This window comes from Rhineura floridana, chromosome 6, assembly GCF_030035675.1.
Source record: "Rhineura floridana isolate rRhiFlo1 chromosome 6, rRhiFlo1.hap2, whole genome shotgun sequence".
Taxonomy (NCBI): Eukaryota; Metazoa; Chordata; class Lepidosauria; order Squamata; family Rhineuridae; genus Rhineura; species Rhineura floridana.
In genome coordinates this window covers 86,827,173-86,899,261 of record NC_084485.1, presented here as the reverse complement: position 1 = coordinate 86,899,261, position 72,089 = coordinate 86,827,173, and the positions used below count along the sequence as shown (strand labels likewise).

General features: G+C 44.3%; 1 protein-coding gene across 5 annotated transcripts; it reads right to left on the bottom strand.

The window, feature by feature from the left end:
* Positions 1-38,244: 38,244 nt before the first annotated feature.
* FOXD2 (forkhead box D2) lies at positions 38,245-69,257 on the bottom strand. Of its 5 annotated transcripts, none has more exons than XM_061632927.1 (4): positions 67,126-69,257; positions 54,389-54,491; positions 42,583-42,805; positions 38,245-38,393 (listed from the first exon to the last, which is right to left on the bottom strand). In XM_061632927.1, the coding sequence occupies exon 1, from the start codon at positions 68,623-68,625 to the stop codon at positions 67,246-67,248; it is 1,380 nt and encodes a 459-aa protein (XP_061488911.1). In that variant the 5' UTR covers positions 68,626-69,257; the 3' UTR covers positions 38,245-38,393; positions 42,583-42,805; positions 54,389-54,491; positions 67,126-67,245. The 5 variants fall into 5 exon arrangements, 4 of the variants coding, with proteins under 4 accessions (XP_061488911.1, XP_061488913.1, XP_061488912.1 ...); XM_061632928.1 differs by lacking the exon at positions 38,245-38,393 and adding an exon at positions 40,430-41,201; XM_061632929.1 differs by lacking the exon at positions 54,389-54,491.
* Positions 69,258-72,089: the final 2,832 nt, after the last annotated feature.

The window sequence follows — 72,089 nt, the reverse complement described above, 5'->3', positions numbered from 1 at the left end:
AGGAGGAGAGGAGGGCCTGGCTCTTCACAGAAGTATGCTGGGCCTGCACAGCAAGATGGTCTTGCCAAAGGGCAAAACAAAACTGTAAGTCAGAGAGGCAAGCTGAGGTCAATGGCAAGCAGGAAGATGAGGTAGGTGCAGGGACAGAAGCAGCTGGTAGGGTTGGCAATGCAAAGAAACAGGGGGAAAGCATCTGGCCAGAGAGCAAACAAGCTAGGAACACACAGGGACATGGCAAGGAGCAGAGTCTGTAAGCTGTTTCACACAGACTGCTATTGGATATTATTGCCAATATTATTAACAGCAAAGGACAGTGACCAAACATGGTGGGGAGGAGTGAAGTAAGCCATGGATCTAGCAGTGCTGCTTGTGCCCAGGGGGCCTTTATAAAAACAGAGATGAACTGGTTTGAAGGCTCATGATTTTCTGTTTTAAGTGACAGCTTCAGCAATATGGATGCGAGGCAAAGCTTCAGTGGCACCCTGAGCAGCTCTGTGCATGGCTCATGCTGGAGACTGCAGAAGAGCAGAGATCAAATGTTGTTTCAGCAGCAGTCAACCTGAGGATAGGAGTTGCAGCACTATCTCAGCAGTCAGCTCCACCTTCTGTGAATCCTCTTCATTTAAAGGGGTCCAGCCTGCTTTATGAGTTGTCTGGGTTTCCCCTAGGGCTGGGGTGGTGAACCTTTGGCACTCCAGATGTTGCTGAATCACAGCTCCCATCATCCCTGCCCATTGGCCATGCTTAATGGGGATGATGGGAATTGTAGTTCAGCAACATTTGGAGTGCCAAAGCTTGCCACCCCTGCCCTAGGGTATTTGAGCTATCCTCAGACTCAGAGGACAGCAATGTGACCTCCTCATTCCAGAGAGGCACTGGCACAATGGTCTCCTCTTGCACAAGTGCCTCTGGTTCAATATGTATGTTTGGGGCTGGCTCTGAGGACAATTTCTCCTCCCACTCGAAATCCCTGGCCTCATTCCATGAAAAAGGGAGTCTACCTCAGGGCTACCTGCCTACTTCCAGGAAGGCCTGTGATTTGATTCTACCCATAACTAATGTATCCGGCGGCAGCAGTGTCACTGCCAGATCAGAAACAGAATACCAGCAAAGTAAATGGTGAGTAGCAGTAGTAGCACTATAACCTCTGCTCACCTGTGAATGCCTACAATTTTGATTCTAGCAAAATAGGCATGAGCTGGACAGGTTCCCACCCATACTTACAAAACCTGCTCCAGATGTGGCTACTGGGGGTAAGAGTCCCACAATGATTCAGGCAGCGAAGGCAGCTATAAGTGTTGGGAATGAGGTGAGTCCAGGTCTGGCTCTGGCTGCTGGATCAGGCCGAGGAGGGGTGTGGAAACCTTTTTTTCATGTTATGCATTGAACTACCTACAGAGGTAAAAATCAAGAATAACCCCCTCTCCACCCTAAAAAAAAGCCTTCCAGGTTCTGAGGAAAGCAGAAGCACTTTCCTTGATTAGTTCAGGTTCACTTTTCCAAAACTAAAAAGGTAAAAATGACTTTCAATGCCATCTTGTCACATCTCTGTTGAAGGCTAGAAGTCAGTTCTGTGCTATACATCCCTAGTGCTTTACAATCTAGCATTTGGAGATGGAGGTAAAATGAAATTTTGCAAAATTTGAAATGTGCAGAAAAATTGTAAGTCAACTTTTAAACCTTGCGTTTTCCAAAATTTTCAAATTTCACTTTTAAAATGTGACTTTTAATAAGTTAAACGTTAAAATTTTTATTTTGTATCTTTAAGCTGTAATGTTAACTATCACCTTGCCAAGTTCACTTTTAAAATGTGACTTTTCCTATGCTAAATTTTAAGTTTTAAGAGCCTGCTGGATTGGGTCAGTGGCCCATTTCACAGTGACCAACCAGGTGCTTATGGGAAGCCCACAAGCAGGACCTAAGTGCCAGAACATTCTTCCCTCCTGCGGTTTCCAGCAACTTTTAAATCTTGGGTTTTTAAAAAATCCTATAAATCCCCCTGTCAACTCAGAAGTGCCCCACTGCAAAATGTAACTGCTTGTCTGCAGAGCACTGTTCACTCTGTGCCCTGATGTGCACAGCTGCACCAAATCAGTGGCTTAAGCAATTAGCATGCCAAAGTAATGTTCTACATGGTATGTGGACCAAAGTGAATGACATTTGCAGGGATAATGCTGGGGGGATAAGGGGTTGAGTATCTCCCTCAACCAGTAGTTTAGCCCCCCCCCATTGCTGGACCCCTATGGTTTTTATTTAATTAATAAATTTATATCTCACCCTTCCTCCTAAAGGAGCCCAGGAAATTAAAGGAAATGCACTTTTCACATATTCAGGTGCTTTTTCTTTATTATTTTCAGCCAATATATTAAAAAAGTTCATTCCATTGGCTCACTTCCATCTGTTGATGACAGAACTTTCAAGAGAAGAGAACTTTGAACTCCATCAAAATCAATAGGACTTACTTTAGAGAAAATATACCAAAGAGCCTTGTGAAACCTTAAAGCAGCCTTTCCCAACCAGTGTGCCTCCAGATGTTGTTGGACCACAACTCCTATCAGCCTCAGCCAGCATTGCCAATGGCTGAGGCTGATGGGAGTTGTGGTCCAACAACATTTGGAGGCACACCGGTTGGGAAAGGCTGCCTTAAAGACTAACTATGTAATGATGGCATAAGTTTTTGTGGATCATGATCCACTTCAACAAATGCATGTAGTATTATCCTAAGTTGCAGGTGTACGTAATCATGTCCGCAGTGGGTGGGGGAGTGGATTGTTAGCAGTAAAGTGAGAGGGAAATGAAATGTAAAATGTACAAGACTGGCAATAATAGCTTTTTGCTAGGTCTTGGCTAAAGTAGGGAAACAGTCTGGATTAAGTTAAGATGGATGCATCTTCCCATATTATTTTCATATCACGTTCTTGTGGTTAACTGCTAAAACTGTTTTAACCTGTGTTTTCCCCTGGAAAAATAATCAGAATAACAGTTAAATTGCTACTTTTCAAAACTCTTAATAAAATCTAAATTTATTGCTGATTTAACCTTGGTCTGATGCCTTGATTTTGACCCCACACCTATTTGCCTTACCACACTACCCAGTACTGGGTCAGTAAATAAGTTGCAGAGGTTAAGAAGCTATTTATTTAGAAGGAAATAGAAGATGTTCACTTGGTGGCAGTGGTGAGGCTCATAGGATGACTTAAGTTAATTGGTTTGCTTGCCTTCCTTCTTTCTCAAGGCGCAGGTTACAGCCCATGCCATCAAAGTGACTAATGATATGTAACTGGTTAATCATGAATCAAAAGATTATTAATCCAGATCCAAATATTACACTGTGTAGTGACATCCAATCATGCAAGACAGAATCTGCTTGAGCAATGTGACTTCCATGAAGGGTCCCTCAACCTTCCAGGACATACAGTATTTTAGGGGTGCACAACAGGCTAAGAGGAAGGTGAAACCCTGTTGCATAAGCAAAGACCTGTTCACTCTATTTGGATCTCAGCGTCTAAATAACCATTTAAAGGCTATATAGTCTGAGAGATCTACATTGACATTTAAAATAATTGCAAATAATTTGCATGCCTTGTTATAAGGTTCAAATGTATGGGAATTGGTTAACTTTGACAAGAGATTACGTTTGCTTATATCACTATATTTCCAAATAGGGCAAATGGGATGAGATTGCTGGATATGGCTGCTCTTAGATTTTGAACAGGAAATCAGATATAGAATGGAAAGCATTCCAATTCCCTTTTGTCCTATTCTCCTCCTAGGTTTTTATTAGTCAAGAGAGAAGGACAATTCTCTAACAGACAGAACAGAACTTGGCCCATCAGCTTCTCTTTGGCTACCATACTAATATTTTGAAAAGCTGTACTGGAACAGCAGCTGAACAATCCTATACAAATATTTGTTTTTCATTCAGTTTTCCAAAGCCTTTCTGCTTTGTATGTTATTTCCCCTGCCCAAGAAGCATCAAAACATTTCTCTCCCCCCAAAAAATAACTTGGAAGGTGTTCATAAAATGACATGCCAACCAGGGTACAAATCAGTTAAGTTGCCTGAACAGATGGGACTTGACAGGGTGTCAGCACTGTTGGCTGCTCTGCCCAGAGCTGGTGGCAGTGTGTGGGAGCATGTTCCTAAATTGAAGACTCGGCAAGTCAAGAGATAAATTACTAGGGACAGCTGAAGACAAGAGGCGAATGGCATTGCCGTCAAACTGAACAAGCCTCTCAGTGCATGCTGTGTGTTCCCAAATATTTGGAGAGCAAAGGTTAGCTGAACAAGACACTGTTCTCAAGGAACCCTCCTTTGTCTCCTCAAGACTGCCCAAATGTGTTGGCCCTCCATCATAGCTGAAGGTCCATTCTGGCATCCCAAATATTCTGAAGGACTTGGACTGTTACAATAATTTCCAGGTAGTTTATCCAACAATCTAGGGCCCTCTATCCAATTAGACAAAGGTTGAGGGAAGATTGTTTGAACTATAATCAGTATTTAAATAGCCTTTGATTAACCTTAAATTACATGGACCTAACCTACTGAAAATACTTCCCCCTGGGTCCTATAGCTATCTTAAGACTAGCTAAGAAGACACTTCTAGCGATACCATCTATGTACTATGTTTTAACAGCAAAGACATTGGGCTGCATCCAATGTAGCACTAAATTACTCACTTAGCAGTATACTTGTTCCACTGCTGAGACATTTTGTGTAGGTAGAACATTGCTATACAGTACAAGAGAATGAATAAACCGGTTACTAGTAACTTTGTAGCTTTGTAACTTTGTAACTTTGCTTAGTGAGTTTCTGCTAGTGCAACTGTTGCATTTGTTTCCTATGTTGTGCGAAATTAAAATTCATCTGTTTGCTAGTGCAAAAGCCCCTGTGTTAGTGAACAGAGAACGATGGATACAGCCCATTATAAAAGGGTACTCTTGGAGTTTCCTCCTTAATTCCTACATCCTCTCCTCCCTGATGGAGACAACAAAATCAAAGGAGAAACCTTTAAAAATTGTTGTCAAATCTCTCATTTTAGCTGACTGTTGTAAGATAGGGTTAAATTGCTTAAGGGATGAGGCCGGGGCATTTGTTATGTTTCAGTTGTTAGTAACTGAATAATTTGATGAAAAAACATGGTAATACATATAAAAAAGTATACATGAACATGAAAAATTGAGTCATCACACACTGCTCCATAAGAAGCAACCGTGTGGGCTCAGATTCCAGGCATTTTGGGGAAAGGGAATTCAAATAAATGGAAGTGTTCTAGACACCATATCCTTGAAAACAGTTTCAGTGCTCCATCCACTGGACATCTTACCTTTTTGCATTATTATTGTGTTTATTAATATAATCCATGGCAGAGTTTTGAACCTTCCCCCAAAATACTCAGAAATAAAGGGAATAACATTATGCTTTCTGCCAATCTTCACCAACTTGGTGCTGTCCAAATGTTTTGGACAACAATTCCCATTAACTCCAGCTGAGTGTAGTCCAAAGCATCTGGAGGGCACCAGGTTGACACAAGCTGACTTACGCTACCAGATCATTGTTCTGTCTAGCTCAGTACTGTCTGCACTAACTGGCAGTGGGTCTCCCACAATTCCAGACTAGAGTCTTTCCTAGTCCTACCTGGAGATACCAAAGATTGAACCTGGAACCTTCTGCATGCAAAACAGTTGATCTCGGAGCTTACACATTTCGTTTGGTCTGAAGGCAGGGATAAGGAAGAGGTATCAGGGATTTTCTTTAAACTGGCATGTATATTTGTTAATTTTAACATGAACGGTTTCAGCAGAAGTAATTACTGATATCTTAAATTTCTGAGGTGCAATCAGTAAAATTAGTATGATGAAAGGAACATATTATTTACCATTGCTTATTATTGCATTATTGCAGTTATCATTTTACTTTGCTCCCCCTCTTCTTCTTCTTCATCATCATCTTTTTGTTTGCTATAAATATACAAATTGTTGCTGTTTTTTATATCATGTTCTTTACTGCAGAGCTATAGTCCATCCCCATACGACAGGGGTTGTCAATGTGGTGCCGTTCAGATCCTGCTAGACTACAACTCCCATTATTCTTGACCATTGACCATGCTGGCTGGGGCTGATCAGAGGTGAAGTCTAAAACATCTGGAGGGCACCATGTTGTCAACCCCTGCCACAGAACATTCACTGGATATTCAGTGACCAATGCCTTCATATAAACTGAATACTGATACCTCTTGAAGCATTAGAACCATTTATTTTTGAGACAGAGAGAGAGTAGTCTTTATTCACACAATCAGAGTTAGTGGGATGCAATTTAAAGCACTGATATTCATTCAATGGCTGACAGTGGCTTCCCTTCTAGTCCCACATCTCTTCAAGGACTTGTTCAGAAAGTTAAGAGCTATTTCAACATTTGTAGTCCCTGCATCAGGGCTAGGGAACCTTAGGCCTAGGGGCCTAATGTGCCCCCCCAGCCTCTCTATCAGGAGTCTCCCCATGCTGCCACCACCTCCACTCTCCAGGCCAGGCTCCTCATTGACCTTGCTTCACATCCTCCTTGAGTGTTTTTGCTTGGCTGAAATGTGATTTTGAATGTGATAATGCCTCTTGCTTGTCTGGATGGAGGATAGAGAGGGGTATGTGAGTGTGTGTAGAAGCTAGCCTACTGCACCTAGGTAAAATTTACAGTTGCTGTTCTGCCCACTTTTCCCTCTAGCCCCACCCACCACTGGTATGTGGTCCTCAGAAGGTTGCCCAGAAGGGAATGCTGCTCTCAAGATGAAATAGGTTCCCCACTGCTGCCCTGTAGGCCTGGTATGTGGGGTGCTTAATCAGTATTGGCTCTGTCGGATAGCTGAGCAGGAGCAATACAGCCTAGACTGGCCACACAAATAGTTTCATACTTCTGGAACATGTGCCTCATTTCATAGGCCAAAATGTGAGAAGCTGGCCCCAAGTTTGGTCAACAACATGAATCGTTATAGGCAGGACCCAGAGACAAAGTCCTATGAGGAACGATTTCTTTTTTTATTTTTTTGTTAGATTTAAAACCCATCCTTCCTCCCAGTAGGAGCCCAAGGGCGGTAACAATTAAAGGGGTTGGGTCTGTTTCGCTTTGAAAAGAGACATTTAGAAGGTGGTAAGATAACCAACTTCAAATAGATGAAGGGCTGTCACATAGATGTTGCTGCAGATGGTAGGACCTGAATGAATGGGTTCAAACTATAAGCAAGGGAAATGTTCAGCTGAGAATGTTAGGAAGACCTTTCTGATGGTACAAGCTTTTTGTCAAACAAACTGCCTCAGAAGGTGGTGGACTGCCTTTTGTTAGATGTTTTTATGCACAGGCTGAATGGCCACCTATGGTGGATGCTATAGTAGCAGGTTTCTAGCATCAGCTAGGGGTTGGACTAGATAGTTTTGAGATCTCCCACTCTGTGAGTCTATGATTCTAAGAATGCATTGAAAAGCTGGGTTAGATTTCTTATTCTCACAAAGCATCAGCCAAAGTAACTGTATGACACATTGAGGATGAACCCATAAATATTAAGTCATCTTTAGAGTGCAATGCTGGAATAGGCAGAGAAATGGTTCTCTCCTACTGTGAGTGACTGAGAAGCAGAGAACCTATCCTGGATTACTTTATCAGGAATGTGTGTCTGGACACACAACATGATGATGTAGAGGATAGATTGTTGGACCTAGGACCTGGCAGACCACGGTTCAAATCTCCATTCAGCCATGAAACTCACTGGATGACTTGATACCATTGTCTCCCAGCCTAACCTACCGCACAGGGTTGTTGTGAGGGTAAAATGTGGGGAGAGAGAATGATGTACACCACTTTGAGCTTCTTGGAGAAAAGGTGGGATGTCAATGTAATCATTAAATTAATAAAATAAAGAGATTGAGACAACCTTGGTAGGAGCTTTCTCCAAAGCCTGCATGTGTCCATACAGGCCTTGTTCAGCCACACAATTTAAAAACCATGGCAAGTAACAAAATGTTAAATAACAAACAAAAACAAAGATTAATGCTGTTTTTTCTTTGAAAGAAAGAATCACAAGGTGGGGAGTATGAGGCAAGTCAATATTTGTGCATGAAAATGGGAGGGGACAGGAAGACAAGCTGTTAGGACAAAAGAATGTGCGGGAGGAAGACATACCTCTGAACTCATAATTATTTGTCTGTCAGATATTCAACATCTTTCTTTACATTGCTCCATGCATGCAGCCACAGATCATGCTGTGGAGGATGAGAATCTGGATGCAGATGAGGGTAGGAGAATGAAAGCATTTGTGTGTGCAGAGGCATGTAGATTAGAGTTAAGGAAGCCAGCCGTCTGCAAAGATGGGGATGGCAGTTTTATGGAGGCTGTGCCAAGACTGTGACAAGGGATGGTTCAGCACTTTTTCAGATGCAAGTTTAAAGCCAAATATTTACACGTGTAAGGGGTCAGTGACTGGAATGTGCCCGCTGTGGTGTTTTAAGTGTTGAAGACATTATTCAAAAAAGTAGATGGGAAGGAGGTCAGCAAGAGCATTAGGGCTGCTATATGAAAGCCAGGAAGGAGCAAGAGGGATTGTCTTATTGTTTTGGAAAGGGAAAGGAATCAGATTTAGTGGGGTCTCTAGTTTGGTTTGTTTGTCAAGGTGGGAAAAGAGAGTTATACAAATCATTTATAAGTCCCAGCACTCCACCCAGCTTCTCATATCAGATGATGGCTGCTAAAAGAGAACCTCTAGGGCCAGATTATCAATCAAGAAACTAGTGAACTATCCAGGACTATGTATGTTCTCACAGCACTCTTCTAGTTAGGCAGGAAACAGGGATGTCTTATATCAGCTACTGTGATAGGCCAGCAATAAGAGGCCTCAGATTTGCCACCTCAGAGATAAATACTAGAGGCCTTTGATCCTTTACAAGTGAACAAAGTAGAGAGGCATACTGCTCTCCCTGCTCCCAGCAAGGGCTTACCCAGACCTAGCTCCACATAAGGCTACCTGTGGCCATTGCCTGGCCCTGATACGGAGAGGAACCACAGGAGTCTGTGAGGGGTAGAGGATAAACAAATAAGGTGTGCACATCTTAAGGGAGATGCACTATTGCTCCAATTAACTATGTTCATGTTGTTTTCTTCCTCCTCTTTTTTTCCCTCTCTTGTATGCCTGCATTTTTAGATTTAGATTGTAAACCTGTAGGCAGGGCCCTGTGATATTTAACTGACATCCCACAATATCTAATAATTTTAAGCACTGGATGGATGGATGGATGGATGGATGGATGGATGGATGGATGGATGGATGGATGGATGGATGGATGGATGGATGGATGGATGGATGGATGGATGGATGGATGGATGGATGGATGGATGGATGGATGGATGGATGGATGGATGGATGGATGGATGGATGGATGGATGGATGGATGGATGGATGGATGGATGGTGATTATGAAGGTGGGAATATTTGCCTACATCCTTCCTTTCCTTTTTTGTATAGTGAGAGCACAGAAGGAACCAGAGGCACTTCCAGACTGTCACTATTTTTGGGTAGGGTTTAATCACACAACAGCAAATTCAGACTGTGCAGTTGAAGTTGTTTGGTGCTCTTGTGCAACACAAGACTTCACACAGTGCATAGTTAAACTACGGAATTTGCTCCCACAAGAGATAGTGATGGCCACCAACCTGGATGACTCTAAAAGAGAATTTGATAAATGCATGGAGGATAAAGCTATCAATGGCTACTAGATATGATGGCTGTGTTTTATTTCTACTGTCGGAGGCAGTATGCCTCTGATTAGCAGTTGCTGGGAATCACAGGTGAGGCTATTGCACTCAGGTTCTGCTTGTGGGCAGAATGGATGGCCATGGGCACCTGGATGGCCACTGTGAGAAGAGTGATGAAGTAGATGGGACTTTGGCCTGATCCAGCAGGGTCTTCTTATGTTCTTATATTCTAATTCCATTTCCCCCAAACACTGACTTTCTGCAATAAGGAAAATTATAGGAAAATGCATTAGAAAATGTGGGATGTCACTTACTTCATACACACAGTGTATATCCTCCCCACTAACAAATCATAATGAATGGTCAATAAAAAACCAATATTGTCTAACCTCCCTGCAAACTTTGTGCAAGCATGTCAGAATGAATGCGCAACAAACAGGTCATCTGGAAGTGATCCAGACTGAAATTCCTTCAAATATCTTCTCCCAGAACAAGAGGAAAGGAGAAAGAATATCCGTTCTCCACTTTGTTTCAGAACAAAAACCTTGTGCATGTAGTTTATTTCTAAAATGAGAGGTGCCAGGATTCAAACCTGCTTTGAAGTCTTATATTCTGATCTAGAACACTCTACTACATTTTGCAAGTGTGAAGGCTGGTTTGTAGTTACTGACTACTAAAGAAAATGCATTCTGTGTATGGTCAAAGACACTCCAACTATTTCATCACAAGTTTCAGTCCAACATATTCTCAATGACAATAGATGAAGGAACAAAGCTAATATGAATCTAACATTCATAATTATCAAATTCAAACGTAAATGTGGGCAGATGATGTATTGCAAAGAGATATTTCACAGTGATATTTTTGTGTTTGCTTCCTGCAAGATGAGGTAGCAAACTTGTACAGAGAAAGGTATGTTCTCTGGCTGGAGAATCAGGTTTAAGCCAGGGAATTTTATGTGTTGTCCTCTTTTTTATTCTATTTAGGGGCGTGGATTATATGCCCTTTTTAATTTTGTCTGTTCTAGGCTTCAGGCTGTAATGGGATCTAAATATAATGGGGAAAATATTACACATTTAATTCATTTAATGTTAACTCATCTCAGAGTTATGGTTGCAGAATTTGGTAGTTATCAGTAAAGAAAAAAAACATGTTCTTCACATCAACTTGTAGACTGATGAGTAAAGGGAGTATAACTTTTATGCCTTTATGGGATATTTTGGAGAACGCAGAAACCCTGGGAGGTATTCAGTGCACTCATTCCAGTGGCACAAGGACTTATACTTGCTCAATGGAACTTTCCCCCTCCCCTCCCCTGGCACATGTCCCACACGCTCCAGAAGTTTGGGGGAAAACCCAGAACAGATTTAGAGGGTGCATGGGGGAAGGGGAAGGGGAAAGTTCAGTTGCACAAGCATAAATCCTTGTGCTAATGGAACAAGCAATTTGACACTACTTTGGATATAAGCTCCTGTTAGGATAATTAATATAATTCACTATTATAGAAAGGCTGATGAACTCTGACGGTAAAATCACTGTGAATCACTTTTGTGAAAACAGCAACAAATAAATCCAATAAATAATAATAAATAAAATTAAAATAATAGCGGGGAAAACAGGGGCATTCCTGTGCAATTCTTCAAGTGATCATTAGTCATTACTTCCTTAGCCTCTGGACTGAAAAATATGCAACCTTGTCAGGTCCCTTTAATAAGATGTCACCTCCAGACATGACAAATGTGAGGGCTTGGTAAATAATAGTTTTGACATGCAATCACATTCCAGCACCAGCTTTCCATCTGCTGCACTAATCACTGCCTCTGTGTCACCTGCCACTCTCACTCCACTGCCCCACACTCTTTGCAGACATTTACCCAGCTTTGTCAATCTCCTTGGGTTGCAGGAGAGGTTGCCTTCACCAGCTGCTGAGGAATCCCTCTAGAAGCTGCTTGTACATTTAGTATGAGTCACAGGGTAGTGGTCAGCAGTTTTGCATAGGAGGGCATTGATCTGAATGCACAGGTAGACAGAAATGGCTTTGCAGTGTTAGCATTTCAGGCCAGGGAATGACCGACAGCAGAGAGAGAGACATATGTTGTTTCTCTTGGCCTGGTGCACCAAGGCAGACAACCTAGAGATTAGCTCTGTGTGTCACTGAGGTTTTAGACTTGTGTTTCTTCAAGAGCAGTTCATCTCACCACAAGGAAAACCACTTTCAAAACTCAGATGCAACATGGGGCATCTGCTGAGAGACAAAAGGAAAAGGGTTGCTCACAAACAAGCCTTGAGTAGCTGCTTGGCTTAAAACAGCAAACAGTATTTAAAGACACTCAGGCATCAGTCACTCATTTGGTCACTGAAGATGGTGTCAGAATGTCAGACTAGCACATGAAAGGTTTACATTTGATACACATTTTGTCCAAAACTGCATGATTGTTGGACAAATCTGAAAACAGAGCTTTTAAAAAAACTTTCAGAAACAAAACAAAAACCCAACAACTCAAGGCATGAATCTGCCTCATAACAACCACAAGTACTAAAAAAAAAAAAGGTAAAGGTGTCCCCGCACTTGTAGTGCGAGTCGTTTCTGACTCTTAGGGTGATGTCTTGCGACGTTTTACTAGGCAGACCGTATATATGGGGTGGGATTGCCAGTTCCTTCCCCGGCTTTTCTTTACCGGTACTCGTTTTACCAACCACAGATGGATGCAAGGCTGAGTGGACCTTGACCCCTTTTACCGGAGATTCGACTTCCTCCTTCTGTTGGAATCGAACTCCGGCCGTCAGCAGAGCTCCGGCTGCGTTACCGCTGCTTACCACTCTGCGCCACAGAGAAAATCAAGGCACAGATGAGACAAATGAGTGAGCTGCTAGAATTCTCAGGCCAGAGGGGAAGGATTTGCAATAGCAGATCTGGAGACTTCAGGCAAGCATCCCTCTTCACACACATTTGTTTTATTCAGATTGGGGGATCCAGGGAAGCCAGCCAAGATGCTCTTGCGTATTTATCTGTTTGTGTTTGTTTTCTTCTATTTATTTATAAAAGTATTAATAAAGCACCATCTCATGCTAATATTTTGACTCAATGTTTGGGTGAACTGCGTGTTTCTTTTACATTTTATCATTGTGGTTTCTTGCTGGGAGCCATCTTGAATATCTTTGAAAAATAGTGTTATACAACTATTAAATTAATCATGAACAGAAAAACAGACAGAACATTCATGAAAGATAAGGCTATCAACAGCTGCTAGTCATAATTGGGGATAGGTGAGAATATCCACTAAATCACTTAGTGCCAGATTTTGACCAAATTCGACAGCCCACTGTCTTTTTGGACCAGACTGATTTCTTGTGATGGGCTGTGGCTGTAATCAGCACAGATCTTTTGCTGCCACAGCTGCAATTGCCACTGTATTTTTTCCCCAGTCCTACCCCCATTTTATGTAATTATCTTCATAATTTCCTCTGTTGCTACAATCATAACACTTTTTTGTTAAGAAAGCTTAAAATTTAGCAGGAGAAAAGATGTTAAAATAGTACTGCAAACAAACCAAGAATAGCAAACATTGAAAGTGAGGAGAATCATTAAGCCGCACATCAGCCCGAGTCAAGAAACAGACTCAAAGGTGATTAATCTGCCCCACTGATATGTAAATGGGGGGGGACACGTGGAACACCATGACCATTTACATAAATATTTACATTTAAAATTACACATTTGTTTTCCACCCAAAAAAAAAAAAAGTGGCTCAAATCACTCCCCCAAAAACAGAGCTTGGAGAAGTTACTTTTTTTGAACTACAGCTCCCATCAGCCCAATCCAGTGGCCATGCTGGCTGGGGCTGATGAGAGTTGTAGTTCAAAAAAGTAACTTTTCCAAGCTCTGCCCAAAAACCATAGCGCATTGAATCAACAAGTACCAAAGCAAGTGGGAACAAAAAAAGGGGGGGTGAATCAGGATTGAACGACAGACTATCAGAATAGAAGTGGATCGGAACTAGTCAGCGAACCCCATCCCTAGTCATGATGACTATACACTACCTCCAGTATCAGAGGCAGTATGTCCCTGCATACCTGTCACAGGGAATCACATATGGAGAGAGTGCTGTCATGCTCATGTCCTTCTTGTGGACTTCCCACAGGGATCTGGTTGCCCACTGTGGAAAGAGGATGCTGGACTAGATGGGCCACTGGACTGATCCAGCAGGGCTCTTGTTATGTTCACTGTTAATCATCCTATATTTTCTCTTGCCAATCTAAGACAATTCTGTTCCAGTGGAGATGAGGGATGAAAATATTGAAATCCATATTTGAAAACTATGTTTTTAACTTTACAAAGAAATAAAGCTTTAAAAAAACAAGTCAGGGGAAAATATAGGAGTTTTTTGGCAAGATTTCTTGGAATGGGATGCCCTTGCCATGTGCACACAAAAGAACTTCTCATAAGGTTCTAATTTCCTTTTTATTTTTATGTGGCCATTAATAAGATTCATAGCCTTAATGTACCATATAGATCTTAGAAAAATTTAGGAGAATGAACCTTGTGTGGATTAACTCTTTGTGTGCTTTAAGCTTCTACACTCAATGCAATGTTCTTTTAGGAACAGCTGAACCTGTGTACATGAGAATATAAGGAGCCCTGCCCTGTTGCTCCATCTAGTCCAGCATCCTATGTCCCACAGTGCAACTGGAGTGGCTTTGCCCAGGCATCACCTGGCACCTGTTTCGTCTCATTTGGATCTTGCAAAGGGATTAGTTATGCAAGAATATGTGCAGGTTATCATTCTTGGATAGTTATTTTGCTATAATAGCCACATGTACCAAATGATGAAAAACACATGTGTTTCTCTGTGAACTATCATTCATCAGAGATAATAATCCTGCTATTATTTACCTGATTATTATCCAAGGGAAACAAGAGAGTCCCTGTCGCTGATTCAGTTCACTTCAGCCTCTGATTTACCAACTTGAACATGTAAGCAAATCAGAGGTTGATGGGAGTTCAGGGGTTGTTACCTCAAGACAAATTACTGTTTGCATCAGAAGCCACATTAAAAAAAACCCTTTAGAAACCCCTGCTGTAGTGGAAATTAATACTAAAGAGTTTCATAAGCATATCAATTCAAACCACACAGGATGGCAAGCTTCCCTGACACATCCTCTTGGCTTCTTCCATACTTATTATTGTAACATTCTTTATGGAGGAAAGACATTTTGGATATGCAGGCCCTGTTCTATTAGAAAGTCTGGGCTTTGTTGTTTTCTTGGTAGGTCAGTTCACCCACTCTTCCTGGGCAGGATATCAAGAAAGATTTCATCCTTCATTCCAGTCTGAGGGGTGTTATGAAATCTTGATTTATGCTGAACAGCCCTGGAGGAAAACGTTGGCTGCTGAGTCAGCCCCACATGGTCCAACCATCAAGCCAGGAACGCCTTGCTGAGGGTTGACAAACTCTCGCTGTGCAAGTTGGTATGAGATCCAAACAAAGCCTTGATGTGGTGTTACTGCCTCCCCAGTGTTATGCTGCCTCTGTGCTAAGCCAACTTTAGCATTGCATTCAAAAACACACAAGGCAGGAGGGCAACAATAATTTGATCTTGCTTTTCCCACCCCCCAAAACCACAACTTGTTATGTGGGGTCAACAGCCTGCTAGCAGCTGGAATTGTGAACAATGGAGTTCCTCGCTCTGTGTCTGGAACCAGTGGGAGAGGATGAACACATCCATCCATGATCTCGCTCAGTAAAAAGTCTGGGAACCAAAGGACCACTAAAGTCAGCTCCCCCAGACAGGAGATTATGCTGCATTGCAATACGGCATGAAATGAGTTCTTTTTTGATGACTGTGAAAATGTGAATAGCTGAACTCCAAGACACTAACACCTGTAAAACAAGTGTTATAAAGCGTGCCTCAAATGTGTAAACTTCATTAATAAGTTGCTCTGATTTTTGGCAGGGAATATGAGATGTCACAAATGAGAGCTATGGGAATGGGAACTGAATAGTGCTGGCTCTCCCTGAGGGCTCTTTGAAGACCATTTACACAAGGAAGTCCCTTGCTGCTAAGAAATGAACTCTGCCACTGTAATGAATAGATTCCTTTTCCCAAATGCAGGATGAAGTGTGCATTTGAAAAACTGATGGAAGGCCTAGAAATGTATTTGGGACGAAGAAATCCTGTGTCAAGCAAGACAGACAAGGGAAGGGTACACCAGACCACTGTAGTTACATGTGATGTTAAAACTTCTAAGGAGTGTGCGTTGTGTGCTTTAAAAAAAGGGGGGGGGAGAGAAAGACAAATCAGAGTCGGATGGAAACATTTGGAAACATTTTGCTCTTTCTCAAGTCTTGTTACCATGTGTACATTGCTACTCACCTTGTTCTAGGAAACCTACATCCTAACACATTCTGTCTTTGAAGACAACTGGGGAGCTTCAGGTTGAATGGCAAAATGTAAAGCTAAAGACTAACAACAACATCCCTGAGGTTCGTGCATGTGTGTTTTTTCTTGCATTTCAGCTCAGTAGAAACTCAACTAGGGGAAGGAGAGAAACGAACATGCAAGTATTTGCTTACATTCTACACAATTGTCAAAAGTGATTTGGAAAACCAAACCATAACACTTCAACACTGGTACAATATAAATTAAAACACCATCATAAACCAAAAGATAGCACAGCAAAACAAAACAAAAACACAAGGCAAAACTGAACTTAAGAGGAGGAGGAGGAGGAGGAGGAAGCTGGATAGTTTCTCAGTAAAAAATTGTATAACATTGGGGCTGCTACAGAAAAGGCCAGTGGTGGATCTTGGGGAATGCAGCCGTATGCTTACTACAGCAGGGCTGCACTCCTTGGGACAGAGATGAGTTGAGAGGGTGGCGATGAGGTCAGGGAAGCTCAGGACTGGCAGTGGCAGTGGCAACTAGGAATGGAAGGATCTGCCAATTTTGGTTCTCTGTTTCTCATTTTTCCAATCTTAAATGCAGTTCTTCGCAATCCTGCAGCAATTTGCAAATACTTTTTTTAAATCCTCATGAAAATTCTTCAGCATTTTAGTGCCAATTTCTCCTAATCAAAATATTTTTGTATGCAGTTTTGACCAATGAACACATTTTTGCAAGCAAGTTCTCCTATAATGCATTTTTGTATGTCATTTTCACAAATATATCCATTTTTATGCACACTGCCCCTAAATATATGCATTTCTGTAAACACTGTTTGGTTAAAGAACTGCACTGCAATTTTTTTATAAATGTGAATTTTGAAGGATGGCTGTGTTTCAGTTCTCATATCGTTTTGGAAAGTGCAGATTTCATAGATCTGGCTTTAAATGCAAACTGATTCAAATTTCTCCCCCGTGCCTAGTGGCAGCTAGGGATGGGGGTGGGGGGAGAAACTCAGTTCAATTCACATTTAAAGGCAGACCTACTAAATCCATACTTTCTGAAACAATATGTGGACTAAAACACAGCTATTAGTAATTCAACTTTTAAGAATGGTTTCCACCAGTTTTCCTGGAACAGATGTTGAGCTAACCAGCCTGTAGTTTCCCAGAACTCTCCTGCAGGGCCAGCTCTCCCATTAGGCAGAATGAGGCAGCTGCCTCAGGTAGCAGATGTTTAAGAGATGAAAACAGATAAAGGTGTACCATATGACCTGCCCTGCACCCAATAAGCTAGCCTGCTGCCCTGAGGTGCAGTAAAAGATGTTGCCTTGCTACCAGTGTCAAAGTGTTTCATTCATATTTTTGGGATGTTTATAAATCACTCTTCATTCAAAAGAGATCAGGATGATGTACAACAAACATAGTCACTATTAGAAAATAAAAAATGGCTATAATTTCTCTCCCTCTCGTGCTTTTAATAGAAGGCAAAATTTGCAGACATAGTAATCCTTCCAGCATGTCAAAGTAAAGCAAATAGATCCAGGGACTTTTATGTTGGGCACCTTTAAAGTGTGGATTAAAAAAAAGGAAATGACCAATAATTGGCTTGAGGGGGCAGAATTGGATGAAATATGCAGGCAAAGTTGTCCTGAGAGCGTGAACCCTGTCAAATTTCAGAAGGATAACTTCAGTGGTTTCCCCACTATCTTTTTAAAAAATATATGTTTATATGTGTGACTGCTCTAAATTCTTGAGGAACGATTTCCAATAACAACTCTCCACCTGAATGCCATCTTTTTACAGGCTCCTTGTGTGGATTCATGGCACAATGTCAACAACAGAAGTATGTTGGGGACCAGTCTAACCATGTAAGATCCTTGGCCTCTAGGAAGTGATACATACTTTTCTGCTGTGACCCTAGAGCTGCATTTCAGTTTCTCTCACTTTGCTCTCATTGATGTTGTGCTGCGTGTTGCTATTGACAACACTGAAATTGTATAGCAAGGTACTGACATCTACAGTGGTGAGTACAGAAGTCCCATGTTCTGATCTTAATAACTACACTGGTCTCTTCCTGATGTCTTCATCCTTTTACACAAACTGACTACTCATGTTTTCAGGTTCTAAGGTATAAGGACAAGAAACTTATAATAATAGATAAGATCCTCACAATTATGTAGAGGCTAGTCCATAGGTCTTCAACCAGTGGGTTGGGACCCACAGATGGATCATGAGGCAACACTAGGTGGGTTGTGGCAAATCTGTTACTGCCATGTTGGACACCAGCAAAGACTGTCCAGATGGTGCCTGGGCTAGGATGTATTCTGATTAAATACTTATTTTATCTCCCATCCGGGAGGGGATTATGCCGATCTGCCCTGGATTGACCTGGGGACCACCCGTCCCACCTCAGAGCCAGTCCTGAATAAGTTTTGGGGCAGGGAAAATATTTAATTAGAGTTGTAAAAAACAAATTAAACATAATGCCAGGCAAGGTAGGGAGATGCTGTCCATTAAATCCAGCAATTTTCCAAATGATTTATGGGGCTATCCCAGTACCTTAATTGAATAGTTCTATTTGTTTATTTGTGTTTATTTAACATTATTATACATCATATATATTATATATGCAATGCTCTTGGCTCCTTGTGGAGGTCTTTCTGTCCTCACAACTTCACAAGTCATTCCTCATCCAATTGCACCTTGATGCTGCATAGCCATGCAGGAAATTTTTTTGGTTGTAGCTTTGGGTTCAAGGCACATCCATTAATGCCTGCCTGAGCCATTTATTATTTCATTCAAAACTTCCTGCACTTTTAGTAAATTAGGCCCATAACCTATTGGAGTTTGGTATATACAGTATAGTTGCAGGGAGCAGAAATGAATAGTCTGGTAAGACTAGTGGTTGAAAGGATTACCTTAGAATAACAATACAGTAAAAAAAATGCAAGAAGAAAAAAAGGAAACTTGGAGAGGGAGGATAAGGAATCCACAACCCAATCCATTTGAACCAGTCTCATAGTCCCTGTATCTACGACAGTCACCTGTTGTCTTTATGCATACATATTTGTATAAGCAATCCAGATATCTGCATGTAAGTCTTCCTGTTGTGATCAGCAGTAAGCTGCCTGTTCAAGGGTGGTCAAACTGACAATCCATTGTGCAGCTGAAGGTACAGTCCTCTCTCTTTCCAGTCCTCCAGTGTTAATAATTTTGCAACCATTAGGGCTCTCAGGAGCCATCTACATTGTCCCTCTGCCTGTTTCCAGATTATACTGAGTCAGATCATTGGTCCATATAGCTCAGAATTGTCAGCACTGACAAGCAGTGGCTGTCCAGGGCAGGGACTGAACCTGGGGCCTTTTCCATGCAAAGCATGTGCTCTGCCACTAAGCTTTGGCCTTTCACCCTTTTAAAGTGAATAGTTTTAAGGATATAGTTCAATAAAACATTCACATTCATAAACTTCAATAACATGTCTAGGACTAAAAGTATGCAGTTAAGGACCTCAACCCAGAATTGGGCCACCCCGGGGTCTGACCAGACCATATGTGTCAGATTAGCCACTTCAGCTGAACAGTACCAGAAACTCAAACTTCTATCTGAGTTTGTCGAATGTTTCTGGAAAAAAAGTGCTTTGGCATCCAATAGTCACAGAACACTATTTTCTGTTATTGTTTCAATTTCTTACCCACCAATCACCATAAGGTCCTAAGGCAGGTTAGCCATAAGTCTCAGGAGCTCAGGTGCACAGTGTAATTATTAAAGATCAGATCATTGTTGAGTATGTATTGGCCTTTCTAACTCCTAGTATTCCACTCTATTCTAATCTCATTTAAGTCGTATCAAGGAGGCTCTTGTATAAAAAAAATACGGATTTGTCTGTCTGGGTTGCTGTTATCAACTCCTCTAGTAAACTAGACAACAGAGACACTGATGGCCCCTAGTCTAATAAGACTAGCCAGAAGTTGTAATGTAATATATTGCCATATTGCATTAATTGGTAAGTCTCTTTTAGGACTGGAAAAGAAAGTCTCTGTTGGAGTCTACTAGTTGATCAAGTGTGGTAATTCCACCTTTAGCCGTCTGCTTTGAGAAGAACACTCTACCTCCAGCCTTCAAATATTACACTACAGGATGAACTTCATATGTGAGTACAGATCAAAATGTAATTTCCAAGCCACACCACCACACAACTCTCAGACTGTTCGGGAGCTGTCTGTGTATGCTGTGTGTTTAGATTCTAGTGCTCTCTACAGGGAAGGGATTGTGACCCATACAACCTCACTAAAGGATAAGCCTAATGACAGAGATCTAAATTTGGAAAGCCAACACACAAACGTACCCTACATCACCAGGAGTTTCATCTTCTAAAATGAGAAACCAAGGTGGTGATTGTCCCTAGAGAATTCTATGGAGCAATTTGTCAATTCTGTGGAAATACTTTTTCAGTATGTGAAGTGAGATTCATTGCAGAATGAAGATTAAACATTCATTTTAAAGATATTTACCTTCCCCCACATCTACGGGTAGAGTTTCCCATCTGTCCAAATCAAAAGTCTCTTCTGAAGTTATCCAAATTTAGTTTAATGTAATGTAATCAGAATTATTCAAAACTGTTTTGAATTTGTGTTCAGGTAAGAAAGTGTTAATAGAATGTTAGTAGGTGCAGATGAGGTATGACTGACAGATGAGGTATGACTGGGAGGGGAAGGTTTGAGTGAGAATTCTGAGGGAGTTTTAGAAGAGAAAGGGGATTTGACAGAGTTAGGGATTAGGGATGAAGAAGATTACATCTACTTAGAAGGACTGTGGTTTTGGGGGAGGATTTCATTAGGATTAGTGGGGTAGGATAGGTAGGTAGGATAGGGACAATAGCAATTTATTCATGTACTATCACATTTAACATTTTGTATATAATAACATTAATTTGTTTGATTCAAAATCCCATGGAACAGCTTGATCAAAAGTGCTACCATACTAAGATCCTATTTTGTGCCTATACCTGTACCAATTTTACAGACAGATTACACTAGTGGTCACCTTTGGGGGGGAAAGTGGTGGTGGTTCAGAGGGCATATCCAACCCAAGCTGAGGTGGACTTTCTGGGGGTTTCCTGATCCAAGCATTTGGGAATTAGGAGATGGTAATCCTAGAGACCCAGGAATGCTACATTTAACCAATTTGTCAACATCCCTATGGATGTATTAGTACTTTATTACATATGCAGAACTGCCAGGATTCAGATTGGTCAGATGATTTACCAGAAGTCAAAGGCAATAATTCAGACTTTGCCCAGTTTGTTGTATAGCCAGAGAGATTACCAAATGTATTAATGTGGCCAATTAACATGGGCATAGGAATTTCTGGTTGTGTAAAAAGCAGCAACATATCATCAGCATATACAATAGCATTGTGTTCTGTGCCCCCATATCTGTATGTTCATATATTGCACAGGCTTTGATTAAAAACCAAAGACAAAAGGTGAGAAAAGGGAGTTATAAGATACTGCTAGTTCACATCTGTGAGTGCAGAAACAAATATAAAAGCTAAATCCAATATCTGTGGGACATCAGATGTTTGGAGGGTACAGAAAAGAGATCCCCACTGCACTCTGTCATATGCCTTTTCTAGCAAGAGTAAGGCCAAAGGAAGTTTATTGTGGCTATTCAATGATATTAAGCCTATTACCAGTCAAATGTTGTCTACCCCCTGTCTGTGCCACATAAATATAGCTTAACTAGTATGGACTATGGTCTATTTATATAATGTTTTGGAGTCTGTCTACCAGAACCACTGTCAATATTTTGGCATCTGCATTTATCAGCAAAACAGGTCTATAGCTGGAATAGTATTTGCCAGGTTTAAGCATTATGGAAATATGTGCAGTATAGAGGGAAGGTAGGAGCACCCCCATTCCAACATTCATTGATAATACCTGTGGAAGTTTTAGTGATAGAAAATGTGAACATTACTTATACCATTCACTGGAAAACCTATCTAGGCCAGGAGCCTTTCTGTTTTTCATATGCTTAATATTTTGACTCTTTTTTATTCACAGGGTTCTGCCAAAAAAGATCTGCCTACTGCTCATCTTACCTGGGAAAGTGCAGTTTGAACAAAAATTCAGCTATGTCTCATTCTTCATAGTCAGCCTCAATCATGAACAAAAATGTTTAAATTATTTATGTGTGTACTGCATTGGTTTTTGTCTTTGATCAAAGAGATTTAATTCCTGGCCTTTGGTTGTTTTAAATATTGCACTAAGACTTAGCTTGGTTTTTCCCCACCCTCCCAATATATTTGTTTAAGGTCAGGTAAAGCAAAGACTGACTTAGAAGTAGTGCATTCAACTCATACTTAGCATGAATCAAGGCTGTGTATAGGGCTGAAAGGAAGCTGTCACACACTGTGTAAGATTACAATCAATTCTAATTTTGGGTTTACATACTGTATATCAAATATTTTTAAATATTCACATATATTATCTACATTTTCTTTCCCTTTAATTTAAATGGGAAAGTTTAGCCCACATTTAGAGCTTTGTCACTGAAATCAATAAGACTTAAAAGTGGTTAACTTTAGCTGGATCATGTTTGTAGTGACCATTTTTGTGAATTTGGCCATATTGGTCATTGTTAACGAGTGACTGGTGAGTACTAGGGGTTTAACAACAACAAAAACCTCAGAGCACCTCCAGATTGTCAATAGTTTGCAGGAGAGATTCAAGTACATATAAGGAAATGTAGGTTTACACAATTAAAGTGGATTATAGCATTCTGTCACCCTAGCACAACAAATCCACTTTATAAAAGAAACAGACTTTTTCTGGCAAGGAAAGTGACGAGGAAGCACAGTGAAAAGTGTGGAATGAACCAATGATTAATGGGAAACACCCTGCAAGCAAATCACAACAAATGTTCAATAAAGAACAGATATAAGCTAACCTCCTTGTAAGTTCTGTGCAAGCAAATCAGAGTGAATCCTCAATAAATTCATTGTCTGGAGGAGCTTTTGATGTTTCTTTAATGGCAGTGTGAAGTGTGTAACCTGGAGAGAAACTGAACTGGTGTGATTGAGCAAGTAGCGGCAGTCCTAGCAGAAACCAGAACATCTCAGCTAAATATAAAGCACAAATAGGACAGCAGGTTAAAGAGAAACTGGGGAGGAAAGGACCTTTAAGTGTGCTTGAGTTGTCTAGAAGCCTCCCAGTGCAGCCAAAGCACATCAGAAGGTGAAAGCGTTATTGCCCTGAAGACTGTTGTCTCAGAGGCTTCTTTACAAGGGGTTGACAATGACGGAGAGACTCAGCTACAGAACCCCAGTTGGGGTTGGCAAAGAGGTTCCAAGAAATGGATTGTCAGCTAATGCATTTGCACTGTGGAGCACTGCAATCAGTAGCTAAGAATCAAGACTTTATCAGTTCAGGAGCTTGTCAGCAAAGAGCTGGAAAAACTGCATCAGGAACTGGAAAAGTGCTGGGAAGAGTAAGTGCAGTAATTAAAGCAAGAGAATGGTATTATGAGTTTGGCTAGATTGATCATTGTGAGTGGGTGACTGACCAAGAATTTTAACAAGGATCCCATAAATTTCACTTTAGGCAGGAATGGAGAACCTCAAATCCAACACACAAGGCCTCTGAATCCAACCTATGGCACTCTCCCTAGGCCTCACACTTTCCCCATATCAATTCACCACCACCCTTTCCCTTACAATGCTGTTCCCTCTACAGTGTCCTTGAGATGTCCATGGAGGAATAGGGCAATCTCTTCCTTCACGTTCAAGTATATCAGCCTGATAAAGCAAGACGCTTTGTCCCTGCTTCAACAATTGGATCAGCTTCCATATAGGCTATGGAGGATATGCTGCAGACATGAAGAGGAGCAGGACAGGTGAAGGGGAGAGTGAAAGGGATGGTGAAGGGGACAGTGAGTCAGCACACAATATGGAAGCTGTGGGTGTGTACTGACAGCACTCAGTGTGGGGTTTGGCCTTATCACCATCTGCAGCAGTTCTGACCACTTTCCCTCAAGGTAATGCAGCCCACAGAAAGAAAAGGATTCCCCAACCCGTGCTGCAAGGGCTGTAAATGTTCTCCTGAATTAGGCAATCTACATCTAGGGAATCAGGTCAGAGGACAAGTATTCTGCAGGGAGAGTGGGTGTAAGGAAAGCAGGTGCCTTTTCAATTGGGAGAAAAAACCTGAGTGCCTGCTTTCTGAAAACATTGTGCAGGGTTCATTGCCTGTTGTTAGGAATTTGCTTGCTTCCAGCAGTTGCTGCTTATATGTTTTAGTTCTCCATGATCACATTTGCAGCCCATTAAAATGGGAGCCATGTCATCTGTTTTGGGAGACAGAGTGAATTTTGAGGGTGGCAGTTCAAAAGTACTCAATGCTCCTCCTGATTCCTCACTGCTGTAGGGAAAACATTACAGGGTTTAATTTCCTTTGGATAAAAGTGCACTGGAGCCTCATAATGCCAGTAATGTTTGTTTTGTTTACAAATATAATGCTGGGCCAAACTTTTTTCAGGGCAGAATTTCAACCTGAATTTGGGATGTTTGACAACAAAAGAATGGAGAGAAATGCCTCCCTTTTTCACAGTGAGGGGAAATGTTGAGGGCAGGTAACCAGAACTCGCCAGCTCTTCACTGCTTCGGGCCACCATATTTAATTATGCAGAATGCCCCAGAATGATGCTAGGTTGCAATTTATTTAACAATATATACTCCAGCTTTCAGCCCACTAGGTTCTTTCAGATAGCCCACCGTAAAATTGTATTTTATATTTACTTGAACATCTGTAATGAAAATGTGCCATAATAAAATCTAATCAGGTGGATGCACTTTGGATTCTCAATCCTTATTGATGTATTTAGACTATTCCAGCATTTCACAATCAGTGAACTGCGCAAAATGCAAACCCCCACACCTAGCATTCCTTGTATGGTCAGAAATCAAAAAGAGGTTTTTAAGGAAAGGTTTCATTCCACCAACCTCCATATGCCCTAAGTCCTAAAATGTGGGAATCATTTAGCACATGCTAAATGTGCTGGTTTCTGAAAAACAAGGATAAAATGTATTTCCCCAATAGGCTGAAAACCTCAATAACGGCAATGTGTTTTTTTCTCAGCTGGATATAGCTGTGGAATCCAGCGAACTGTTGCTAGAGGCCAGCCAATTGAAGATCAGAATGTGCCAATCTGATCCAAACCTAACAGTAAAGGGTGGGGAGGAGAGGGAGGAGAAGGCTATCAAAGTGTTTGTTTTCTTTTTGGGTTCCTTCTGTGCTAAAGTTGACACCCTGCATTTTTTTGAAAAGATGTAAGGACTGTGAGCACACTTCATACATGTGATGTATAAAGAATATTTGTCTTCCTCACACAGAGAAAGGGACATAGGAAGAAGGTCTGGAAGCCTGCATAAATTGTAATGGACCAATCAGCAATGCAATCTAACACAATGGTGACGATGATTCACAATTGAGCAGGTTCCACTTTTTGCCCATATTGTTAGATGAAAAATTTTAAAATCTGTCAACAGTTAGTTACTGGAAAAGACCCATAAACCAGAATGTATTTGCATGTCTTTGCTTGTCAAATTTGCATCTTGTCCATCATCCAAAAAGGTATGATTGGTTTATTTCATTTTATCCTTCCAACAAACCCATTGCTCCATAATCTCTCTCTCTATCTCTCCCCCTATCTCTCCCCCATTCCTTCCCCTTCAGCACTTTAATTTCTGCCAAAAAATAGCAAACATTAGAGTATAGCACACAAAGCAGTCCAAAATTTCAATCCAACCATGCTTTAATCTCACTAGGGAACACCTTACCTTGTATACTCCTGCCCAGTCACTCTGATTATCAGGAAAGTCACTCTTGGTAGTGCTTTATGGTTCCAAGATCAGGGCCTTTAGTGTGGTGGCACCTCCCCTTGGAATGTGCTCCCAATGAACATAAAGCAGGCACCTGCTGTGTTGAAATTTGCTTACAACTCATCTGTTCACCCAACCTTTCCCTGAGGGGTGATCCAGCTATGTTGATGTATTAAGGTGATCTACTGATTTGTTTTGCATTTTGTAATTGTTTTATGAAGGTAATTTTATGGTTGATTTTATGCTGTTCACTGGCATAATTTTTAAAAAAAATACATTGGCAGTATAGAAATTTTCACAAACAAATAGGTGCAACCTGCCAGGTTGAGGCAGAAGCTACACTAAAGTTAGGCAGTAAATTATGTGGGCACCCCATCTGAAAAGGAGCACAGAGTCATGAAAAGGTGAGAGGGACCGGCTTGTCCCAGATCACAACATCTCTATGGATAGGCTTCTTTTACCCTTGCTAATCATCCCAGTGAATTCTACAGCAACATGAACATGTAGGTTTCACTCTTTAGATGATACTACATGCTGTAGTGTGCAACAGTTGGCAGAAGGTAGAACAGGATTGGCAAGTAGATCAGCAAGAATTTTTTACTCCCAATTGTTTATAACAATGGCAACAATGGCAACAACAAAATGACTTTTCTCACCTGAATCACATTGCTGAAATGAAGAAAGCTAATGAGGGGTGGGCTTTTGTGTAAAAGGACTGTGACCTCAGTTCAGTACTGGGACTGATAACAAATACCAAGACTCAGAATTATTATTATTAGCATTGGCATTTATTCATCACTTACTACAGTCATAAAATGTCTCATAGTGAATTACAATTATAAAACTATAGAATTTCTTCAGAATGTGCTCAGAGGCACCATGGTCTTTAATTCTAACTATATGTCTTATGCACCTGGTTCAAGCAGGTGGATCTTGTAAAACTCTAGTAAAAAAAATGTAGAACTGACCAGCCTGAAGTCTGTCCACCCCTGTGTTATAGCATTGAATGTAACTGTAGTTTTAAACAATTGTCATTGAATTGGGGGGGGTTCTGTTCAGGACCTTCCCTCCCTTGCTTCCCCACACACATCTGCAATATGCCTCAGAAAGGAAGTTCCCATTTGTGCTATTGGAACATCCCTTGCTGTAGCCACAGATGGGAGGCTCTTTTGGTGACAGGAGAGAACAGAGTTGGTTCCATTCCACATGCATAGTAGTCCTAACTGGAGCCCTTCTCCAGTGACAATTGTTGTTGTAAACTGTGCAGCATTGAATGAAACATGCTGCTTGGCCCTTAGTCTTGTGTACACAAATATATGTAATGATGCCAGGGGAATCCCAGCCTCCCTCCAATCTTGGCAAGAAGATGGCCAAAGATATGGCCAGCCCTTTGGGTGAGACAGTAGCAAAGTTATATATCTGCTTAGAAAGATCAGAATTTAACTTAGGGGTATGGGAAGCAAACACTGTGTAGCAAATCTTCATTTGCATGGGTTTCCATTCCCCTTTTTAAACCCCTACATTTGTTTGTTTATAAATAACATTTGGCCCACTTTGTACTTACCAACCTACCAAGCTAAACAGAGTGGGTTGGATGACACCAGAAAGTATGTGTTGTGTTGCATTTCCTTTGTAGGATGTTGTCTAGCAAGACACTTTTCCCCAGCAAGGCTGTTTTAGGAGGTGAGTTTGGATATTCTCATCCATAGGGAATAGAATGGGCCAGAACTTAAGTAAAACCCTTGAATTGGCTCTTTCGGATCTCTTTCATGAGGAAACCAAGAATGTGCTGTTTAAGCCATTAGTTATCTGTTGATGGGAGCACAGCCAATAGTGGCTCATTTTGTGAGGGGAAATTGAGAGGGCAGCTCTGGAACCCTAGTATAATAAAATCTGGCAGATTGCGCTTATTGAAAAATTAACTAATAATCTAAGGCTGGCAGCAAGAAAGAAGCGAAAGGACACTTTTTCCACAGACTGGTATTGTTTCATTAGGTATGCAAATGAACATAATGATCAGGGGAGTCCCTGCAGCATTTCATTCTACATGGGTGTCCTGAGGAATTTTGTATTTAGTTGCATATTATCTGTTCTTGTATAAATCTCGAATCTATATAAGTGATTTATGAGATATTTTGTTATAATGGGAAGGGCATCTAAAGAGGGAGGGGGTGGGTAATAGAAAAAATGGTCTTTTTTGTATATATAAATTTAGAATTCAATGAAAGGGTGTTTTTTTTAAGTCAGTAGGGGCTTCTCAGTTTAAATGTTAATAGGCTCCAGAGCCCTGAAGGTGAAGATCTCATCTGGCTAATAAAGTGGAGGGTTTTTGGTTTTTTTAAGAAACGAGGCAGAACAGATTGTGAAAGGGTCCTCTCTTCTCTCTCTCAGTGCTGATTGTACTAATCCCTGTTTAAGTGGCCCATGACTCTTAGAACCTAAACACCAATGAAATCACTGCCACTTTGAACTCCTTAACATGCCTTTAAAATGAATGAATTTGTAACTTACATTTTGACAGCACCGCTAGTTCATGCCACCTGGGCCACATAGAAAAGTTCATCAGTGGAAATAATCCTTTATTTCACTATCTTTTCCATTGTTTTTTCATCATAAAAACATTTCATCCAATGAGGACTTCATCTAGTCATAAGTTGGGTGTGTTACTTATGTGCAGAGGACATAAAGAGAGCCCTTCAAGTGAGACCTGCAACAAAATGTTAAAGTGTATCCTACCTCCTAAGGGAGTGCTCTTTTTCAGAGACCCAGCCAACAATTCCAACATGGTTGGATAAGCCACTAGCATTTACAGGCCAAGAACTCTTTGCTGTTCAGGGCTACTTTAAAATGATGCCATCCCAACACTGCTTTTCCCAGCAATACAGAGAAAAGAATGGCTTTCGCGCACATGATAGCTTCTCAAATTTTAGCCTATGAAATGCAGCACATGTTCCAGGAGAAGACTGATTCACTCTCCATTAATATCTTCACGGCAAATGTGGGAAGGAAGCTCTTTGTGTGGCCACCCTCAGCCATGCTGCTCCTGCTCAGCTACATGAACTGGAAACACCAACACTAATTAAGCGTCCCATTTACCAGGCTTATAGGGCAGGGATAGCCTTTTTCAACCTGGGTTTTCCTTCTGGGCAACCTTCCAGGGACCACATGCCAGTGGTAAATGTGGCCAGAGGCAAAAGCAGGTACAGCAATAAATGTCAATTTTACATGTGTACAGTAGGCTAGTTTCTACAAGCACACCTCTATATCCAGGCAAGCCAGAGGTGTTATGAGAATTAAAGGACAAATTCCAGCCAGGCAAAAACACAAGGAGAAGGTGAAACAGGACCAGTCAGGATAGTGGCTGCAGAGGGTGTGTGGCCTGTGGACAGTCCTGGGACCCAACCAGAGAGGGCAGTGCATTTGGACCCAAGATTCCCAGGCCGTGCACTACAGACTACTGCCTATTTACTAGCTGCTGTTGTTGAGCTGGAAAGGCAGTTGTAGAGAAAATGACACATTTAGTCTTTGTGGCTGGTTGAATTGTGCATTCTGCTAGCTTATAAAAGAAGAAACACTCACTTGCAATTTGCAGAAGAAATCTTGGCACAGCAGCTGAGCCGTGTGTGTGTGTGTGTGTTTTCGCTGAAGTAGTACACCTTTTTCCTAGATATAATCACATTGAGACACTGTGTTGAGGAAAATAAGGAAGTTTAGTTTATTACAGGAAATACATACTTGATAGAAAAAGAATTCCTAGTTCTAAGCAAGTTGGAGGTGCATGCTTGCTCTTTGATCCCTGCTGGTGAAGGGGGGGGCAAAGGAAAAAGGTCTCCTCTCCCAAGGTCAGACTAAAAAGAAAGAGGAAGCAGGAAAATGAGGTCAGCAAGCCTAGGAGTATCAGTTTACACCTGATGGAAGGTCAGCACAGAAAGACAGTCTAGGAAGCTGTAAGGTTCTTCTCTGTATCTACTTTATCCCCGTGCAAACCCACCGAAGCTGGATTGCCTCCCAGCACTTCCAACGTAAATGACACTTTTAAAAATGTGAGGAAGACATCAAATCAAATCTGTTTGGAGTTCACCAAAAGCACATATATGGGAAGAAGTCTGTAATGTTGTGAGGAAGGGAAGGCTTGCAGCTTCTTCTTTGCCCTGAGTGCCAAACTTACAAAAATTTGCCCCTGTGAGTCATTGTCTCCCAGCCTCAGTTTCCCATCGGTACAATGGGGATATTAATGGCCTCTTTGTGAGACTGTTTTGAAGATAAATAAGATCATGGCAAATATCTTTATATGTACTGAAAGCAGAGCATAAATGCTGAGCAATAATAGTTTTGTAGACCTCCTAGGCCTTGATTTCAAGGGTTGCTTTTAAAACTCCCCTAACAGGGCTCCTGTGCCCTCAACTGTTGAATAAGCTGCTTGAGTTCGACAAGTGAAGCTTTTCTGACCACTGATGTGGGGAGCTGCACCTGTTGAACTTATTCCACACTGAAGATGGAAGAGTCTTCCCGTTAAAAAAGAGATTAATCCCCTTCATTGCCGTTCTTACCCTGATGGTGCCTCTGTTTATCCAAAACTATGACATAATTTCTACTACACTGCTAGCCCTTTTGGGGGGGGAAACATGGCTATTATTTGGAAAACACTGGGGTGCTTTATGTAAACCATTAAAACAAAAACACCCTTACTGTGAACAAAATGAAAAACAAGGGCTAATTATTTTGCCAGGGTTGTTAATAGCAGCTATCAGGCAAGGATGATTTTCATTTGATTTTGAAGTATTTGTGTTTCTATAACCTCCTCAACCCAGCATTTCACATCAATAATTCCGGATATTTTGAAAAGGCTCGGTCCTCTTCAGGGTCTGACACTTCAGATTTTGTTGACTGATGGAGCTAACGGCCAGCACTTAATTGCCGATTTCAGCCTTAAGATGAGGGACAAGCATACATGTGAAAAAATCAAAATCAAAAATAAAATCCCAACACTTCTTCAGGCGAAATGCTTGCTTGTTGATTTAAGCTGCCTCTGGGGGCAAGACTCCAGCCAGGATTTAAGACTGCCAATCTGCATATAAATCAATCAGATCAGATGTTACTGGGGAAAACTGTTGTAGTGTAAATTAGTATATTTGTTAAGCATAGAGTAACAGCGGTCTGAAATGTGAGTGTGCCAGCGTGTGTGTGTGTGTGTGTGCATTTTTACCTAAGAAAGCAGGCTCTTACCCTGCATTAGGATCACTGAGACTTAAGACAGTAAAATAAGAAAAGCTACTTTATTATAGCAATACATTGTAGATAGAAAGACATACCTAGTTCTAACTAACTAAGTTGGAGGTGCAATGCCCAGACGTGGGAATTGCCCTCATGGCTAGGAGAGAGAGAGAGCAGAGACAAAGGTGTCTCCTCTCTCCTGGACAGTCGGAAAAGAGAAGAATGGAAAGGGTGGAAGGAGGAGGGGCAGGTAATCTTCCATTAAGACGTATCAGTCTAACAATGGAAGGAAGTCAGTCAGAGCATTACAGGTAAAGGTAACAAGCCTATCCATCTGGAGGACCCTATGTCCCTTCTGGAACATAAACAAAAGAACAAAACAGGAGTTGCTCTTGCCCCACTTCCAACAAAAACGAACTGTCTTAATTGCTGGGGGAGGGGCCAAGGGTTTGCGTGGCTCTTCTTTTGCTTTTCCCCAAATCAACGGCATTTTTTGTTGAATGGGCTAGATGCAGTCCGGAGACTTGGCTTTCCTGAGAGAGCTTCAGCAACCCACTAGGCAGTTTCAGGCTGCCAGTCCTTCTTTCCTGGGAGTAAACCCCATCGAACTAGGGCTTCTTTCTGAGTAGACATGTCTAGGATTGCACGGTGGAAAAACCCCATTTGCGGTTTCGCCTTCTCTGCTTCCAAAGTCTCCTGTCCCTAAATCTCGGGGGTGGAGAGAGTCCGGATCTCCCAGGACTCCAAGAGAAAGGCAGGCGGGTTCCAGCGAACCCCCGATGGGCAAACAGGAGGAGAAAATGCATTGAGTCTCACCACCGCCGCTGGAGATTATTTTTCAGGCCTTGATGATCAAAGCTTTTTCTCCGAGCACGAGAGAATTTTGCTGTCACAGAAGACGACAGATAGTATCTTTCGGGGCGAGCTGGCGCTTTGCATTCGGAAGAGCAGAAAGTCTAAAGGCCGCTGGCAGAGCCAAGTGGGCCAGAGTTGAAGTGCCTTTTTTTGTGTTTATATTTTTTGCCGCTTGGTGTCTTCAAAATGGAAAGGCTGAGGCTGGCGTCGCACTCAGGTACTTCAGTGGGAAGGCAGGAGACTCAGGCGGGTGATCGACGGGCGGACACAAAAAGCGGTGAAAAGCCGCCGCCGCCGCCGCCGCCCCACCCCCGGCTGATTAGACGGGCAAGATGGGCGTTTGGGCCTGGTTCGTAGAAGGAGTGGGTGGGAAGGCTCGTAAAAGGCCAAGGGGCTCTTTATAGCTGCGTCACGTTATGAAGCCAAGCTTCTGGGTTGTTCGCACACAAATGGATTTTTGGGGGGGGATCCTGTGACACACACACCGCACAGGTACTGTACCTGGGATACACCACACATTATAATAACCCCTTCCAACTTAACGTCTGCATGCTTGGCGAGGACGGTCTATTCCTTACTCTCCTGTTCCGGTCGCCACGTCAAGGCTCCTCCTCCAAGCGGACTGCCGCCACAAGGGGCAAAACGTGAACTGGAGAGTGGCCCACAGGCTGCTAGCAGCAGGGTTGGTTTGTATAACCGAATCTTGTATGAGATGTTCAAATATCTGCTGGAGGATGGGAGGCTAGGATGGTGGTGTAAGGAGCTGGGTGCTAGTGGAAGGCAACCATTTCTGGTGGCTCGGAAGACTTTCGAGTTTCAATTAATCCCTACAGGACGGAGAGTTCAGTGTCGCTCAGAAGTTTGCATAATCGTTCATCCGATGCTGATGCAAGTGTTTTTTAAAAAGAAAAAAATCGCCTTACCTGATTATGGACGGCGGAGGGGGTGGGGGTGGTACATATTAAAAACGGACAATCAAGGTCCTGCATATGTTTCCTGTGTTAAAAATCTCACTCCACCCCTGTAATTCTAATCATCTGAACTCCTCTTGAAATGATTTGTATTTCTAAGGAAGTGCGGGATGTGTCATCCTCGGATACATATTAACTACAGCCACAAGAATAAATTCACATTTGAAATAATTATTTAAGGAACTATTTCTTCATTTCTGCTGTGAAAAAGAATTCAGTTGCTATTGGTTATTTTTGGCCTTTGGAAATAAATTCATCTTGATGGAGGACAACTTGATCTGTCCACTGCTATTATTTACTAAAATTATTCTGAACCCCCCCCCAATTATTTTTGTATGAGAGTATACATTTGTGGCATGAGGTTGTATTCTTATCTGGGACAAGCAAAGTGTTACTTTAAATAGTACTGAGTAGCTAGATCAATTTATTACTTGTGTGAGAAAGTGAGTGCATGTATCTAGATCCTAAGCTGTGTCACACTTCATAAATCATTATAAAACTCTCGGGGGGGTTACATTAAACCATATTGAACCTTCACGTTTGTATTTGTTATATTTAAAGGCTGCTTTTCCACCAAAAGGCCCTCAAAAAGAGGTTACAAGAAATTAGTTTGGAGCATCAACAGCGTCTTAATATGTAAATATAATTTACACACAGTTTTAAAATCTAAAATATCAATAAAAATGTAACCTCAAAACTTCTTCTTGGGTGCACTTTTTGTTTCTTTAAATAGATTTTTTTTAAAAAAAAAAAGTTGTGGGGCCCAATTCTATGCAGGTCTGACAGAGTTCTGTTGTTACACTTGTTGCTGTTTTTAATTTAAAAGGAAATAAAACTGACAAAAGACTAGGACTGCTTCTGTGACCAGCTGCACAATACTGTACTATATTTCTGAATATCTGTAAGTTGTGTGATCGACAGGAGATCTTATAAATGTTATTATGTCAAGGAAAGTGGAGGAGAGTAAACTAATTATAAATACTAGGCCGCATTCAATGACATGACATATTTAGGTTATACCCAACCATACCACTTTAGCAACTATTCTGTGCCTGCATATATGTGTATATACAATATATATATAAAACCTCCTCCAACAAGAGACCACTGCTCCAGGGCTGACTACCCAGTGTTTAGTCACTCTCGCCTCAAGAAAAGCCCATTCTTTTCTGTGGGATTTACTTCCAAGTAAGTGTGCTTAGGGTTGGCCCTGAAAAAAAGGGGTCCGCCAACTGATCGAGACATCTCTGTTCAGTTATAGAATTGTGTAATTTCTTAAGATTCTTTTTCCTTTCCTTCCTTTAACTGTAAGGTGGGGAGCCTTGGCAGCCTGACCCCATCCATGTTTACTTGGAAGTAAGGCTGGCTGCCCTGTACCCAGATAAATGTAGATAGGAGATTGCAACCCTAAATAATTTCCTTTTGCTTTTCCAGGCATTTCCTAAACCTAACTGAGGCAAGGGGTGGAGGGCAGGATAACTGAAGGCAGGAGTTGAGTGGGTGTGATTACCTGATTCACCCAAGTTCCAAGTGGAGCTGCTCCCAGGGAAAACTTTGCTGACAGTGACATTGGCTAAACACCCCTCTTAGCATCTCTTTAAACATGCCCAGTATTTCAAATGACCCGTGCCTCTACCCATTCATTAGCTATGTGCCGCTTTTTAAGCAAGAGGAACCACATCAACCTGAACACATATTTTATGTAGATGCATGTGTGACTCTGTTAACTGGGGAGTCAGTGAACTGAGCAACTTTTTTCTCCTGTGGTATTTCGATGGCCCCGGAACAGCACATCAAAGTACCATGCAACTCTGGTCCCACTGATCAGCCCTGTTTGTGGTTGCAAATGTTGCATTGTCTGCACCTTGCCAGACACACACCCAAATAATCCATAACATGGCTTCCCCCACCCCTCCCACACACACTCATTCTCAGTTACTTCTCTCTCCTCCAGCCATAATATCCGTCTCTCTCACACACTCTGTACTTGTATTTCAAGCAGAGAACAAGGAAGGTGCTCAAACACCAAGTGTTTCAAGGACTTCTGTCATCCGTGAGGCAAAAGGCAGGTGGAGGGAGGCCTATTGTAAAAGCCTGGGATCTTTCACATTAGTCTCTTCAGTCTTACCCTGGAAAAAATGGGGGGGAGAGGAGGAGAACCAAGGCCTCTGTTTTACCAATACTTCACAAAGCACCTCCTTAATCAAAGTCCCAAGGTGGTGCTCTTTCAAAGTTCAGCTTTTTTCCCCTTCTCATTCCTTCACCCTCATTCAGAGTTGGGAAGGGGGCGTGCACACCCAGCTATAGCATGTTGCACAGATTCTGACACACTGTTCTTCCTTCGGAAAGGGAATAAGGCAGCATGCATCTTGCTAGAAAAGGTACTGTGAACTGTTGAAGGCAGATCAGTTTAGGTCCCATCCACACCATACATTTAAAGCACATGGTTTCCCCCAAAGAATCCTGGGAGTTGTAGTTTGTTAAAGGTGCTGGACATTGTAGCTCTGTAGAGGGAAGAGTTTACCCCTTCAGTTTTTGTTTGTTTGCTTGTTTGATTTCTAAATGAAAGTAGGTTCCAAACAGAGAAAATGATTCCTACCAAAAAAAAAATATGGGTAAGAGTGGATGATAGCGCCAGCTCTCCAAGGACATGCTGTTGTGGGAAATGGCTGGGCTGTAGTCCAACACCTTTTCTGTTACTCTACAACAAGAATGGGGAACCTGTGGATTTGTGTACCTTTTGCTGGACTACAGCTCCCATCATCCCTGGTCACTGGCCATGCTGGTGGGAACCGGAGTCCAGCAACATATGGAGGGCCACAGCCTGGCCACACCTGCCCTAGGGCCTTAGTGTGCAGCTGTAGTCCAGGAGTGGGGGATCCCAAGCCCGGGATGGAATGCATTCCTCCAAGCATCGCTATCCAGCCCTCAAGACTCTCCCCAGGCCACATTCCTTCTACTCAGGCCATACCCCTGATTGGCCTTGCTCCAGGCCTCCTTCAAGTAATTTTTGTTGAAAGTGGGCAAGAGCAACTCCTGTTTTGTTCTTTTGTCTATGTTCCAGAAGGGAGATAGAGTTAGGGTCCTCCAGGTGGCTAGGCCTGACTACCTTTACCTGTGATGCTCTGACTGACTTCATTCTGTGGTTAGATTGATATGCTTAGGGAAGCTTATCTGCCCCTCCTCCTACCGCCCTTCTCTTCTTCAAGAGAGGAGACACCTTTGTCTCTGCTCTCTCCCTCCTGAGCCATGAGGGCAACTCCCAAACCTGGGCATTGTGCCTCCAGCTTAGTTAGTTAATTAGAACTAGGTATGCCTTTCTATCTACTATGTATTTCTATAAATAAAGTAGCTTTTCTTATTTTACTAAGTCTTACATTTCTGTGATCTCAATGCAGTTGACAATCTCTGCTAATATCTATACAAATTTACATAATAATATTGCCTGGCTGGAAAGTGTTCTTGAAGTGTGATCATGCTTGCCTGGATGGAGAGTTTGGGGAATAGCAACCTCTGACTTTTCCATAGCTGGAGTGTTGCCTACTGAAGGCAAGAGTCACATCTGTGGCTCCACCTACTTTTTACCTCTGGCCCTGCACACTGCTGGCATGTAGCCCTCAGGAGGCTGCCCAGGAGGGAATGCAACCATCAGGCTGAACAAGTAAAGGGTAAACTGTAGTATCTCAGGTTCCTCCTCTCTGTGGCAGAGAGGACTTGGGGAAACACTTTCAGAACTGCCTTTCCACAGCATGCCGGAAGATCACTCTGGTAGCACTGTGTCCAGCTGTGTCGATCCAAGGAAGACCACCCTGAGAATTCAACAAGCAAGGTATTATGGAGATGTCCATCTTCCCCTCCAACAAGCGGAAATACTATCTTCCTGAACACAGAGATTCCATCTCATTAGCTGGCATGCTTAGCTAGATCACTGCAACTGTCCTCTGTTCATTTGTCCCTAATCTGTCAAAAAGAGTGCTAGCGGACAACTCTTGCTGTAATGGGAAGTCCCACAAATGACTTTTGTGGGTTTTTGTCTACCAGTCACCTCCATTTGTCCTGCCTCCTGCACATTTTGTGCCATGATCCTGGTTTACAGTTCGACGGAAAAGCCCCGCTTTCCCTGCTCCACCATCACTATCACTGAAATCTATTTTGTCGACCAATGACAGCCCTGCAGTTTTCTTTACAATTCTAGCCACGCTGCCTTTTGATTGTCAAACTGTACACCTCGAAAAAAGGGCCGAGGACTCTCGCCCAGGAAGAAATCTCCTAAGCAGGGCAAAGGCACAATGAGCCCCTTCTTCGATACAGAACAAGCAGAGCAGGCTGGGCCAATGAATGTTTTTCGTTCGTTCGTTCTTTTTCTGTCCTGTTTTTTACCTTGTGTTTTTCAACATTATCTCCTTAAGACAACTCGCGGTTTCTAATGGAGACCATGTGGCTGGGCTTGTCGTGTAGTTTTGCTTGGGTAGGCAATCTGATCAAAATCCCTTAGAAAAATTAAGACGCATTGCCTCCCACCTCCCCCTCTCCTGGTTGTATCTGTCACGCTAGGGATGGTGACTGAATTGTCCAAGACCGGCTGCTGCCCGCGGGAGAAAAAAGACAGACAACTGTGGATAATTTCAGGGTCTTTTCATTGGGGGAGGGCGGGCGAGGGGGGAAGGAGGAGGAAACATTTGTGCCAGTCCTCCGGCTACTTTCCTACCAGAAAGAGGCGAAAACTTTGCAACCTCGCCAGCGGTCGAGAAAGAGACTACTCTCGCCAAACACAGTGTTGCAAAGTTCCCTTAGCGGCTTGCAAGGGATGCCGGTTTTGCCTGAAGAAGCCACTTTTTGAAAACTTTCTACAATTCCATGGTCTTGCTTTAAGAAGTGCAATCCAATACATGTCTACTCCGAAGTAAGGCCCACTAAATTCAATGGCATTTACCCACAGGAAAGTGAGTACAGAATTGCAGCTGAAGAAGAAAGGGTTAAAGAGGAAATACAATGCATATATTTAAATGTATGTATCCCTTCGCCCCAGAAGGAATAGTTCTTATTAATACGTGTTTAAATGCACAAGAGCCAGTGTGGTGTAGTAGTTAAGGTGTTGGACTACGACCTGGGAGACCAGGGTTCGAATCCCCACACAGCAGTGAAGCTCACTAACCTTGGGCCAGTCTCTGCCTCTCAGCCTCAGAGGAAGGCAACGGTAAAACCACCTCTGAATACCGTTTGCCATGAAGACCCGGTCGCCATAACTCGGGATCGACTTGAAGGCAGTCCATTTTTCAAATGCAGAAGGCATATTCAGTTCTGCAGAATACTGTTTGTTCAGCGGCATCTTGAATGTGGTTGAGTGAAATGTGTCTCTCTGTGTGTGTATGGAACACAAACATTTATTAGTAGAAGAATATGGCCTAATTATTGTCGTTTTGTTTTTTAAAAAAGCTTTTGTTGTGCAAAATATAACCCAGCTGGCTTAAAGGCAAGGGTCAAAAGCAACTAACTCCTTTAGAATGCTTGTGTGCTTCTTTTAGTAGTTTAGTGGTACTTTTGGGAAAGAGCTGAGGAAACTCAAAATGCGTTGGGCCTCTTGGAAGTGGGGCAAGAGCAACTCCAGTTTTGTTCTTTTGTTTGTGCTCCAGAAGGAAGATAGAGCTAGGGTCCTCCAGATGGATAGGCTTGTTTACCTTTACCTGTGACTTCCTTCTGTCGCTAGACTGTGACGTCTTTAGGGAAGCTTACTTGCCCCTCCTCCTTCCGCCCTTTCCACTCCTTTCTTCTCTGGCTGTCCAGGAGAGAGGAGACATCCCTTTGTCTCTGCTTTCTATCCTGGCATGGGGCTGACTCCCACATCTGGGCATTACGCTGCCAATTTAGCTAGTTAGTTAGAACTAGGTATGCCTTTTCTATCTACTTACTATGTATTTCTATAAATAAAGTAGCTTTTCTTATTTTACTAAGTCTCAAGTCTGTGATGCTGATGCAGGGTAAAAGCCTGCTTTCTTAGGTAAACACACGCACATGCTGGCACACTCTCATTTCAACATCTGCTGTTACTCTGCTGCTGTTGTGTTGCTGTAAACAAAATTAACCACACAAATTACACACAGCGCAACAGGGCCATTACATCCTATGGTACCTGTGATTCTTTTAATGATTTAATTATTTATTGGGGGATGGGACGGGAAAGCCAATCATTTGGAGAAGGGGTTATTTGTGTTCTCTTTTGTTTTAGCAAACAAAACCTTCCTGCCCAGCGGCCTAGTCTTTCGCATACAGGTTAGCGAATTCCGAAAGCTGCGCATAGCAACAGGACAGGAGAGGAAGCGCACTAAGTCAACAGCGTGCTGTGCATTTCACATCACTCTGTGGACTGGATCTCAAAATTAAACGCTAGAACCACAGATGTGGGAGCCCCCTTCAAGAACACAAATTAGAAATCGGGACACACACCTCACTTAATGTTTTCTAAATGAGATTGTAGTGGTGGGTTTTGTTTTTGTTTTGAGAAAAAAATTAAGCTAAACTTCTTGAGAAAGAGGGTTTATGCCTCACCTACCTTCATTATGGTGCCTTTTCTCTTTTAACTACCTCTTTAATGCAGAATTCAAAAAATGAGATTGGGACTCGCTTAAACCGAATATTTGGGTCGAAGTTGAGTTTGCCCTGTTGAAGTCCCTCTGCCTTCACTTCATTTATATCGCATTTCGAGCTCGCCCCAGTAATCCTGGGAAATGTAGTTTCGTAGGGGTGCTGGAAATTGTAGCTCTGTAAGGGGTAAATGACGCTTCGCAGAATTCTTTGCTGGAAGCCATGTGTTTTAATTGTATGGTGTGGATATTAACCCCTATCCAGCTAAAGTTGGCTGGGATGTGAAGCCGAAGCCTATCCATGTTGAGGTAGAATGCCAAATTAGTTCAATGGGAGTTTGTCCTAAGAAAGTGTTCATAAAGGGCAATTAAATTGAAAGCCACCCTGGAAATTACGAAACGGAAGTTGGAGGTATCAGGTATGAATAAAATTGCAGTCCTGCAGAGCAACACTTAGCATGTCTTCTCCACAGTAAATCTCCCGCCGTTCGAAGGGATGCATTCCCTAATTAATATGGATGCCTAGGATTGCAGACCCCCTCAAGCCTGGCTTTGGCGGGAACGGGTCCTCTGTGGTGAGGTTGGGGGTTTAGTTAACTACTCAGGGGTCACTGTATATCCCATTAAAATTAGTTGAATACTCTAATTCCTTAAAAAGAAAACTTGGATTAAATCCCCTTATTTCAATGGTACTCCCAACTAAGCGACCTACCTGGCAGGGATGTTGGGAGGATTACCAAAATAATGTATGGGGGAATTGCTCAGAACACTCAAAAAGCATAAGTCCTGTACTGTTATTTTTACTAGTACAAAGACTGGGGAACCGTGATGTAGTGTTTAGAATGATTACACCTGGGTTCCAATTTCCATTCAGCCCTGAAGCTCCCTGGATAACTTCGGGCCCCTCACCATCTCTTAGCCTCACCTACCCCTTCTGAAGAAGAGAATGGGCTGGGGTGAGAGGGGCAGCCAAGAACCCCGCCTGCCGACCTTGGAGGACGGCGGGATCGAACTCTTGTTGCGATTGCAGCTCTGCTCTGCTTAAACACCGAGATCGATGGGACTTTGGTTCCGGGACGCTGCGGGGAGGCCGAGAACAAAACGCCCGCCATGTTTGACGCGTCAGAAAGCTTGGGGATGAGGCTCGGTTGCGACAAATCGGGTCTGGCAGGGGCCCTTGAGAGGATCAGGCCAATGCGTTTGGTTCCAGCGCCTTCGAAGGGATGATGGCAGACGGATGGGTCGCCCTCTGAAAGAAGGTCAAGCGCCGCTTCTCGCGCGGGGCGGGGAGGCGAGGCGCGCGCCCGTGTGTGCTGAACGCCAACGCGCGGGAGAAAAGGAAGCCAAGCCTCGCTCGCGGTCCCGTCTCGCGTGTGCTGCGCCTTTCTCGTCCTTCGCTTGGCCGAGCCACCTTCTTGCTCTTCCAGAAGGTGAAACCGAACCTTGGATCGCATCACCTGGGGTTCAAACGCAGCCGACGCTGAAGGTCCTGCCCCCTCCCCCCCCCTCAACGCCGGTCTTTTTTTCTTGCCTACCAGGCAAGGCTGATGGTCCTTCACGGGCGTCAGGTTACTCCGTATTCCTTCCTAAACAAACGCAAAGCAGCCACACACGCGTTTTGTTTTAGAGCGAGTTTTGAACAGCATGTTTCCTCCTGCCCCGACACACACACCTCCTCCTCCGTGGAGATCCCTCTTTGAAAAGGGTACTAACTGGGGGGGGGCGCCTTCCTGCTTTCCCCGCCCCCGGCTCCGGTGGTCCTTTAGCTGCATGTAGGAGTTTGCTCCGGCAGATCTGCAAAAGCCATTAAGAATCTGGCACAGGGGCACAGGCAAAGCAACGCAGACACCACTCACTTTTCTAAATAAACATTAGTCTTAAAAAGTTTGCACTATTGACCCCCTGCAGATCTGATTACTTGTAATTCTCTGTACAATTCCACACGCACACAGCTCGTCGAGCTAGAGAGGAGGTGGAGGGCGATTCTAGACACAGACAAGCCCCTGGCCCTCTTTATATTTCTCGCGGCCATCCCTGCCTTTGTGGGAGCCAATGCCATAGTTTAACTATGCCCTGTGTAAAGACGTCCTTTCTTTTGTCTGTCCCGAGTTTTCCAGCATTCACCCTGGTTGGATGCCCCCGAGTTCTAGTGTGACGGGAGAGGGAAGAAAACCCTTTCTCTCTCCGCTTTCTCCATGCCACGCACAATTTTATACACCTCTGTCGTGCCACCTCTGACTCGCCTTTTCTCCAAACTAAAAAGCCCCAAATGCTGTAACCTTTCCACATAGGGGAATCGCTCCACCCCCTTGATCATTTTCGTTGTCCTTTGCTGAACCGTGTCCAGCTCCCTAATACCCTTCTGATCCTCAAATGCGCCGCTTTTTTATTTTTATGTTATTTTGTTCAATGTAAAGCTTGGAATTCAAATTGCTCTGGTTTTTCCCTCATTCCTCGACAAAGCCGTGCAGGATCAGGATGACGGTCAAGCTTTAGCAGTTCCGCCTCTTTGCGAACGAACACTCCTTCCCCGCCCGCGCCCCATCTCCGCATCTGGCCAAAGAATGTGGGCATTGGTGCACGTTGCTGTCTGTCAGTCACCTTTATCTTCTCTTCGAGGCGAAAACGGTTACTCAACAGTTGACGGGACCCCGGCTTAGCGCTACGTTAGATACAAGCCTCCCTCTTTGAAAGGTAGAGGCCTCCAATCCCTAAAACACATTTCCTTTCGTTCATGTCCTCCAGCGTTTGCCACATGGAAGGTTTGGTCCATCGCGGCCAAGAACAGAACGCCACATGAGCAGAGGGGAGACGGACAGTGACCCTTGGAAGGTGACTATAGCAAAGCAGAAAAATATAGCTTTTGGAAGATATAGTCCTCCCATACTATGCCTAAATGATATTTAAGATTGCAGTCCTCACCCCACTTACCTGGAAGTAAACTCTATTGAATTCAACAGGACTTACTTCTGAGTAGACATGGCTAGGATTGCGCGGCAAATCGGCCCTCGATACCCGCGGAGTCGCAACTGCAATCGTGCAGAGAGAGGCAATCGCGTGGAATTCAGTGGCCTTTCCTTCCCAAGCGCACCTCGCATGGCTGCCAAAGGTTATGGAAGGTCATCTTCTCCTCTCCGCCAAGCCCTCTTAGCTTAGGTCGAGATGGAAAGCAGAAGAGAAGGCCAGGTTCCTGGAGGCCAAAGAACCATGAAACACGATATTAAATTTGTTGGAAGTGGGGCAAGAGCAACTCCTGTTTTGTTCTTTTGTCTATGTTCCAGAAGGGAGATAGAGTTAGGGTCCTACAGATGAATAGGCTTGATTACCTTTACCTGTGATGCTCTGACTAACTTTGCTAGACTGATACGTCTTTAGGGAAGCTTACCTGCCCCTCCTCCTTCTGCCCTTTCCACTCCTTTGTTCTCTGACTGTCTGGGAGAGAGGAGACATCCCTTTGTCTCTGCTCTCTCCAAGTGTTATGCCTCCAACTTAGTTAAAAATAGGTATGCCTTTCTATCCACTATGTATTTCTATAAATAAAGTAGCTTTTCTTATTTTACTAAGTCTTAAGTCTCAGTGCTCCTGATGCAGGGTAAAAGCCTGCTTTCTTAGGTAAACGCACACACAGGCTGGCACACTCGCATTTCAGACTCCTGTACTCTCTGCTGAACTAATTTAGCACCACAACAAAATTTAATTCGTTGAAACAATGGGTCTCCCTAGACAGGCGAAGTCACAAAGGTACTCATAGGAGCTTTGCCCGGATTAGGAAAGTCATAACCACAAATCACCCAGTGACAAGATCCTTTTCTTTGGTTGGCGTTGACCGAGAGTTCCTCGTGCCCCTGTTTTATTCTGAGTTACTCTTTCAACGCCTGCCATGTACATATGTGCATCTCAGGGTCTAGGAAGGAACCCTTTCCTACAGTTCCTCCAGGGTAAAGTCTAGTTGCAGCATATAAGGTACTCCTCCTAAACCACTCCATGTATTCCATATAATTACATCAAACTTACTCTAATAAACAGTCCATTCCTTATATTAAAACCGATGGGAATCAGCACTTTCACCCATAAACATGCACTTTGGTACCGTCAATGGGTAGAAATAAACATCCCTTTATGCGCCAGAGCAGGACTCCTAGCCCATTAGTCACTAAAGGAATAATTAATCGATGTTAAGTGATCCTCTCGATCACTCATAGTTTGCAAATGTGCATAGTGTGTATGATTCGTGGTGAATGCATAATTCAAATAATTCAGTGCCCTTATATTCTTTAACTGTCCTGTCAAAGAACTCAACGTTAAGGAGTAGCTGAGGTTGCCAAACCCTTGACTCCCAGGCCAAAATCTCACTTAAGTGAGGCACAAAACAGTGGATAAGCATTTCTTGAGAGGATTGGCCAACGAAACAGTGAGGGTGGTTCTGAGGGAGATTGGTCTGTAACATAGCTGGGGATCACACATGCTTTCAGTCTTTGGGAAGTCTCGTGTTTCTTTGGGCTAAATCCATCAGCATTTTCTAAGAACATTTTGTTGGAATATGTGTGGTTCAACTCCAACTTGTGGGTTGAGGCTGCATGGGGTTAAAAAGGGTAGGAGACCTTCTTGGTTGCTAGGCTATACCTATACTTTGATCTCCTGCTGTCTCTTCCTTCCTGCTAGACTGATATGCAAAGGATGTTGATCACAGTTTCTTCCCTCCTTCTTACTTCTTCTTTCTCTTGAGAGGGGAGCAGACATATTCCTTTGTCTCTCCCTCTCCTCCAAAGCATGAGGGCAACCACTGGGCTCAGTGTTTGCAGCTCCAACTTAGCTAGTTAGCTAGATATAGAACTCTTTCCTATCGAGCATGTACTTCCAGAATAAAGTAGTTATTTCTTATTTTAAAGCTTAAAGTCTCTGACTAATTTGCAGGGAAGGTATGATCTTTAGTAAAGATTCAAACACACACATAAGATCGCTCAGAACTCTCCGTTCCCAGCATCACGACTCTCCGACACATTTTGTATCGTTTCCTGCCATGTGGGCATCATGACATATGACCTGTATCACCGGGAAGGGGGTGGAAGGAGGGGGGGGCGGATTCTTTTATAGTAAAAATCTCAACACAACTTTTTAAAAAGTAGCTAAAGAGTGGGGAAATGATGGATCCCCGGCTCCATGAATTGCTTTTTGGTGATGGAGTGAAGATTCAGATCTTGTTCAGAGATTTGCTGCAGATTAATTTTTTTTGGGGGGGGGGAATAATACGATTTGATGCATTGGTGTTGGTATACGTTTCACATGCAAACACATCAGTCGTGGAACCTTGGTCACGCGTGGGGTGTTTAAATCTTTTTGACGGTAGTCGGGGGTGCTCCGCGATCGGAAGCGTGGTTGCTCGGAAGTAAGTCCGATTTAGCTCAATGGGACCTACTCCGTATGTACTGAAGATCGCAGTCTAGTTTTTCTTCTGCACCTTGTAGGTATGCAGAGACATACCTGGGCCATTTCTGATACAGAAGGGACACTGAAAAAAGGCTTTCGCCTATTCCCCCAAATCCCCGGACTGGAAGCGTGAATCATGCTTTCTCGAAGTCTGTCTATCTCTATGTTATGTCGTTTTGATTTCTGGCAAAGGGATGAGGGAGTTAAGAGAACGCGGGTTTGAATTCTTTTCGTGGGAATTCGCTTTTTAACTGTTTGCGTCTCACTGCCTGGCCCACAATGAGCACGCAGCGCCTAGTCGATGAACAGCTCCTGCCTTAAAAAAACCCAAAAAAACTCCTACCCTTCCTTCAGCTTTCCTCCTCCTAATGCGCACAGAACCAACATTATCTCAGCATTGCAGAGACAGCTGCGCCAATGTATCATCAGCCTAATTAGAGAGGTCACATGTTAAACCCTCGCTGTTGTTCAGGCTAATATCTATGTGTCCCTCTGCTGCCCATTTACTGATTTCTCTTAAACCAACCCTTGTTGCGAGGTTCACTCCAAGAGCAATGATCCAAAGGGTTGCCAGGGCAACTGTAATGACGTTAAAATAGAGCCAACCCACTCGCCCCTTCACTGCTGTGCCCTCCCCGTGGCAAATGGGAGGGCTACAGAGAAAGAGAGACTTGACCAGTCGCGACTGTAAGCTTTCGCCAATTCGAAAAGGGCTGGTCAGCCGCATCCACAAATCAATGTAAGTGTTATTTGCTAACTGAAACCCACATTTGTTCTCAAGCGTGTTCCGTAGATTTAAATGGAAGGATCCCAAGCAAGTACATTGTACAGACTTCAGCTTTAGTCGATGAGATGGAAGTGGCTCAGAAAAGGCACCACCTTCCTCGGCTTGCAGATCGCAACACCAGCCCTGTTGAGAACCAGTATCAATTCCACATTTATTAAGCGGTGCAAATCTGTTGAAATGGTTTCTTTTCAGCGCCTGGATTAAAAATTTACAGGCGGATTGTAGAACAAACCGAGAGATAGAAACTGTTTTGGATCAGTGCTTGGGGCAAGCAGAAAAAGGAAAGGAGTAGGCAGGTGCCTGGCATCCTAATAGGAGCAACTCCTATTTAGTTCTCTTTGCTTTCCTGAGGGGAGATAGAGGGTCCTCCAGGAGCTAGGCTGCCTAACCTTACCTGTCTTCCTCTACCTGTCTGCCTTCCATTGTAAACTGATACACTCAAGGAGCTGACCTCACTTCCGTCCTTTCCTTCCTTCCTTCCTTCCTCTTCTGGGCCCAGCCAAGGGAGAGCAGGCATCTTCCTTTTATCTCTCTACTCTAGCACGGAGGCAATGATTAAGCCTGGCCATCGCGCCTCCAACTCAGCTAGAGTGTTTCCTATCAAGTATGTATATCTATTAATAAAGTAGTCTTTTCTTATTTTACTCAGTTTAAAGTCTCAGTGATTCAGAGCAAAGTAAAAGCTTGCTTTCTCTCAGGTAAAACACACACTCTGCACAGAAACGCTGAGCTAGCTAGTCAGCTAAACTCTGCTAATTTTAACAGGCTAACAAATTTCAGCCACCCACTGAGGAATAATTGATGTATGAATGTGTTAAAATAAACTTGATTTTAATATTTTGATTTTTCTAAAGAAGTGGTTCTCTGAAGGAATACCGGATTTTCTTGTTCTGGATGCTGTGTGTCGTCGTCGTCCCTCCCCCCCTCCCCCCAAGCACAAAACAAAGTACTGCTCGTTGGGCTGATTTTGTTCCCAAAGTAGCAATGCAGAACATAAAGGAGAGTCGCTGAGATCAGATCTGGAACCAGAAAGGTAAATGTGAAAGCAATAGTCACCGTGGCACCTGAAGACTAACCAATTTATTATGGCATCAGCTGTCATGGACTGCAGTCCATTTCATAGTATGCATGAAGTGTTATCCTGGGTTATACATACACACATGGTATATATACAGGTAGTTATGAATGGGGGGGGGGTTGTAAACAGCCAGCCCAGAGGGGAGTAGTGATGTGCTTCACCTCCCTGGAACCAGCAAAGCTCATCTTTGCAAATTTGGGTTGGACCAGCATTAATTTGCAAAAATCTCAGTTAGGGGATGGACTATTATATAAAAATGTATCATTAGTCAATATAGTTGTGTGTACTGCTTAAATATATTTTTCCTTAAATAATGTTGCGCTGTGTGTAGTTGTGTTGCTTAATTTTGTTTAAAAGCAGCAGCACAGCAAGCAGAGTAAGCAGATGTTGAAATGCGAGTGTGCCAGCATGTGCGTGCTTTTTGCCTAAGAAAGCAGGCTTTTACCCTGCATCAGCATCACTGAGACTTGAGACTTAGTAAAATAAGAAAAGCTACTTTATTTATAGAAATGCATAGTAGATAGAAAAGGCATACCTAGTTCTAACAAACTAACTAACTAAGTTGGAGGCATAACACCCAGTGACCTGGACCTAGGGGGCGGGGGTGTGCTAAAAAGGGCAGGTGCCTTGCACCTTTAATAGAGAGCTGTGAGAAGAGGGAATTTCAGCTGGTATAGCTTGCATGACATACTCTACAGATATCTTGTATGCCAAGTTTATATACACTCATCTGAAACCAGTAGTGTAGTAGCAAATTCAGAAGGGCGGGGCCCCTGCAGGATAGTCATGCCATGCTCCTAACAGCCATGCCCTGTCACGCGCTTGCTTGCTTCCCGTCATTATCTCCACACTCAACAGTTCTTTCTGCATGTGCCTTCCCTCACAACAACAGATGTTCCTAGGCATAAGCATGAAAGGGGAGTGTGTTTAGCTACTGAGAAGAGTCTTCTCAGTGGCTGACTCGCTCCTTTCACTCTGATTGGTTGCAATCAGCAGGAAAGGACAAACATGCTAGAAGTTCTTCTCAGTGGTCGACACACTCCCTTTTAATGTGTTGGAAGTGAGGCAAGAGCAACTCCTGTTTTGTTCTTTTGTTTGTGCTCCAGAAGGGAGATAGAGCTAGGGTCCTCCAGATGGATAGACTTGTTTACCTTTACCTGTGATGCTCTGACTGACTTCCTTCTGTCGCTAAACTGTGACGCCTTTAGGGAAGCTTACCTGCCACTCCTCCTTTCGCCCTTTCCATTCCTTCCTTCTCTGACTGTTCGGGAGAGAGGAGACATCCCTTTGTCTCTGCTCTCTCCAAGCCATGAGGCTAACTCCTGCACCTGGGCATTATGCCTCCAACTTAGCTAGTTAGTTAGAACTAGGTATGCCTTTTCTATCTACTATGTATTTCTATAAATAAAGTAGCTTTTCTTATTTTACTAAGTCTCAAGTCTCAGTGATCCTGATGCAGGGTAAAAGCCTGCTTTCTTAGGCGACGCACGCACACACTGGCACACTCGCATTTCAACATCTGCTGTTACTCTGCTGCTGTGGTGTTGCTTTAAACGAAATTAAGCACACAAATTATACACAGCACAACAAGGGTTATAGGCCCAGCAAACTGAGTTGAATGCAAGTTGTAGCTGAAGCTAAAAGTGCTTGTGTGTAATTTACAAGGGAGACTTTAAGTTAGAAAGAAAAGCAGAACAAAGATAGAAAGGATGGCTGAAGTTTCAATGCTCAAGAGACACATTCCAAGGCTTGAAAAAGATAACTACGATCTATGGACTCTAAGGTTCACAGCCCTCCTGGAAGGAGAAGAATTGGAAGAAATTCTGACTGATCCAGAACCCTCAGTGGAGGATGAGACCGCAATGGCTTCATGGAGACGTAAGCATGCAAAAGTAAAATCCCTGCTTATTTCTGCTCTGTCAGATGAAGCATTAAATTTCTATGCAGGATGTAACAGTGTAAAGGAAATGTATCACAAACTTGGAGAAGTCTATAACAAGAAAACAAAGAGCCACATTATGTTTCTTTACAAAGAGTTATTTACTCTGAAGGAGACTGCTGAAAGGGGCAGTCTGAATAAATACATAGAAAAGTTTTCAGGACTTTTTGCAAAATTGGAAAGGTGTGGCAGATTTCTGGATGAAGAATTAATTGAATTGAATGTTTATTTTGGTCCATGACCAGCAAGGATGAAGAATTAAAGAAACGAATGCTTTTAAGCTCTCTTAATCAGGATCATAAATTAATTTCCTGCGTGCTAGAAAATTCTGATCAAAGTCTGAGTCAGCTTATATCATATTTAAAAGACCAGGACTTTCAGGAAAGGTGGGAAATGGAGGCTGTGCCTGAGCAAGCAAACTTTACTATGGGGAGAAACAAACAGACAAAAGGTAGCCACATGAGTCACCACCCCAATCCACAAAAGGGGAAAGACAGATGGAATTTGTATTTTAAATGTGACTCTCCAAAACATTTTCAAAGGGAAAGCGATAGGTGGCAGACAACTCCAAAGCCTGACTTCAAATGAGAAGCCCCCAGGCAAACTTGGCAGAGAAAGCCAAAGAGACTTATAGCTATGTGTCTTATCATGAAGGCAAGAGTGATTGTAAAAGCAGAATTTTCATTGACTCAGGATCCACCTCACATATTATAATTGATAGAAACCTGTTTAAAAGTTTTGAAAGTCACAGGCAAAAAATACTGCGTCTGGACAAGAAATTTTCTGTGAAGGAAGAGGGACAGTACAATTACTGTGCAAAAACCCAGATGGGCAAAGACAGATTGAGCTTAAAAACTGTCTATATGTTCCAGTTTTTAAAGACAATTTAATAAGTGCTACCAGGATTATGGAATTTGGAGGTCAACTTCATATGAATGGAGAATTTTGCCATGTTCTAGATAAAGGAGTAATAAGTTGCACTGCAAAAGTGGAAAATTGACTTTTAATTCTAGAATACTTAGAAACCATGCATGCAAATGTGGTCAAGGAAACCAACGATTCTGAATGCTTGCATATCTGGCATAGAAGGATGGAACATGGCAGCCTAACTAGTTACTGCTCTAGAGAAAGAGAATTTGGCAAGAGGCATTAGAATGAGACAATGCAATTGTATACAAACTTGCAAATGCTGTATTAAAACTAAAAGTGTGAGACCAAAATTTCCTAAGAAAAGTGAGAGGAAAACCAAAAAGCCTCTAGAATTAATTCACACTGATCTTTGTGGGCCAATGAGAGTGCCCTCCCAAGGTGGAAATTTATACATGCTGACTTTTATAGATGACTACTCCAGGTATACTACCATGTATCTAATAAAGGAGAAAAGTCAAGTACTTCAAAAACTGAAGGACTATGTTAGGATTGTGTCCAACAAATTTGGCAGAAAGCCACAGATCATAAGATCTGACAACGGAGCAGAATATGTGTCTAGGGCTATGCAAGAGTATGTGTCAGCTTCTGAAGCAAGCAGACAGTTGATGTGGCTGCTGGAACTGTTCAAAGATTTAGGCATCTCTATACCTGGGCCTGTTGTGATGCCTGAGGACAACCAAGGATGCATCAGACTCATGGAGTCAGAAGGGGTGAGTTCACAGACCAAGCACATAGTCGTGAAGCACCATTTCATCAGAGATACCTACTGCAGAGGACTGCTCAAGATGGAGTATTGTTCAACAGAAGACATGACTGCAGACGCTCACAAAGGCGTTGGGCAAAGTCAGACGTTGCAAGCTGCGAGACAAGATGAACCTTATGGGCTGAACCAAACACTCATTGAGAAGGGGTGTTGGAAGTGGGGCAAGAGCAACTCCTGTTTTGTTCTTTTGTCTATGTTCCAGAAGGGAGATAGAGCTAAGGTCCTCCAGATGGACAAGCTCGTTTACCTTTTACCTGTGATGCTCTGACTGACTTCCGTCTGTCGCTAGACTGTTATGTCTTTAGGGAAGCTTACCTGTGTTGGAATGTATGAGGTTCAACTCCAACTTGTGGGTTGAGGGTGCATGGGACTAAAGGCGTAGCTAGAGAGGAGACCTCTTGGTTGCTAGGCTACACCTGTCCTTTGATCTCCTGCTGTCTCTTCTTTCCTGCTAGACTGATATGCAAGAAATGTTGAGACCAGTTCCTTCCTGCCTTCCCAGTCTTTTCTTCTTTCTCGAGAGGGGAGCAGACATCTTTCCTTTGTCTCTCCTCTCAACCAGCATGAGAGCAGACCCTGGGATCAGAGTCTGCTGCTCCAGAATAGCTAGTTAGCTAGATATAGAACTCTTTCCTATCAAGCTTGTACTTCCAGAATAAAGTAGTTATTTCTTATTTTAAAGCTTAAAGTCTCTGTCTGACTAATTTGCAGGGAAGGTAGAATCTTCAAACACACACATAAGCTCGCTCAAAACTCACTGTTCCGCTACGCAACTCTGCAGGGTCCCACAGGACATTGGGCCCAACGTCCTATAACCTGCCCCTCCTCCTTCGGCCCTTAGACACCTTTTGTCTCTGCTGTCTCTCCTAGCCATGAGGTCAACTCCCACACCTAGGCGTTGCACCTCCAACTTAGCTAGTTAGTTAGAACTAAGTATGCCTTTCTATCTACTATGTATTTCTATAAATATAGTAGCTTTTCTTATTTTACTAAGTCTCAGTGATCCTGATGCAGGGTAAAAGCCTGCTTTCTTAGGTAAGCGCGCGCACACACACTGGCACACTCGCATTTCAACATCTGCTGTTACTCTGCTGCTGAGCTGCTTTAAACTAATTTAGCAACACACACCCAGCAACAAATATTAATCATCACTTTGCAATGAAGAGCACTATATAAGTGATAATCATAACAGGAGTGAAATCAGGTGTCCTGTATTTCAAGTATTTGGGCAAACATGACTGATTAGTAACCATTTGCAAGGATATTAGGAGCAGGATTTTCTCGTGTTTTCGCTTTATTCGGAGGGGATAGAAAAGGGGAGACTGATACAAACCCAAGGGAGTGAGGAATCTATGAGCATAGGCACTGACCTATAGCTGTCCCATCCTGCTAGACCTTTTGTCTTACTTGAGAAAAGGGGCGATCCCCAACCCACTTATTCCAGATTCGTCCATTCCAATTCATTACTCTGAAGAAAATGAATTGTGAACCACAACCAGCGTACTCCTCCTGTTACAGTGGAGGCTGGTCAATTAGGGGGAGTGGGGCGATGCCCTCCCCCAACCTCAGTCTGCTGTCAGCCAGCCCTCACCTGCAGGCTTTCTTACTCACTTGCATCCAGTCCAGTTGGTGGCCCTGCCTGTCAGCTTCCGACAAAACCAAATTCAGTGACCCCACCAGCTTCCCGACAGGCCGCCACTGCAGGTCCTGTGTCTGGGACAATAAACGGACAACATTCCATAGTGTTAAGTTATCGTCTCTTTTTTAACCTATTCCTGAAGAACTGGATTTGGTGCCCCTTTATCTATGTTTTCGGGAACAGTTTGCTTTAAAAGGGGGTGGTGGTGAAAGAAAGGCTGCCACCCGATCAACATTTCAGAACGCGCTCTCAAACGCCACCGTTTGAATTATGAAGCTGCAGTTTCCTGAAATAACAGTCATCCAAATTGTCCAAGGGAGAGTGGGGTTTTTTCCTCTCTTAAGGGGCTGTTCCTCAAAAGAAGGTAGCTGGCAGGTCTAAGTGGACAGTGTGAACGCTGGGCATTTGTCAAGTCTAGTCAGTCCTTTAAAAGAGGTGGCCGTTGCCCGTGATCTTGCTATTGACGATCGTTTAGGTGAAAGAAAGGAAAATTTTCACCGAGCGAGAGAGATCTTTTCCCTAAACTGTGGTTAAACCGTTCAGCGAGATTCTCCAAGCGTCAGTGTTGTGGATGCCAACAGATGTGTTATAAGGTGAAGCTTTCCTTGACCACCGTCCCCTTCCTCAGATGTGTGGAGTGTAGTCCTGAACTGTCTACCATATGTGCTCTTGAATGGAAAGTAGGTGAGTGAATCCAGAGGAAATAAAATGTTAAGGGAACAGACAGTGGCAACGATCAAGGTCCCTGGACTGTTAACCTTGTTAATTGATCACCAGTTTGCTTTCAGGTGATCCTCGCTCTTCTATTTGCATTTCATTTCCCTCTGAACTCCCTCCTGCGTTTACACATACGAGCGCAATGTGTGTATATGTGTACCAATTTAGGATGACCGTCGTGCATCTGATGAAGCGGACGGTGGTCCACAAAAGCTTATGCCATGCTAAATTGCTAGTCTTAGTTTAAGGGTCTACAAGACCCTTCTGTTGGTTTTGCTAAACACGACTACCCTTCGGGAAAGCCAAGCATCTAGTGGTAGGGGAAAGACATTGCATGTATTCTGAGGCACCTATTATTTCACATGTTCCAGGACTGAGCCCTGGGAGGTTTATTTATGCATTTATTGTCAAACTATAATGTTCCCGCCCTAAGACTCACAACCAGCCATAAGAACAGATCCATATCCCAGCTGTGTTGACTGGCATCCCTTTCCGAACTGCATAGACCAGAAGTGGCGACGTTGCTTTCCCTGGGATTTATCTATGCCGAATGCGTTGAATATCTGAATGCCGAGTTACCAGCGTCCATGGTGATGGACCATTGAAACAAAGAAATAACTTTCCAAAACACACGTTTAGCGCTAATTCAGCGCTGGGGGAACTTTAGCCCTCCGGATGTTGTTGGACTTCAGTTCCCATCATGCCTGACCATTGGCAATGCTGGTTGGGCTAATGGGAATTGAAGTCCAATAACATGTGGAAGGCCAGAGAGTCCCTATCCCGGCGGTAATCTCATCTTCAGACTTTGATATTTGACTTTCTTACACTTAAGTAGACCATTGACACAAACTGGAATGTTTCTGAAGCAAATGTCTGGAAGACAAATTATCCTGAATACTCTTAACCGCATTCTGGGTCTGTAAACAAGGTTTAAGTACGCCCTGATCAAGCTTCATATATGGTCTGAAGTGTGTTCTGATGCTTGTGTGTTAGAATAGTTACGATTTTAACATTAATATTATTATTTATTATTATTTTGTTTTCCTGCCACAACTTTCCGAAAAGCTTTCTGCTCTGGGAGTAATCAAGAGCTGTGCTCTGGGAACACTCGCTTCTCGATGAGCATTTGGACAGTTGGGGTAAAAGAAGACGTCTGTCCCTTGGAGCCCTGGACTGCTTACTTGTCCCTCATTTTTCCTCATTCAAAAAATGTAAAGTCACGGAAGGATTGAGAGTTAGTGATGAACGAGGCTGAAAAAAATCACGACTCGGGAAGATGGCAGTTGGTTAGTTCCCTTTACTTCCGGTGGGACTGGCTTCCGGTTAAACCAGCCCCATCTCCATTTGCCTTCCTTGGTCTGTGAAGAGACTTTCGTTGGAACTCGATCCTAATGTCAACACACAAAAGTTAATCTGGCTGAGTTCAAAGGGACCGGCGCACAGGTAAATGGTGGTGCATTGCAGCTCCTGGTAGCAACATACAATCCACTCACAGTTTGGGCGTCCCCTGGACTTGATTAGGATTACTCGAGAGTAAAGGGCTTGTGATTCGCAGCCGAGCAGCTCCAGTCTCCAATTCAATGTGGGTCCAGTTGGCTTTAAAATAATAAAGGGGGGGGAAACGTGTGTTTTCAAAACGTTCATTTGATACTTGGGACTGCAATCCGAATACTCGCAAACCCGGGAGTAAGTCCTGTTGAACTCAATGAGGTATATTTCCGAGTAGACATTTATATAATTTCTCTGCGCATGCATTTACTTGAAATTAAGGCTGAAATATACAAAACGCTTTCCTTCTGACCTAGTCTGGTCGTTTGAGTACGAGAAACTGAACTGCACCACGGGAGGCTGTATCTTCTACGTGTGAATCTGTTAGGGCTGGGGGTGTTGGGAAGGCTGATGACCGAGTGTGCGGGACTGTGCGGGGTACGGTGGAAGGAGGGGCTGAAAGCAGTGCTACCCTCTCGATATGAAACGTGTCCATGTTCTTTGCGACTAGTTGAGGGGGGGGGCTTTCCAGCCCGATGGATACATTTTACTTGGCTCCCTCCATCATATAACCCAGGATAAAGGAGGGGGAGACTCACGCGATTGAAATTTACTTTATAATTCAGAGGAAAAACTCTGGGGAATGTCTTGTCGGACAGCGAAATCCTCACAGGGGAGATGTTGGCAAAAAAACTGTTGGAACACCACTCCTGTTTTGCTCTTTTGTTTGTGTTCCAGAAGGGAGATAGAGTTAGGGTCCTCCAGATGAATAGGCTTAACTACCTTTACCTGTGATGCTCTGACTGACTTCCTTCCATCGCTAGACTGATATGTCTTAGGGAAGCTTATCTGCCCCTCCTCCTTCCGCCCTTTCCCTTCTTCTCTTCAACTGTCGGAAGGAGAAGAGACACCTTTTGTCTCTGTGCTCTCTCTTCAGAGCCATGAGGGCAACTCCCAAACCTGGGCGTTGGGCCTCCAACTTAATTAGTTAGTTAGAACTAGGGATGCCTTTCTATCTACTATTGTTGATATAATGTTTATATTGTCTGCGCAATACACACTTGCTGTATTTTAAATATTGTGGTTTTATCATGCTGTACACCGCCCTGGGAGCTGCTAGCTATAGGGCGGTTTAGAAATGCAACTAAATAAATAAATAATAAATAAATAAATATTTCTATAAATAAAGTAGCTTTTCTTATTTTACTATGTCTTAAGTCTCAGTGATCTCAATGCAGAGTAAAAGCCTGCTTTCTTAGGTAAACGCACACACCGGCACACAGGCATTTCAGACCGCTGTCGTTCTCTGTTAACAAATATACAAATTTACACAACAAAAACTTCAGAAGCCAGCCGTGGCTAAAGAATATAACAATAATAATAGTAGTAGTAGCAGCAGCAATGAGTATTCAGTGCTAGTAATACACAGAATAGGCCCATTCAAGTCAATAGACATAGCTAACTTAGGTTCATTAATTTCAGTGGGTTTACTCTGAGCAGGACTTAGTTGATAACAGCCTCATCAAGTATTGGGCCTACCCCAGAGCAGCTAACACGGCCCAACCCACTTTTCTGCTGTTGCTCATTCATCCTGCACTAGGCCGACTCTCCCTTTGCCTTAAAGCTAACCGGAAAATCCGAATATCAGAATACTTCTGGGGTGGGACAGGGAGCGCGCGCGGGGGAGGGCAGGCTCATTAGGCCGATGAGTCTTAGCGGATCTCTTCCATCATCGGTGCTCCTGCGAATTTGACAAGGGACTTCTTTTGGTCGCCCCTCCCACGGGAGCAGTTCACAAGGCACTTGAAGAGGCCTAATCTAACTCAAGCACCAAATCACCCTGTCCAAAAGGACCCGGAGCCCAGCATCCAACACGCGTATACTGGACGGAAAGAAAGCTGCGCCCTTGAGTTCAGAGTGTACTCCTCGGAGAAGGCGCCTAGATCTCCCCTGCTGGGAAGGGAGCAGAAAAAAGGCTCCGGTTGGAATTTGTGCTGTTGCAACTGAAAGGAGAAAGGCAGTCTTATATTGTCATTTTGAAACAAGCACGATCCCTTCTGTTGACTTAACATTTACTTTGAAGGAGCGTCAAGCTCGGATGGAAACATATTAATAAATATGGAAGAGACAGCATTCTGGAAAACGCGTTTGTGGAAATGGGAGATTATTTTGAAACTCATCAAGAGAGATGATCATTGCCACCGGATGCGGCCACGTTTTTTAAAAAATGGGATTCAACCAATGCATAGCAGAGAGGTCACTCATTAGGGCAGCAGAGTGGAACCTCCATGTTCAGAAGCTGTATATCTCTAACTTCCGGATGCCGAAGACCGGCTGTGCTTGCAGGCTTGCCGGAAGCCCGCGATTGGCCGTTGCTGGAAACATGGACGTTCTGTTCCAGCAGGGCTCTTCGTCTTCTTTTTAATTAACTTCGGGCTGGCATAATTATTGTTCCCCAGTCTTATTTAGCAGGTTGATCCCCAACTAGAAACGTTTTATGAAGACCTGCAATTTTCTCAGGGGGGGGGGAGGGAGGAGCAGAGAGAAAAGGTGGGGCTCTTCAACAGAGTGATCCCAGCTGTCCCCTAAAATGGCGTTTTCCACCTCATTTTACGAGACAAATTGCCGAAGTGATTTGAAAACCAATCTCTCCCCCTGCAATTTTTAAAAAGCACCTAGATTTAATACCTTTGTCGTTAATAAGAAAGTAAATGCTTCGCCAAAACAAACACCACGCAATCAAAAATCAAGTCAGCGGGTAGCAGCATCTATTAAAGGAACATTCCCTCTCTTTTTTAATTCCACCACTGGAGAAACAGTACGGGGGAAGCAAATCCTTTCAACTATCTTTAAATTCCATCCCACTCCAAAGGTGGGTTTGGTTTTTTTTAAAAAAAGCAACATTACAGCTCCGCGGCTACATCATTTGATCGATATTTCTCTCCCCCCCCCGCCGCCTTGGGGTTACCAACGGCGATCACGAGCCATTAGATCCTGTATTTGAATTAAGCTGGAAGATCAAAGGCTCCATTACATTCCGGGCTTCCTCTTGGCACCTGTTACTTACAACTAGCAGAGGGCAAAAATGAAACATAAAAGTTAAAGGTTCTGCGGCTGCTTACTACAGTGCTTAAGGTGCTATCAGTGCTAGGCGGAACACAGGCCAAGTACTGAGGCACAATCGCTGCAGGGCTGAAGGAGGAGGGGGGTGTAACTGCATCTTAATCTTCTGAAGTGCCTTTCCTTGATAAATCCAGCAGTTTCCCACCTTCTCATTAAATGTATATAAAAATGAATGGCTTTGACTGCAGTAAAAACACCAATTCTGGTCTCCTTTTTAAAACCAGGCCTCGTATACGATATATCTAGTTTGGAGTAACAAAATAATCGGGGTTCGTAGCCAAAGTTCAGCAAATATTCTATTAGAAGGATGCTTTTGTTTGGATATCTATGTTGTTTCTTTCCGGAGCGAGCTATCCCTGCATCTCTCTCCATAAAACCAGTTAAAACCCGGTGTGTTCTACTCTCACTCGAAAATCAGTAAGTCATGCGAGTTTGGAACCAACACTACACATTTAAACTGGTCTGAAAATGGTTTCATTATCGTGGCTCCCGCTCTCTAGCAATCGCCACTTTGTGTGGTCCTGGGAATTATTTGTTAGAAATCGCTCCCCGCCCCCCTTCGCCTCACATAACTTCACTTCCCACGACCTCCTTGGAGGGGAAACTTGCAGGTTTAAAAGTCGCTGAAAACGTGCAGTGATCCAAGTGCTGCGACCCGAATGGGCTTTCCCCTATCCCGCAGGACATAGGACCTATCTCTCTGGTTATTCCTGAAGACCACCGGGACAGGACCTTGGATTTGGAGGCCCTCCTCGCCTTCCTCTCCCCCCCCCATGACTGAGCCATTCAGAAAACAGATACGGTTTCAATCCTATTCCGCGTTTGAAACGAATCACTCAATAATCAAATTCACATGTTAACAGCTCACGTTCTACCCGGGACAGAAGCATTTAAATTTAAGCCTTTTAAAGTGCCACGTTAGCTTCAATGGAACCAAACCAGCTTACATCCAAGGGCTTCTGTTCCTGTTGGGCTGTGGCACAACAGACATGGAGAGTCAAGAAAGGTGACCGAGTCCAACAAGGTCAAATCAGAAAATGTGGGTCGAGGGAACGACCATTCTCCTCTCCCCTTTTAATTATCTTGCCTTAAATGAGTCCGATTGGGGGAGGGGAAAGCTTTTGTGTTAATTCTTTAATTCTTCTCTAAGGGAGGGAAGAGGAAGCCTGAATCGTGTAGAAGCGACTTAGCACTACCACATTTTAGTCTTAAGCACATTACTTTGAAAGTAAAGCACCCTGAAGACTCTGATTCCATGCCAAGGAGGTTAGAAGCCCTCGATTTACTACTGATCCTTTCAAGACACTTACTTGGAAGTGAGTTTATCGATTTCAAGTGAACTTACTTCCAAGTAAGTGTTCTTGGGTTCTAGCAAACAGTCAGAATAAACAACTCTGTAAACTTTCCTTTCTAGAAACACTCCAAGCCTTTCTTTTTTCTCACAGACCTCTCAGCATGGCTGATGCGGTGGGGGGGGGCACTATAAGAGAGGCAATCCTCCTCACCGTTGTTTAAATTCGACCTTTATTGGGTTGCAGTGAAGCAAGCGATGTAGGACCTGTGGCTAAAGTTTCCATGGACGGTGCCAAGAAGTCCACCTATTTTCCATCTGCCTTAGTTGCATAAGGCGTTGCGGGGGGAGGAGGAGGGGGAGGGGGAGGGAGGGGGAGGGGGAGGGGGGGAGGGGGGAGGAGAGAGACTGGCAAGCGCTCCCAGAATAAATATTAGCACATCCACTCCAGAAGCAGCAGTGCCCAAGTTCGCAATATGATCACCAGTTGACTTAATTCAGGCTTCAGTTCGCAAAACATTGTTCCCCTTGACGGTATGACAACCTTTCCGAGAGCTTATAAGGGGCCTGTGGATCGGTAGCAACAGGAACAAACTTCACTTGGCCCCTACCAGGGTTCTGTGCAGCCCAGAAGGCGGCGAGACTGAAGCGGCTCCAGAAAGCATGCATCGCTACCCTAGTTCTTAATTCGGCAGTGCCTTCCTCCAAAAAATGTCCAAAGGCGGGAGGAGTCGCCGCTAGGCAGGGCGAAAAGCCCCTGGGAATGTTTAGAAAAAACTGCTGAGAATGTTTGGGAACAACTGTAAGGAACGAGGCACTTTACACATGCGCAGGGACACTACATTGTCCAAGGCTCATCTGCAGTATTGAAGACAAATTCCAGAACTTTAGCCCTGGCCCAAATTAAGCCCGACCACCCTGGAGCCCGCTGTACACCACTGTTGTAGGTTTGTCTGTTTGTGTCCTGCCCCGCCTATCTCAGAAAAGATCTCTGGGCGTTCCGCCAAAGGAAAGCTGAAAGGGCAATCCTACACCTATTTACTCCAAAGAAAGTCCCATTGATTCCAGTGACGCTTACACCTAGGAAAACGTGCAGAGGTTTGCAGCCCTACTTTCGAGGGAGCAACTGGCATAAAAAGCACAATACCAATTATTCTCAATAGGTACCTGAGATTTGTATCTTTCTTGGTCCTGCCCGGCTAACTAATTCACATCCCGCCCTCCAGACAACCCCCTCTGGGCCGTGAGCGATCCAATAAAAGCCGCCGCGCAGCGTCCATCAGCCTGGAGCAGTGAACGAAGGAACATCCCGGCGCTTTCGAATGCTGTTGCCTCATCCTCTCCGCGCTCTGAAGAAGGCGGCGAAAACTCGAAAGCATCCTTCAGTTCTCCTCATTCTAAGAAGCTGAGCCGGTCCCTAAACAGGAAACGCCCCGCACCTCTCCTTCTGTGGGACCAGCGCGGCAGCGGCAGCTCCGTTTCTCCGAATGAAAAGATGCCCTGGGAAACAGCCGACTCTGCAAACTTTCATGCCGCCCTCCCCAATCACTCTCTCCTTTGTGTTATGTAAATTCAACCGAATTCCCCCGCCTCAAAAACTGGGGGGAAAATATTTCCAGCTACAACCAAACAGTGTTACAAACTTTCCTTTCAAAGCCTCTATAGGAAGGCGGACCGGGTTTTAAAAGTTCTCTAAGTGGGTAATAACCACACACACTTCCTAAACTTTCTGCCAAATACTGAACGAAAGGAAGGGAAGAATGCAGCTTTTAATGTTTCCATTAAAATAAAAAAACACAGATTTTCTTTTAAATGTCCGCGATTTACTATACAGATGGAGATAGTGGGTGGTCGCGGAGCAGCTCCGCCCTCCCCAAACCTCGTCGCTTCTCGGTACCTGTCGGAGAAAAACGAGCGGCGTCCTTAATTAACAACCCAGCCACACTCTAGTGAAGCTGAAGTACTTTTCAATCGCCCATTCCCCTTGCAACTTGCAGCGTTGTTGATCAGGATGAAACACTGAGAATTTTCTGGAGCAGTTTTAGATTTCCTGTGCGGCTTTACAAGAGTGCCAAATTACTGATCCCCGCCCCTGCCTAAGCTAACTACCCTTCTCTGCAACACCATCTCTGATTTTACATCCAATGAATCCTATCCACAAGTTGTTTAAACACACACATACTTTTTAAAAATAAGAGGGTAGAGGCTAACATACAAGAGCGTCTACATTTGACACGTTCCTTTTGTCAGATACTTTTAATTGTTGGGTATGAAGTGAAAGAATTGCGAAAGGTATTTCGAAAGTGACAGAAAATTTGTGGTGAGAAGTTTTTGGGGTGTTTTTTTTTAAAACCTCATCATCAACAACAAAAAAGCAAACATTGTTTTGTGGCAGGTCAAAAGGAGCAGTGTATATTTCCAAAAGTTTGTTGCTTTTTGTTTTGTTTGAGTTGTTGGTTTTCATAAGCTTATAGAACTTTTCACTCGGGGCCACTTGCTCTCTCTCTCTATTCTGTCCAGGTATCTCTTCAAGGGAGGGGGTTTATTGATAGGAAGAAAAATATCCCTCTCTGGTAGTGATTTTAAGAGTCCCAAGGCGAAGCGAAATAGCTCCTATCATTAAGGCCTTAAATCTACCGTGAAGATATCTGCGCGTTATGAGGAACGAGGGATACCACGGACTTAAAAAGAAAATATATTCACTGCACAGAATATCTCTCCCTCTCTCTCCCCGCCGTCACGCTCCAGATATTTTCGTGATTCTGGCTAGAAACAAAAGATACAGTCAAGGGGACGGTGATCCTGACCCGTCCTAATTCCCAAATCACTTTCAAACGCGCCTGCAGGCTCCCAGTGGCGGCAATAATGGGAACCAGAAGAGGCCAAAAGATGATCCACTCAGGAGAGAGAAGGGCTTGATTGTGAGGAGGAAAGGCCGAGGCCGATTTTAGAGCCAGAGAAAGAAACAGACAGCCCCTCTTCTAACCTGATTTCGTAAACCCCTCTTTCAAATTATTATTATTATTACATACAGGTCCAGGCTACACCAGGCGACCTTCTCTCGCGCTTCCACCCGCCGTTCTCTGCCCAAGACAAGAACATTTTTATTGACTTGTTTTTGAAAGTTCCTTCAACAAAAATATTCCTTGCCAGACTCGTGTTAGCGGTTCCACTTAAAAGAGGAGTCAGCAAAAAGTTCGAGCATCCCATGAAAGTAGGAACGGTGTTTGGGGAAGAGAATGCCTCTTAAATCGGGTCTGTCATATTCAGCCAGCCGTTAGGGAAGGTTAAGGGTATGGGGTCCCTTTCAACCCATTTAACCCCCGGATCCATCAACTACCTGACAGCAGATCAGAGACAGTACTAGGAATGAAGAGGCTCGACTCCCGGATGGCTTCCTTGAGGCCAATCCCGTTGAGTTTTGGCTTACTGGGCTGTGGATCAAGCAGGAATGCCCTGGAAAAGGCTTCGGCGTACAGAAAGGTAATCAGAAGCATAACCCACCACTCGTATTGTTTGCCAGAATTCCAGTACTATTGGGCCTGGATCACTCAATGGGTTTTCTATAGCATAGTACGTTTTGGGGGGTCAAGGTTTGTTTTCTTCCCCCACAGCAAAAGAAAAAGAGAAGCCACCCTTTCGAAGCACAACGCGGAGTAGAAAAAGATGGATCGCTCCTGCCCCGCCGAGATCCGGCCTCTACACGGGAGCCTACCTGCGCCCAAACCCTCCCACACGGTGCCTAGAAAGGACAACAACCTCGTCAGGCCGTAAAATTATTTAGCATCTCGCCAGCCCTTGGGATAAGAAGGGTGAAGCGGGGAGCTTGGTTCATCTTTCCCAGCTACCATCTCTCGCTTTTACCCATCTAAGCACAAGGACCCTCTGTCCTCTTGGGGGGGGAGGGGGGAGGGGGGAGCTTTTCCAGGGAATGACGGGGGTGCTGCTGCTGCTACTTTTGCGCTGGTCTCTTAAGCGACATTGAAACAGGAGCAACGGAGGGGGGTTAAAATAAAGCCCGTCACACTACAGTCAAGAAAAGTTGCCGTCTTCCACAAAGAGATCTCTTGATTCTACCTCAGGCAAAACCGCTAACGAGCAAATTCAAGATGTTCTCCCACTTAAAGAAAAGAAACCAGAACCACCAGCAGCAAGGTTCTCTCCCCACCCTCACCCCGACTCGCTGAGAGATCCACGGGTGTCTTTCTTGAGGCTGAGTCAGCAGTTTTGAAGTCAAAGGGGCTACTGAGGTGCGGTTGAAAATTGAAATCTACCATGGCCATAGACAGACAGACAGACACGGCGTTATTTTAACCTTACGACGATTAGGAAACCGACACACTTCTGTAGAAACTCCTCCTGTAGCGTAAAGAACGATATTTCTCTTTGCCTTACCATCCTCACACCTGAGCTTCTCTAGTCAATCAAGGGCAAAAAATTAAACTTGGATATACAGATTCGGGCCTAGGGTTGAGGAGAGCAAAGAAACCGACATAGCCGACCCTCTAAATAAAACACCACCACCTGGCCTAATTGATCAGGGTTAGCAAGAGGGAAAATCTCAATATGCCAACCGAGCCGAGCCGAGCCTCTTCTGTTATTCCAGATCCACCGCATTCGTTTCACATATAACGGAGAAAGGCGGGGGACTTATTGGGCACTCACGCTCTCCTTGGCTAGTCTGCCTGGCAAGAAGCGACAGATACAGGCCAGGGTTGTGGTGCCTGTAGCCAGTCCTCAGACTACTTACTTTGCAATTGTTCTTCTGAGGCTCCAGCTCCGGAATAAGCTGCTTTCGCATTATAACCTTTAACCCCCTGAACTCCACGTCTTGGGCCTGCCTTACATCTTAAAAGAGGACTGTGCGGATTTTATTTTAACGTCGCAGCTGCCGAAAGAGACCAGCATTTAAATGCCGTTAGATTCCTCCATAAGAAATCCGTGGAGCTACTTTGGAGTCCGTCTGTATTTCGGCCCTACAGAGGAAAGCTTTGACAGGGATGATAAGGATGTTAAGGGTACCACGGCAGCTTGGAAGAGGGTCAGAACAATCCTTCGGATGCAGCTGAAAGATGTAATCCTAGGCACGCTTGGCGGTAAACCAATAGTGCGATTGAGTGAAATTCGTTTCCAAGCGTGCCTACAACCACTTTAATTCAATGGAGTAAACCCCATTGAAATTAATGGGATTTATTTCCGAGCTGACATGTCTAGGATTGCACCCTGGATGCATTTGATCGGTATGCGTGTCAATCGGCATAATGCACAAGGCTTCGAGTTCCCCCTGTGGCCTTTGCTAGCTGCTACTAGTCTCCCACTCCTTTTTTGCCTAATCCGCAAGAAAAATCTACATATTGGCCCCAGAATTGATTTCACATGGCTGATGAATCCAATTTAATCCTATCTGCATCTTTGAAGCCAGCTGTTTGCAACTCAAGGGCGAATCATGAAAATAATTCCTCCCCACCTTCTAAAAGGGGTGTTGTGAGGCCCGCTTTGCGCTTACCCCCCACCGCCCCTCCCTCGATCGCACACACTTTCTTTACAACCTGAGCCTTTGCAGAAAAAGCGACTGCATGGAAACTGTTTATGCTACAGGGCTGCCACTGGAAATGAGTCGACCACCCTTCTACGGCTGATTTTTTAAAATTTTAGGCAGAATCCCGGGGAGGAAAAGCGAAGATGGCGCGCCGCGGAGGTGGCGGTGGCGGTGGCGGAGGGGAAGAGCGAGAGAAAGAGCGACAAAGCTCCTTCCATTTGCAACCATGTGCTCAGCAATCTGGGAAATGGATTCATTTTGCTTCATTCTCTTCTTTCACCCTCCCCTTCCACACTTTCCCTGTCCTGCCTTGTAGTCTCTTTTGTGGGGACTGCACATGAAAGGGGACGACCAAGTGTCTGACAGGGGATCGCTTTTCAAAAGCAAATGTGGGCCAGCGTGAGACGCGAGACCGCTCGCTGGGGCTGCAGGGAGGGCAAGACTCTTTTCAAGGAACAACATCAACAAGCTCCGCTAAAGGCTTGCGGCCAGGAATTGAGAGACAGATGGAAAATGCTACAAGAATCCGTCTCTTTTCTCTCCCCCATCCCCCGTTTCATAAACCGATCTCTATGGGAGAGTCTATTAATGCCGTGTAAAAGCTGGTAAATGGATATTTTAGAGTGGGGCTTTCGGCCGATCCATTCACTTATTCCTTTTTTCAGGGTCATTTAAATCATTTGGGGAAAAAACTGACAAAGCAGTCTCTGCCTGAGAGATCGGCTCAGTATTTTGTTTATGCAAAGCGGAGCATGTTCACATTTGGCAACAAGATATAAGGACATTTCAGGAGGAGGAGGAGAGTTTGTTTACCTTTGTAGTTTTTTTTAATCACTCACACAATTTAGGCAGAGATCTCGGGTTTCAGGCGGTCAATGCAGGCTCAGGAGTGCTTCTCCCCCCCCCCCCGCCTTTCCTCACTTGTCCACCCCCCCACCTTCTTCCATGTGTCAACATTTCCAACCAAAACAAAAAGGGGAGTGGGAGTATAATTTTCCTCCTTTAGGAGCTGCCTGGCAACTTCAAGTTATTTTCCAAAAACAAGAGTTTAATTAGTTGCCAAGTGTAACACCAGCGTTTAAAAGTACGATGCATAACTCATTCTCCCTCTCCCTCCACACACACTAAAAAATAGGTCCAATGGTTTTAAGATTTGAAATTTGAAATAGAGGGAGTAACACTATATATCTGGAGGAGTGACAATGATCAGTTTAAGAGAGTATTAGGAGAGAAAAAGTTTTATTCTCAAGTGAGCTTGTTAAGAATCTGCCCTCCTCTCCCTGCAGGAAGTTCAGTCCCTTAACATTGTTAAACTGTTCCTGCTCAACTTATCTTGTCCTACTTAATGAGAACAATTTATTACATGTGCAAATGGCCATAGGCCATAACTCAGTTGTAAAGTACAGGCGAATGTGCCCTGAGCTTTGTGGAAAATTCCAGTGCCGACTTCACCTGTATGGCCAACTGCAGGCCAGATCCTAAACATTGTTATTGGAAGTACAGCCGATCAAGACCCCCAGCTAATATAATTAATAGTTATCATTTCAAAATACCTTTAAGAGCAGTTTGACTTCCCTGAAACAAAGTTTAAGCAGCTTCACTTCGATTACTTTTTTTATTAATCACCCAAAAGCTAATTCTGCGTGGGCCCACACCCAGCATGCAGCAGGACCTCTTGACTCCTAGTTTTACTGTAATTTGCCTTTTCCTTTCCTTCTTGTATTAAGAAAGCTGATAGCAAGACCGACTGGGTTTCTTTAAAAGACATCACAAACATTTATTAATTTACACCAGAGGTGGACAAAAAAATTACGTTGCCTTTCCCACATCAAATTATTCACAATTCTTTCAATAAAATAGGAAGGATGCACAGCTAGTGGGGAGAGCTAAGTAGGCTTTGGTGGGTGCACAATATATACACACAAACAAGTCCAGATGCACAAGAAACACACATGTTGAAGGGGCGGAGAGGAAGCGGGTGATTGGATAGCAGAGAACTTCCTGATATCGCACGACCTTTTGAGATGTGCACTTGAAATCTCGCTTCAATTTTTTTAAAATTCCAATTTCCTCTTTTTAGGGAATGGCGACTTCCAGTATGAACTAAGTCAACAGACATTTTTCTTAAACGGTTCCTTTGAGAGGAGGGGGAATATAACAGATACGGTATAGGAAGCCAACCAAGGACTTATTTTTTTGAAGAGAAATGTTACTAGTGCAATATTTGTGATCCATCACCCGCTTAAACGAAAGGGTTTGTGGCTGTGCAATCCTGTGCACACCTACCTGGGAGCAAGTCTCATAGAAGTGTGGGACTTGCTTCTGAGTAAACATGCACAGGGTCTGCCCGTTGTACTTCTCTTGAACTGGATGGTGGAACAACGGACTGTTCCGAAACCACCACTATCCTGGGAGATTTGCACAGTAAGGGCATAGTTCTCAAGCCACTTACTCTGAAGTAGCTGTATAGACTATTACAGAACTACTTGGGGGGCCTTGCTAAGCGTTCAGAGAGCTAAAGAGGTGGTTCTTCTGATGCCCCAGAGATTCCACTTGGGTGGCTTAAGATCGCAGCTTTAATTAAACTGTGCCCTATTTTTTTAATCCAGCTGCCAGAAATCATTTGTTACGAAAAAGTGTTTTTTAAATAGGTCGGTTAGATGAATCGATTTCTCTTCTCTCTCCCCCCACCTCTCCTAAAACACTACCGATCTTGAAACAGGCATGGAGACACACACACAAAAGCGATCCAGACGCCAAACAGTTCTCAAAAAAGGAAGAGGTCCTACCTTTTAAAACACAACAGGAGGGCAATTGTGAGAATGAAGGGGGAAGGGATAGAGAGGCAAGGGCTCTTGGCTGGGATCGGATTCGGTGGAAAGGGGGACATTGTGGCTGGTTGTTGGGTTTTAAAAAGGGCAACTGTTGAGGTTTGTGAGTTTACTGGAAAAGTTCTGTCCGGACTGCAGGAGGGATTCATGGGTTAGATTCAAATGGTTCGGTAAGGGCGTCAGAGCTGGAGAGAGCATAGCCAGGACCTGCGCCTGGCCACCGGCGTGGCCCGCAGGGAAAGGTGAAGCCGGGGCACTGCTGGTGGAACTACTGGACGGCGGAGGGGCCGCGCCGCCGCCTCCTCCTCCTCCTCCTATGATGTTGTCTATGGAAAAGGAAGGCCTGTTGCCAGCCCCCTGGTCCGTCTTGAGACTTTGCAGGAGGGAGGCGGTGGGGCTGAGCTGCCCGGCGGGGTAGAAGGCTTTCCTGCAACTCAGATCGCCACCTAGGAAGGACGAGAGGCCGCTGGAGAAAACGGACGGGGCGGCGGCCGAGACTCCGGGGCCCGGTGGCGCGGGCAGAGCACAAGGCGGAGGCTGGAAGGGGAAGGTCCCCGCCGCCGCCGCAGCCCCGCCGCCTCCAGCCGTGGGGTGGTGGTGGTGATGATGGTGGTGGTGGAAGCTCTGCAGCTGGAGTCCATAATTGTAGCCGTAAGGTCCGTAAGCGAAGCCCGGGAGGAAAGCGGCCGGGTCGGCGGCAGCGCGCAAGAGGAGCTCCGGGGGCTGAGGGTGAAGCTGCTGCTGCTGCCTCTTGAACCGCTTCCTCCGGCGCAGGAAGGAGCCGTTGTCGAACATATCGGCGGATTCCGGGTCCAGAGTCCAGTAGTTGCCTTTGCCTGGGTTGCCCGGCTCGCGGGGGATCTTGACGAAGCAGTCGTTGAGCGACAGGTTGTGGCGGATGGAGTTCTGCCAGGCGGGGAACTTCTCCCGGTAGTAGGGGAAGCGGCCACTGATAAACTCGCAGATCTCGCTCAGCGTCAGCCGCTTCTTGGGGCTTTGCAGGATGGCCATAGTGATGAGCGCGATGTAGGAGTAGGGCGGCTTCACCAGCGGGTTCTTGCCGGCCCCCGAAGCGCCTCCAGAGGACGACGACGACGAGGGGGAGGAGGAGGAGGAAGGCGCAACTGGAGCAGCGGCCGCCGCCACCACTACCGCCGGGGGAGCAGCTGTTGCAGGGTGGCCGTCTCCCAGCGCGGCCTCCGGGCCTCCGCGGGCTGGGGACAGCCCCCCCCGGGCCGCCTGCTTGGGAAGGAGGCGCAGCTCGTCCTCGTCGTCTTCTTCTTCTTCCTCCTCCTCCTCTTCGCTGAACTTGGTCTGGCCATGCTCATGCGGGGGCCCCACCACGTCGATGTCGGCGTCTTCCACGTCTGAGAGCGCCTCGTCGTCTTCCTCCTCCTCCGGCGAGGTGGCCGCCAGCAAACCACAGGGTCTGCTGCTCCCGCTGCAGCCCAGGGTCATGGTGGCGGTGCTATTGCTGTCGCCGCCACCACCGCTCTCGCCGGCTGCTGCTGCTGCTGCCGCCTCCGACGCGTTGGCTTGGCCACCCCCTAGCGGCGGAGCGGAGGAGGAGTCCCAGGAGGAGGCGCCACAGCCCCGCCTCTCAGGGCAAGGCAGAGGGCAAGAGGCGCTCCCTCGCAGTTCCTTCCCCTCAGGCGAAAAGAACTAGGTGCGAAGTGGGGGGCGTTGGGGGTCCCTCGGGGGCAGGACATGGGATGGGGACCGGGAGGGAGAGGGGGTGGGGAGAAGACCACCTCCCTTCCCGCGCCGCTCCCGCCCGCCAGAACTTCTCACAGGCACTGAGCCGCTTCGGAGAGCGCCAAGAGCCTTTATAGCGCGGCTGGCGTGTCACGTGCCGGCGCGCGCAAACAGACCCTCGGAGCTCTCTTTCGTCTCTCTCTCTCTCTCTCTCCGTGTCTCCTATTGCTCGCGGTTTTAACCCGGGCTTTGAGCTACCCGCGCCCTCTCTCTTCCTCTGCGCCGGTAGGTGCGCACTGCGAGATTTTCACAGCCTCGGCCCGAAGATATTTCAGAACTCCTCGTTTGGGCCCGCAAACGCGCCATCTTGCATCGCGCGCTCAAATCTTCCCGCCCTACAGGGCGGCAGGTGAAGGGTTAAAGTTTTAAGGGTCGCTGTGCATAATAGTAACAACAACAACAATACAAGCAGGGCGAGGCTAACCTTAAGAGTTCCTTGCCTCTTTGGGAATCTGTTGCGAAGATCTACCTGCAACTTTCGAGTACCCTGGCATCACAATCAGGTTGATGCTCCCCTCAGATAGTTCCGCCTGTGCCAGAACCTCAATAAGCACGTGGCCACAACTCACAAAGTATTTATCCTTTAAGACGGCCCTTTCTTTCTACAGAGGTTGCCAACTGCACATTAAAGGCTTAGGCTGCAATCCAGTGCACACGTACCTGAGAGTCAGTCCCACTGAACCCAATGGAGCTTACTTCTGATTGCAGCATTAGAGAGCTAGTGTTACGAAGCAACGGGCAAATGCAAACAAATAGGCTTTTCCATATGTCAGTTATGCGAAGGTATTTAAACGACTGATGGCGGCGACTCGCGTGTCAGGGGAGTCGCTTCAGAGCGCCCAGCCCTGCTCGAAATAAGTCCACCTGCGTATAACGAGAGTTATTGGGCAGTGCCCTATGAGCACTTTGCATTGGCATCCTAAGCTATGTTTACAAGGAAAAGTCTCGCTGCTATCAACACGGTTGAATATTCAGTTGCAAGCGGCAAGATTCAGAAGCAGCGTCAGACATGATCCATGCACTGCAAGAGAGGACTTTTTCCCCCCATTGGTGGGGTTTTGGAGGACACCTGCTTGATGCAAATCCGGGCCTCAACCTCCTTATTCAAGGTCAGGTTCTCAAGGCTGCAGTCCAAAATAATTAAAATCGCTAGATTATTTATTTAGTAGATTTCAAAGGGATATCGATTGCATCCAGATTATCTCACCTTGAAATCTTTGCATATTAGTCCAAGTTTTGTCGTCTTACTGCATTTGGCTGCTAGCATCTCTCTACACAATTGATTTCATTTTTTTTAATGAGGCATACCCCGCCATTCTTTCAAGGAGCTCAGGGTGGGATATATGATTCTCCCCTCCCCCGTTTTCTCCTCACAACAACCCTGGGAGGTAGGTTAGGCTGAGAGACACTGACTGACTCAAGTTCACTCACTGAGTTTCGAGGCTGAGTGGGGTTCTGCAGAACCGGACCAGTTGCGGTGTGATGCCGGCCACACACGTCGTCACGTGTCTACTTTGTTTTCCTGGGTCGACTTTTTCACCGAGCGGTAAAATCGTCTGGAAGCCGAGGTTAGGCTGAAATCCAAGTGAATATCCTGCCAAGTCAACTCACGGGCCCTACTTAAATCAATGGAATTGGCTGCCAGGTTTACTAGGGGATAAATCACGTTGAAATCAAAGAAATTTATAGCCGGGGTAGCCGCTTGATTAGACGTGGATCGCGATATTTTGCTTCGTGCCACCCAGGGTAGGTAGACACAGTGTGCCCCCTCCCAAAGGACAGAGGAATTGTCTCCCAGCTGGAATAGGCACCTGATTTACCAGATAGCCTGAAGGAATCGTTTAGCCAACAGCGAGGGACAGTGGAGTTTCGCTTCCGTTCAGAGATCGCAGGACAAGCGCGCCCACACCCTTTCGGCAGAACTCAGCAATAAAGTCAGGACAAAGCCACGGTGAAATCCTCATTTCGCATCCTTAAAGAGACTCCCCCGTCTTTCCACTTGCGGCTAAGTTGGGTCTTGAAGTGACCGTTTGAGACCACTTCTGATGGGCCCCACAAAAACTTTCTTTTTGCTGTCTGAGTCACGCTTCCCCTGGAGTAAATTCCGCTGAATTCAGTGGGCCTTGCCTCCGAATAAATAATGATAGGATCAGGTAACAGGGCGACAGTCCTATGGGTACTTACTTGGAAGTAAGTTTCATGGAAACCAATGGAATATCGTGGAGGATGGCTGTTAGCACCTCTAAGGACCTGTCTGAGGGTATGTGGAGCGGGGCAAATAGGTTATCGAGATGCGTCTCAAGTCTGAACTAGCCTTAGAACTAAGCTCTAATAGGGTAAATCCCTATTATTACCCTTCATTAATTTCCTGGCATATGAACGCTGTTTTCTCCTCTCGAGTTAACCTAGGCTAGAATCCTCTGAATTTGTGCTGCTGGATTAGGCCAAAAGACCCATCTAGTCTAGCATCCTGTTCTCAATAGTCCTCCGGATGCCTATTAGAAGCCTGCAAGCAGGGCTCCAGTACAAGAAGCCCTCTCCTCACTTGTGATTCCCAACAGCTGGTCTTCAGACACCTCCTGCCTCCGACAGTAGGAGAGCAACAACACAGCTATGTCCACAAAGCCATCTCAGATCTTTCAGACAGCTGAGGGCATGATATTGCCGCAGCTGAGCACGTCTGAATTTCATCGATTTCAGCGGAAGAGAAATAAGTACGGAGGGCTTAACTTCTCCCGTGAAATCGATGGATCACGTGGGCAGGATCCTGCGTTGAGGTACCGCAGGAAGGTGCAAGCTTAACACATTGGCCCCCACCCCAGTATACTCGGAAATAAGTCCCACTTACTTCAGTTCAAAGTGAATCCACTTGAGTTTGTTCCCAGTAAGTGTGCATACGATATCCCACGCACATTTACTTCCGAGAAGAAGTATAGAAAACTTCCCCTGAGGTGGAAAGAACTACCGCCGGTCAGGGGACTTTGGGACTCTCTATTTATCTATAGCCAGACCAAACTATGATGGAAAATTTAATATAGTTGCAAGGATTAAGGATGCTGACTTCTCGACGCCAAACAAGGCGGATTCACTGGTAGTTATTTCCAAATAATGTATTTCGTATCGGAATGGAGGAACAGATATTCCTCCCTCTTTATACACTAAATGCC

What these genes read in the sequence shown, in the direction of transcription:
- FOXD2 (XM_061632927.1), bottom strand. Translation starts at nt 68,625, where the DNA reads ATGACCCTGGGCTGCAGCGGGAGCAGCAGACCCTGTGGTTTGCTGGCG.